The following is a 72,089-nucleotide window of genomic DNA, read 5'->3' as shown; positions in this document are numbered from 1 at the left end:
AGTCTCTAGAATATGATTTTGGAATGGCTAATTCATTTGGTTGAACTGTTTTCACCATGTTTTTTGGTTGGTCGTTGTTGCCAATCTACTAAACATTGACTTAGAATGAGATGGCATAGGTGCCATTAAAACCAATGCGTTTGTGTAGAATGGCACTTGTGCCACTGAAGATGTTGTTACAGGATTTCTCCTTGCAACCTCCATTACAAGTAAATCCCAAAACAAAGGACTCGACTAGTGAGAAAATAACAAGGAGGTACATGAATTGCATGAGATTGGCACAAGTGCCATTCTATACAAACTCACATGCATGATTCTCTTTGTGGACAGACACAAATGAGATTGGCACTAGTGCCATTATGATAGAGAGTGCCATTCTAATCCATGAGAGTTTGTGGATAGTGGCACTGTGCCAATGTCTCAAAAATGTTATGCATAAATATTCCACATCTATTTCCATCTTCCCTAATAGCATGGCAATCTGCTTGACACTAACATAGATATAGAATGAGAGTGGCACCAATGCCATTCCCTGTTAGCATGGCACTGCTGCCAATGTACTTAACAGTGACATAGACATAGAATGAGAGTGGCAAACTAATTGTGATTGTGGAGATTGGCACCAGTGCCATTCTCCACAAACTCTCATGGATTATGATGGCTACTAGGGTCTAGTGACAAAATAAGAAGGAGGTATATGAATTGCATGAGATTGGCACAAGTGCCATTCTGTACAATCTAACTTTAGTGGGCACTGATCTGATTCTCTTCGTGACTAACACAAATGAGATTGGCACCAGTGCCATCCTCATCCATGAGAGTTTGTGGAGAGTGGTAGTGTGCCAATCTCTCAAAAATGTTATGCATAAATGTCCTACATTTGTTTCCATCTTCCCTATCAGCATGGCACTACTGCCAATCTACTTAACACTAACATAGACATAGAATGAGAGGCACTAGTGCCATTCTGATAGAGAATGGCACCAGTGCCATTCCGATAGAGAGTGCCATCCTGATAGAGAGTGCATAGAATGAGAGTGGAAAACTAATTGAGATTGTGGAGAATGGCATCAGTGCCAATCCCCACAAACTCTCTTGGATTAGAGTGGCTCCTAGGGTCCAAGGTAAAATAAATCTTATTCATTACATTATGAAATCTCAAGGTCTAGTAGTTATGCTATCAAATCTCAAGGTCTACTAGTTATGACAAAATAAGAAGGAGGTACATGAATTGCATGAGATTGGCACAAGTGCCATTCTGTACAAACTCACATGGAGAATTCTCTACAATCTCACTTCAGAGGGCAATGATCTGGTTCAGTGTGTGATTGATACAAATGAGATTGGCACCACTACCATTCTCTCTATTTTTCATCCTCTTCTTCCTCTCTCTCCCTCTCTCTGATTCTCACTCTAACTCTTTCTCTCAACTTCACGGACCATATTCCTACACTTATCCTCTCTCTCTCTCACTCTCACTCTCTCTCTCTCACACACTCTCTCTCTTTCTCCCTCTCTCTCAATTTCTCTACATAACAAATTGGGAGGTATATCTTGGGAAAAATTAGTGATAGAGGTGAAGGAAAGTGATCTAAAACATAAAGTACACAAAATATGAACTAAATAATTGATGAAAAGTGGTCCAAGGATAAGAATGCCTCGAAAAGAGTGCTTCTTTCATTTTACATCATTGTCTGCTCCCTCACTTTTTGTCACTCTTAAAGGAGGGGTGGCTCACTGTGCATCCCTCACTATCACTCCCTCACTTTCCTACTTGCACTTTCCTTCCAAGACAATGGCCAGTTACTATGTGACTTCATTTACTGAACTCAAACCCTGTCTTAGATCTCTTTTGTATGGACCCATGAACACATGGTTGCTTGATTTGAACTCAGCAGAAGAGGTGAACATCTCTAGCTTTCTTTTTTGCTTCTTTTAATCGCATACTTCTTATGCTAACCAGTTAAATTTTTGTACAGGATATGGCGGCAGTTAGAAGCTGTATTGAACAAAACGGTGAAGATGAGGAAAGCTAGGAGCGAAAAGAGGAGTTGTTGAATGCTTGTAAACAAGTAGGCGGAAGATTCGAAATAGGTTGTGAGGAGATTTGTGATGCCAGCCCTGGTTACGCATGGCCTGCAGCTTTAAAGTCCGCTTGTTTTCACGAAGCCAATGCATAGTGGGCACTTTCGAGGACACCTCCTCTCTCTAATAGTGTAATAATCAAGTGATGGAAATTTAATTCCACAGAGACTTATGTGTTTTCTAAAGTTGTATTAGACAAGAAATGGAACTACAGTTCCACAAAGACTTTTCAGTTCTCTTTTACACGAACTCTGTGTGTGTGTGTGTGTCTCCTTCACCCCTCCTTCCCTCTCTCTCTCTCTCTCTCTCTCTCTCTCTCTCTCTCTCTCTCTGTCTCTCTCTGCAATTGCAGCAACTAGATCCTCCCCTCTCTCTCTCTTTCTCTAGCTCTACCTCCCCCCCTTCCTCTCTCTCTGTTTCCCTCTGAAGCTAGACCCCCCATCTCTGTCTGTCTCCCCCCCCATCTATCTATCTTCCTGAGTTAACATGGACATTTCTCTTTGTGATAACTATCACAAAAGAAAGGAGGGAGCCATCCACAAACTCTCATGGATGTTTAGCATGGCACTTTTGCCAATCTACTTATGTTCTTTCTTAGCTAAAGGGATGTTTAGCATGGCACTGATGCCAATATAGTTAACATGGAGATTTCTCTAAAATCTAACTTTTAGTGGGCACTGATGTGATCCTCTTTGTGATGATTATCAAAAAGAGATTGGCACCAGTGCCATTCTGATAGAGAATGGGACCTATGTCATTCTTAATCAATGAGAGTTTGTGCATGGCTCCCTCATAGCCTGAAGGTTGAAGTAGCTAAAGGGATGTTTAGCATGGCACTGCTCCCAATCTAGTTATGTCACCTCTTAGCTAGATGGATGTTTAGCATGGCACTGATGACACTATAGTTAATATGGACATTTCTCTAAAATCTAACCTTTAGTTGGCACTGATGTGATCCTCTATGTGATGGCTATCACAAAAGAGATTGGCACCAGGGCACATTTGCCATTCTTAATCTATGAGAGTTTGTGGATGGCTATCACAAAAGAGATTAGCACCGGTGCTATTCTCATAGAGAATGGCTCCTGTGCCATTCTTAAGCCATGAGAGTTTGTGGATGGTTCCCCCATAGGCTAAAGGTTAAAGTAGCTAGAGGGATGCTTATAATGGCACTGCTTCCAATCTAGTTATGTCACCTCTTAGCGAAAGGGATGTTTAGCAAGGCATTGCTGCATATATAGTTAACATGGAGATTTCTCTAAAATCTAACCTTTAATGAGCACTGATGTGATCCTCTATGTGATGGCTGTCACAAAAAAGATTGGCACCTTTGCCATTCTTAATCCATGAGAGTTTGTTGATGGCTCCCCCATAGCCTAATGGTTGAAGTAGCTAAAGGCATGTTGAGAATGGCACCTTTGACATTCTTAATCCATGAGAGTTTGTGGATGGCTCCCCCATAGCCTAAAGGTTGAAGTAGCTAAAGGCATGTTTATAATGGCACTACTACCATTCTAGTTGTCACCTCTTGGCATGGCTATGTCATCTCTTAGCTAAAAGGATGCTTAGCAAGGCACTGATGCCAATATAGTTAACATGAAGATTTCTCTAAAATCTAATCTTTAGTGGCATTGATGTGATCCTCTTTGTGATGACTGTCACAATAGAGATTGGCACAAATGCCATTCTCATAGAGAATGGCATCTCTGCCATTCTTAATCCATGAGAGTTTATGGATGGCTCCCCATAGCCTAAAGGTTGAAGTAGCTAAAGGCATGTTTATAATGGAACTATTTCCATTCTCGTTGTCACCTCTCTGCATGGCACTACTGCCAATCTAGTTATGTCATCTCTTAGCTAAAGGTATGCTTAGAATGGCACTGATGCCAATGTAGTTAACTACTGCCAATCTAGTTATGTCACCTCTTAACATGGCACTTATGTGATCCTCTTTTGATGACTATCAGAAAAGAGATTGGCACCAGTGCCATTCTAATACAGAATGGCACCTCTGCCATTCTTAATCCATGAGAGTCTGTCGATGGCTTACCATAGCCTAAAGGTTCATATACCTAAAGGCAAGCTTAGAATGACACTACTGCCATTCTAGTTTTCACCTCTTGGCTAAAGGTGTAGAAACATGTGGGATAGAATAGACTAGGTCACACACTAGACACATCATAGCACTTGATGTGCCTCTACAACACACACGTGACTCCCCTAGATGCACACATGCACCATAGAGCAAGCCCTCGATCACACTTATCCCAACGTACCCCCCATCAAGGGTTTGCCTCTTGCAATGTCAAGGATACATCTAGTCTCATAGTTTCTCATGCCATCTCATGGTGGTCAAGGATAAATCTATGGCTAGAATCTCATGTTAGCAAGGGTTCCCAAGGGTGTGAGGTTCACAAAAATGGGATAGACAAAACATATCACATGGTCTACATCATATGGTGACCAGAGGTGATTTACAAAAGACAAAACTTATGACATTCTTTTTGGAGTACTACTCCAGGCAAAGAACCTCAAAATTTGACCAAGTGATGATAAACAAAAATTCAAAAGACAAAGTGCTCAAAAAGCATAGTCTTTATCTTCAAAGTTTGAGTCTTCATTTGTTGATGGAGTTCTTCCTTCAGCCAGATTTGCTTTGTTGTTGAAGTAGCCCTTCTTCACAAGAAATGCTTCATTCTCTTTGGAGTTGTTCTTCTTCATGGAATAACACATTCCCTTTTCCAATTGTAGCCAAAGGAACTTAATAAGCAAGATACATTTGAAGCATTTTCCTTGTGCACCAAATACTATGTGAAGATGATCCCAAGCTTCATGTGAAGTTTCAAAGCCATCAATGTGGTGAATGTATGAGTCACTTAATCCCAAAGCAATGATAGCAAGAGCCTTCTTGTCTTTGATCAACTAATTAGCTTCTTCTTTTGTAGACTTCTTTTCCTTTCCATTCACAACATTCCATATCCCCTTTTTCATAAGCACAAACTTAGCTTTTGTTTGCCAAGTATGGAAACTAGTTCCATCAAACTTCTCTACTTGCTCGGGCTTAGTCATGTTTACAATTCAAGTACTCATTAATCATGAGAATCACATAGTCATCATTCTAAATACAAAGTATAAGGAGACTTATGAGCTCCATGACTGAGTTCTACTACTCAAGTACAAGCAAAGCAATGAAAGTTTGCAGTAAATAATAGAAGCCCCATACTTATGGTGATTGCTCAACACCCTTTGACCAAAATATGCAGAATTCTGTCAGCAGAGACAAAGGTAGATTGGAGGCCACAATTCGCACAACTCATAGCTCTATTCAAGGGGATTTTTATGTAGAAATAAAGGCCTTATACCAGAGAAGGTCCTCAACCAAGGAAGCATGCAATGTTGCACCAGGTCACCATAGCCGAGCTTAGTAAAATCGACTGGTCTTTTGTCCATTGCTCCTCTAATACTTGACCAAATGGGCTCAAACTTCATCAACAGCTTGCTTGTAGTGTCACCCAACTATGGCTGGAAGCAAAGATCTTTCTTCTTTGTCGACAGAATTGATCGACTGTTCGGCGAGTGAAGTTTGTGTCGACATTGCACGCACAGGAAATATCTGGCTAATTGCTTGCAGCTAGAGGGTCACCCATACAAGAGGAGTCTATAGCTCAAGGGATTTGAACAATGGTCACATGTAATGGGAGAACTAAGCTCTCACAAATTTGGGGAAGAAATGGTGAAGATGGTAGAAGCTTGAGAAAGTCTAAGAATTCCTACTAGGGAGCATCTAACGCTAGGCTAAGCTAGATCTAGAACCTAAAGCTCTAATACCAAGTGTAGAAACATGTGGGATAGAATAGATGCATCTTGGAAGAGGAGTGAGAGCACAAGATGTAACCAAAATGTTGTTCTCTATATATTGTGAGAGAGGTGACTCTCTCTTTTATAAATGGGGAGAAGGTGGCACCTTCCCTACATCAGTGGCAATCAGCCCCTACATCAATGGGACTGGCCTAAATCAAAGGAACCTCCCATGTGGGGGCCTTTGGCTTACATCACCACTTAGGTCACACACTAGACACATCATAGCACTTGATGTGCCTCTACAACACACATGTGACTCCCCTAGATGCACACATGCACCATAGAGCAAGCCCTTGATCACACTTATCCCAACAAAAGGGATGTCTAGTTAACTTGGAGATTTCTCTTTGTGATGAATGCCACAGAAGAGATTGGCACTAGTGCCATTCTAATAGAGAATGGCACTTGTTCCATTCTTAATCCATGAGAGTTTGTAGATGGCTTTCTCATAGCCTCAAGGTTGAAGCAGCTCAGAAAAGAGATTGGCACAGAGAATGGCACCAGTGCCATTCTTAATCCATGTTAATATGATGGCTGCTCGTTATAGCATGTTTTGATTTTATTTGATCCTGATTATTGTTTTTGCGTATCTTTTTAATTATTTTGAAATACTTAAGTAAATCTTGTGCGATTGCAATTGTTGGGTTTTGTTAAATTACACAGCGTAGCATAACAGAAACTGAATAAAGAATAGAGAGTACATAGCAAATTGGAGAGGAACAAACTTTTCCTTCAATACTGATGTAGTACAAATGATGGCTCCATCCACCCGTGCGCTCCCACAGTGGAGCTTAGATGGCGATCTAGACAGATACTAGTGAAGAGCTACTAGTTGGAAGATTTGATCTGATCTAAACTGATCTAATACAATGGACTGGGGAGGTCGCCTCTTTATAGCTATGAGGGCGGTAGTCAGATCAATGTAGTCAGTGGAGTCAACTAGTCGACCTAGTCGGTGGAGCCGACCAGTCAACCTAGTCGATGGAACTGACTAGTCGTCCATGGAATATTCAAGGAATATTCCCTCTACCATCGCCTCAGGGGCTCCCGCCCTCGAACCCCCACCAGGGGGGCCAACTAGCCCCCAAGCCCCAGCAAGAATAAGGGGCTCCCACACAATCACCTTTCTACCATCAACAGTCTCATTGATAGACCTCATCTGACATGAAAATCAGGATCCATCCAGTGTCCCGGGCTCACACATGGCTTCTCCTCATATGGGGGCCTTACAACTTGAGCACCTTGGACCACTAGTGGTTACCAGGAGGGTGGGGCATTGAGCATATCTAACACCCCCCTTAATTTCCACCCGTAGGTGAACTACCTTCTCGTCCCAATGCCGAGTCTCTGAAGATGACCCTGAAGCTGATCCTTTCGAGTGCCTTAGTGAAGATATCTGCTCCATTTTGCTTTGTTGGACAGTAGACCAATTCCACTATCCTGTCCTTGATCAAATCATGCACATAGTGATACTGAATCTCTATATGTTTTGTGCGCACATGAAACACTGGATTTTGAGCAATGGCCATGCAACTTTGAATGTCGCACCTCAGCACAATTGCCTCATCCTCTTGCACTCCCATGTGCCATAAGATCCTCCTCAGCCACACTGCTTCACATGCAGCAAAACATGCTAACTTGTACTTAGCCTCGGTAGAAGACAATGCCACTATTGGTTGTTTCTTACTGATCCAGAGAAGATACTTGAACCTAAAGAGAAACAATATCCAGAAACTGATTTCCTGGAATCAACATCTCCAACCCAATCTAAGTCACAATGACTAGCCAAGGAAGTGCTTGTACCATAGGTGATGCCATAATCAAGAGTGCCCTTCACATACCTTAGCACCCACATCCTTGCATTCCAATGATTCTCCCGGGGCTTATTGGAGAACCTGCTCAAAACGCCAATAGCAAAACTGATGTCCGGTCTGGTGTTGCACAGATAGATGAGACTGCTGACCAACTTCCTATACCTCTCGATGTCTGCTGGTGGTGAGGCATCCTCCATAGATAACCTCACATTTACCTCCATAGGTGTAGCTATCTCCTTGCACTCATACATACCAAATGCCTTCAAGATCTCCCTTGCATATTTTTACTGAGAGATGAAGATCTTGCCTAGCTCTTGCCAGACTTCAATCCCAAAACAGTAGTGCATCAAGCCTAAGTCTGTCATCTCAAACTCTATGCTCAACGCCTTTCTAGTCTGTTGGATCATGTCTTCATAGTCACCTGTAATAAGGAGATCATCCACATATAGAACAATAATAGCAGTTTTTCCACCTTTCCTGTACACATACAAGTTAGCATCTGAGGCACATCTTTTGAAGTTTAATTTATGAAAGAATTTGTCTATTCATTGGTACCATGCTCTTGGAGCCTGTTTCAGCCCCGTTCAGAGCCTTCTTCAACTTACATACCTTGCTCTCAGAATGGGGGGCCTCAAACCCAAGTGGCTGAGCCATGTACACCTCCTCCTTGAGGTCACCATTCAAGAATGCTGATTTAACATCCATTTGATAAACTTGCCTTTTTTTATGAGCAACCATCGATAGTATTGTGCAAATAGTGGTCATTCTAACAGTCAGAGTGAAAGATTCCTGAAAATCAAACCCTTCAACCTATGAAAATCATTGTGCAACCAATCTGGCTTTGTACTTTTCCAAAGTCCCATCGGCATTGTACTTTACCTTCCAAACCCACTTGGTGCCAATAACCTTTTTGTTAGGTGGTTGATCTACCAGCTCCCAAGTTTCATTCTTCATGATGCTGTCATATTCTACTTGCATAGCATTTTTCCAATCTCGGTCTACAAGTGCTTCCTCTAAACTCGCAAGCTCCTTTACTTCTGTAATAATCTCAGCCATCAAGGCCATATTGACTATGTGAGCAGATTCCCTCCTTTGCTCCTCAATTCTCTGAGACCACCTTGGTCCATTTGCATGCTGCTCAATAGACATAGGCATCTGGTTATCATGGTCGTAGAGCTACCTTACCCATCATGGCAATGGCTTTTCCGGTGGTGTAACAATAGGTTGGTGACTTATACCTTCATCATCTAATATTTCCTCCTCCTTTATAGCTCTTGGGACCAAGTCCACAGTGAATTACCTCTTCGCTTGATGATAAAGTGGAAGAGCTCTTCTCTACCTCCACTGCATGTGGCTTCTCCCTGAACACCACATTGCAGCTCGCTATGATCTTCTTTGCCTCTTGGTCATACAACTTATAGGCTTTCTTCTCATCACAATAGCCTAAGAAGATACATTTGGTGCTTTTTGGTTGTAGCTTGTTTCTCTCTTTGTCTGGTACATGTGCAAAGCATTCACACCCAAATGTTCTGAAGTGGGAGACAGATGGCTTCTTACTGCTATAAGCCTCATGTGGTGTTTTACCTTTGAGTGCCTTTGTATAGCTGCGATTAAGGATGTAAACCACAGTATTGATAGTCTCAGCCCAAAAGTGGTTTGGCAGTCTAGCACCTTTCAACATACACCTCCCCATCTCCACTGTGGTCTGCATTTAGCATTCAACAACCAAATTTTGCTGAGGCATATGTGGTGTCGTCGTTTGTCGCTTGATCCCTTTACTCTTGCAAAAATCTCCAAACTCTATAGAAACAAACTCACCACCACCATCCAATCTGATTTTCTTCACTTTTCTCCCTGTTTCATTTTCAATAAGCTGTAGCCATTCTTTAAATTTACCAAAAGCTTGAACCTTTTCACGAAGAAAGTACACCCACATCTTCCTACTATAGTCCTCGACAATCAATAAAAAATAGGAAGATCCCCCCAAGGCCTGTGTAGGCATCTTACCACACAAGTTAACATGCACCAACTCTAGAGGAGCGTTTGCTCTATTCTTGCTTTCTTGTGGGAATGCCTTTCTCTGTTGCTTGCCCATCATGCAAGCTTCATACGGTTCTTTGATTTCTGTGACTGCAGGTAAGTGAGCAACCATACCTTGCTTCTGCATCTCCTTTAGCACTGCAAATCTGATGTGGCCGAATCTTTCATGCCAAAGTCTGCTTGTGCCCACTCCAGCAGTGGCTGTAAGAGCACTTAGCTCATACAGGTTGTTCCTCCTTACTCCTGTGCCAACAAGATTGCCTGCACTATCTAGAATTTTTGCTCCTATCTTGTTGAACCTCACCTCATGGTCAAGGTCAGTTATGGAAGCAACTGATAGCAAATTTCTCTTGATTTGTGAAACATACAGCACATTAGATAGTTTCTTAACATCTCTATTTACAGAAACAAATGAAACTGTACTTGTACCCTCAACAGGGCATTTTGCGTTATTACCAACTATCACGGTGATGGGTTCCTATAGAGGCTACATGGAACAATATAGACCCTTCTTGCAAGTCATGTGATGGGAGGCACCACTATCCAACACCCATGAATCAGTGGTTGAAGCTTCTTGAATTGAGGAACACTCTTCCTCAATGGCCAGAAATAGATACAACTCTGCTTCCGCTGTGTTAGCTGTCTCTTTTCCCTTATCTGTCTTCTTCAGGATACCATTCTTTTCATCTACTTTCTTGACCCGGCAATCTGCAATCATATGGCCCTTCTTTTTGTAGTAGAAGCATTCTCCCTGAAACTTCTTCTTGCCGCCCTTCTTCTTTTTATCACCACTAGTAGAGGACTCACCTTTGTTGGAGGAACCACTTTGCCTTTCGCAATGGCAGAGAAAGCAACATCCCCATTGCCGCCTCCATCTCGAGCTTTAAGCCTCAATTCCTCCTCCATAAGTAAAGCACAGAACTCCTCAAATGACAATGGTTGGGGTCTCACCTGAGTGTTAAGCGCTGTTACCAGTCCATCAAACCTTGGTGGACATATCCAGAGACACCGCTGAGCTAGCTCTTCGCTAGTCTTTTGTATCCTAGCACCAACCATCTGGTTACACAGATTTTTAATTTGGGTTATGAACACCTCCGCTGTCTCTCATTCATTAAACTTCTCAGCTGCAAGTTGATTCTCTAGGTTCTGGATCCTTGTCTGATTCCGCGTCTCATACTGACTCTTCAATATGTTCTAGGCCACAGTTGGCTTAGATGTATGCTGAATCAAGGTCAAAACACTATCAGTAGTACTTGTAACCAAGGCACATACAACATCTGCGTTTCTATGTTTCCAAGCTCGTAGAAGGTCAGCATTAGGAGGTATCATACTTCCTGGATTTGCTAGGTCGAGGGTTTCTTATGGTTCTAGGTCAGTCCACACTACTGTCTCCAAAAGCTCATATGAATCCAAAATAGCAGTAATTTTAAACTTCCACAGAGTGTAGTTCGTACCATTCAGTGAAGATTGGTGGGCGAATCCTCAATGCCTAGATTGTTGGTGCAGTAGCTGTTGCTGAACTCGAGCCGCTTCCTGTGGAGCCACTTCCTGTTGCCATCACTTTGTATGTTGTTGAAGCCCTCGCCTCTCTTCTATTCTTCGATCCTTAGAGCCGCCTGGGCTCTGATACCATGCTAAATGACATGGCCCAGTGGAACAAAAACTGAACAAAGAATAGAGAGTACACAACAAACTGGAGAGGAACAAACTTTTCCTTCAATACTGATGTAGTACAGATGATGGCTCTGTCCACCTGTGCGCTCCCCCAATGGAGCTTAGATGGCAATCTAGACAGATACTAGGTGAAGATCTACTAGCTGGAAGATCTGATCTGATTTAAACTAATCTGATACAATGGACTGGGGAGGTTGCCTCTTTATAGCTATGAGGGCGGTAGTCGGATCAATGTAGTCGGTGGAGTCGACCAGTCGGCCTAGTTGGTAGAGCCAACCAGTCAAACTAGTCGGTGGAACCGACTAGTCATCCATGGAATATTCAAGGAATATTTCCTATACCGTCGCCTCGGGGGCTCCCGCCCCTGTCTAGGGGGGCCAACTGGCCCCGAGGCCCCAACAAGAATAAGGGGCTCCCACACAATCACCTTTCTACCATCAACAGTCTCATTGATAGACCTCATCTGACATGCAAGTCAGGATCCATCCAGTGTCCCAGGCTCACACATGGCTTCTCCTCATATGGGGGCATTACAACTTGAGCACCTTGGACCACTGGTGGTTACCAAGAGGGTGGGTCATTGAGCATATCTAACAGGTTTTTTCAAATTAAATTTCTTTAGAGGTGTATTTTAATTAATTATAAATACTTAAGTAAATGATGCATGATTTCAATGCTTGGGTTTTTTCAAATCATTTTTCTTCAGACCTTCACAAATCTAGCAAGCATGTTGATCATTCTCTTCTCCGTTATTATGTTTGTTGATGTGAAAATTGGCATGTTTGGACTAACATAAATTGTCATGTTTAGTGAAATGAAAAATATCATATCATAGATTAGCCATCATTGAAATTATAAATCTTTCACAAACACTTTGATGGGGTTTATGCTCCCTCTACAATGTGTGCTTGGAAAGATTTATAATTTCATCAAGGGCTAGTCTTCCATCACTCTAGCCACCATCAGCACCATCTTTGCATATCAAATAAATTGCATTTTAAGTAAATTGCATGTTAAAAGGTTTGGCATATCACTATTGCTACATACCCCTTTCACATCGTCTAGCACTCTACCGTTCACATAGAGGTAAACTAGCTTCTCTGATCTTTTCAATGTCAAGTGGTTTCTTGTGATGGAATGCACAAACTTAAAGTTACTCTAGTTTTGTTTGCTAGAGGAGTTGCTACAAGGTTGCAACAACACCTTCATGGCCAAGGCTTGCAAATGAGGCATGGATGCTCCACACTCTTCCCATCATCTCCATGCTAGCATAAGTTTTGCTAATTCTTTGATTCTTGGATAGGCAAACAATCCTTCTCTATTTCAAAAAGTTGAAAGTTCCCTAACAACAGAGCCATACTTTGTCCTATCCTCAAAGAAACATCCAAGAAGATCATGCCACAACTGCATTATCTGTACATCAATCTCTATGTGATATTCCCACCATTGCGGATCTGATATATGGGCGGCATAGTGCAAAGATTTGTGAGCTTGATTCGATCATTTTTGCACCATCTTTTGCAATGTGGTTCGTTTAGTCATGCTATATCCACCTTCATCGCCTAGCCTTGCATCTTCCTTTAAAACATCCCTCTCAGCAGTCCACCACGCCATATAAGCATTTCCCATGCTTTGCCCTTTCACATCCAAATGGATTGCAAACCAAATTGGCCTCATACATTAGGGGATTTTGGACTAAAAAAGGGCCTCATAAGGAGTGGATTAGAAAAATAAATTAAGAACTAATAAGGCCTACAAAGGGTCCCATCACCCCATATGGGGACAAAAAAGTACATCTCCCTAGGCCCTTGTTGGTCCCCAAAAGTGCACCTCCCTCTCTCAGTTGGAGGGCTCCCCCACTCTCAAAAAGTTAACTCTCTTTACAACCTTTAGATGGTCCACATTCCCAAAAAGTATCTCGTGGGTACACCCTAGCCCACAAATTTCAAAATTTTCAAAAGTGCCCAAAATGGCCCAAAACTCTTCAAAACCTTCCCCCAAACCATGCCTATGCACAGCCAAATCACTTTTCAACATCTAAATCCTACTCCTTCTCACCGTAAGCATCTCCCAATCCCACATTCATACTCGTATCATAAGCACTTTGCAACACCCAAATCCAATTTCTTCTCATCATTTTGTCCCAAACTTGCTTCCATGGATCCTATTATATCTTTCCATTGTCCCAAACTTGTTTCCATTGATTCTATTCTATTCTTTGAATTGATCCAAGGCCTTATTTCTAAATCCCTCTCATGGCTCCATTGGAAGATCGCACCAACAAGCCACAAAAAAGCACCTTGCGCATCGAAGTTACACTAGAGTATGCCACGACTCGTCAATGTGTTATGGCCACAAGGTTGTCGGCAAAGATACACTAGATCAATTACAACAACAAGGAACAAATAATGTTGACTTATGGAGTGTTGGTGGACGCTATCTAGTGGATCCTTTGAAAGGTGCTCCACCTTTATTTGAAAATGTGACGAGTTTGATTCAATACGTAGGATATGGTCTTCAAGGCTTACTAGGATATTGTAAATGCATCGGCCATTCCAATACTGAAGCACACTTTGCGAAGGTTCACTTGTTGAGAATGGAAGGAGAGACAAAGATACTTAGAGATACCATGCATAACCTCCAAGAACAACTAACCCAACAATAAAAAAAACTTGCTGACTCAGAAATTGCAAAAGAGAGGTCACAAGAGATAGTCACAAGATTAATATATGAGAAGAACAAATGAGAAGAACAAACTGTTAAAAAAGACTTGGTGTATTCAACAAGAGCTTGCTACATTGACTAGGAGATTAGAAAGGATAAAAATAACTCCTCTAGGTTACAAGCATAGGATCAAGCCCGTGCAACCAATGGAGAGCTTGGCATATGGTGGTGGAGCAAGGAAGCGGAGGGTGAAAGCTACAAGGTATGTATATTTGGACTATTTTGTAATTATGAAGCATTACTTACAAATGAGTCATTTATTTTTCTAATGTTATCAAGATTTTTGCAGAACTTTTCTGGAGGAGGTTATTGGAAGAAATTCCTCTGACAAACTTTGTGCCATAAAGAGTGTAGTTAAGAAGAAAGAATTCATTTCTATTCTTAGGGACCCCCGTTGGCATGCATTGCGACATGCAATATTACAAGAGGCTACAACTGATTTAGAGAATCTTGTAGATCCATCAGAATTTGTCCATGCATGTGATGCTACTAGCATTAGTCGAAAAGGGTACTTAGCTATGTATAATGTCTTTGTAAATGCACTTCGAGGTCAAGGCATTAAGAATCCTCTATTGCCGAGACTAGTATATGTTAGAAATGCAAGGAAAGAAACAAATTCTGCTGTTCAATATTTGTTGGGTACATTTATACACATCTCAGAAAGCATGACGTTGGGAGGCACAAACAAGACAAATTTCCAACATAGCAAAAGAAAGGAGAACCAACTACCAAAGGGGCAAAGCAAGGACCAAGAATCTTTGAGTACACAGAGCATAATAATGTTTTTTTGGATGTACGTAGGGTTCAAGCTGCAATGGTGGAGTTTTACAGCATGAAAGCATGGGGTAGGTTAAAATCATATCGTTTAGAGAGCTGCAATTTTTATTGAAATCTTTTCTAATCATGTAAATCTTTTAATCTTTTAGATTGTGAAGGAAACATAGTATTCGTCAAATTGGATGAGTGTGAGGTTGTAAAAGGCCACAAGTTGGAGAGGGTTAATTATACTTTAATGAATAAAGCCCTCGGACATGCCAAAGATAAGGAAATTAGGGGAGATTTTAGTGTGCAATCGGAAAAGCACATTTGGTGGCTTGCCGCATTTGAACTTCCTATAAAAAGACATACTCATTCTTGAAATAAGTATTTGATAGATCTCTAATTCCAAGTGTCAAAGATGCACAAATGAAAGGAGAGTTGCTTCAAGTTAAAGGGTTCAGATCATTTAAAGTTGAATGGCACATGGCAAGAGATCTTAAGACATTGAAGTGTATGTTTGGAATGGAATTGAGTGTAAATGTAACATATCCGTGTCTTTATTGTATGTACTCACAACAACTTCAAGGTAGTAACATAGGAATACATAGAGGGAAAGAGCAAATAAAAAGAGGAAAAGACTTTGGGAATGCTAAAGATGTAATGAATGACATCATCGATGATGATGCTAACAAATGGATGTATTGGAGCAATGGAGTAATGAGCTGCAATCAGGATGTTGCACCCAACAGAGATCAGAATGATAAAAATTGGGATCCAATTTTAAAAATTCCATTACAAAGAGTGTATTTCTATGGTTACATGTGGAGATGCAGCTCATTGATAAATTGTTGTACTTGCACATTGTATACGTATGGAACATGAAATCGGAGGAGAGAGCAGTATCATATATAGCAAGGGTTGAAGCTTTACTCTCGAGCATGGGACTACATGGGGGGAATTTAAAAGCCAATCAAAGACGCACAATTGTCAGGAAAATCAGGAAATATTCCAATAAAGTGTCCATGGGAGGCTCTAAGGCACAAAGGTTTTTGTCCAATCATGGAAAACATCGATTAAATCTGCATAGGAATTATTGGAAAAAATTATGTGATTGCACCACTAATTTGGAAGCTGATCCTCATGTTAGAATGTTTGGAAAGAATTTGATAATCTGGTAAAGATCTTGAGGAAGCTCTTCCATAGACAATGATGATGTACAACTATATAAAGTCATCATGAAAGAGTTCATTGAAGCCATGGTAGATGGATGGGGTGAATCACACATTACTCACTACATGGTGTGTTTGATCTTTGCTTTTTTCAAAATTTTAATTGCAATCAATTTATTCTTGTTTACCTCATGTGTTTTTTCTATGTATGCAGCACATTCTTTATGCTCGTGGTCCATGGTTTCTTCGCTAATATGGTTCCTTGAATGCTTGGAGTGCCCAAGGGATGGAAAAGTCTCATTATAGAGCTCGAGGTGCTTATTTCAAGAGTACGCGACATGGAGGGGGGATTAATGGAAGTGATGCTCTTCATGAGATGTTCGAGTGGTTCTATCATGGTATAGTCGGGTCCTCTTATGCAAGGAATAAAGCTTTGCAAATGGAGTTTGTCCAAGCAGTTCATCAAACTCAGATGAGTAAAAGAAGGCATTCATGGATATCTTTGCAAGCTTCCCAAAAACATAGAAGTTGGATAGCAACCAGAAGTCGTGTTGGAAAGCTTGGATTACTAAACCAAATGTACTTTGATGTTAACTTCAATATTTCTTGTGGACATTTGATTAATTGGCTCTTTTTTTTTTTTAACAAGCATTAAATTTTGTACTTGTGGACCCAACAAGGGCGGGCAATGATAAAAGGTTGGGGGAGCGACCTCATGGGAGTTCAAGGGGAATGTCAAAAACCCTTAAATAAGTTTTTTTCCCCAAAATAAACACCCCTCTTTACATAATTTTTTTCTAAAGTTGAATGAAAAAACCCAATGTTTTTATGAACTAAGTAATTTTTTTGAGAAATATCCCTTGTTTACAATGCACGTGGTACACTAAAATTTTGTGAGGTTAACCCCCGAGGGGGCAATGACAAATAGGGAGGAGGGAGTTAGGGTTGAGGGGGGGTAAAGCGAGAAAGGGGGGAGGGCTAACTAATAATGACGCAGAAAATAATGCACATTTGTGTATATTCCCCCATTGTGTATGTGAGAAAGTTGTGAGACTCCTTCCTTCTCTCCCACTCTCTTCACACATGCATCAATGTGCTAGAGCTCACCACCAGATTGAGTTTCTTGCCCACTGTCAAAGGTTGTCAATCACGTTTGATCCTATTGTCCGTCATCGTTATTCAGTCAAGCGCACGGGGAGAGAAATCAACTTGGTGATGAGCCTCTCGTAATTGAGCAAACCCTTCGGCACTAGGGAAGGAGAACTCAACTTGGAGATGAGCTCTAACACATTGAGAGAATCAGTGTGTTGGAGCTCACCACCAAATTGAGTTCCCTACCCACTATCAAAGGTTGTGCTTGATTGATCTCACCATCAAGCTGAGTTCTCTCTCCTAGTGCCTTGAAGAAAGTTGCTATGAACAAGGTTATGTTCAATTACAAGGTGCTCGTATGTCAGAAAGTGCTAATTGTGAGGTGATTGTATTGTCCCCTGCATACGAGGCACCAAGTCAAAAGTGTAATTAAGTGCTAACAAGGGCGAAAAGTGACACCAAGTCCTGCCACAACGGTGGAGTTAACAAGTGCTAAAACTATTTAAAGAAGTGTTAGAAAGACAAAGTGCTAGCATCTTTGGATGTAATCTCTTTTGTTAAATGTTTGCTTTGTATGTAATTCTTTTGTTTCAATTTTGATGTTCTACTATTATCGCTCAATGTAGTACCATTATCACAAAAACTATTTTTGTTGTTACTTTGGTAATGAAAGTGGCTCTAGAGAAGCACAAATGGCATTCGAATAATTAAAAAAAATCTCTTCTATTTGGTTTATTGGAAGTTGAACTATTGTAGTATACTGATAGCCCATGCTTGACATGGATGACGAGATATGTTCAAGCCCCAAACCTTTAGGTGTTGAGGCAAGTGGTGGTTCTAGATTAGCAAGAGCCACAGTCCCCATAGACCGGTAAAAGAAGTCTTTTTGGAGGTTCAATTTTTGCCTCCGTCTTCTCCGGCCCCATGACAGAATAGGATATATTCACCACCCTACATTTAATGCAAGAATTGACAACTTTTTTTGGACATGACTATGCAGCTTACATCCCAAAATTGGTGCTAAAATTGCATACCGGGAATCTCCATTTGCCGGGGGGTGTCCCCAGCGACCCCTTGGACTTGCTCTATTTGTCTAGTTGTGTCTCTCCACAAAAATCGGAGTAGGGCCTATTTTCCCCATCTAGTAAAACTATATGCATCAATATGTATGTATGTATGTATGTATGTATGCATGCATGCATGCATCCATGTATGTATGTACACACACACACATATGTATGTATGTATGTATGTATGTGTACTAAAACTACTAAAACTATATGCATCAAATAATGTTGTTGATAAATTTTTGGCATACCCCACCAAAATCAAGACCCCCATTGCAAAGAAAGGTAAGGAACACAAGTGCTTGTTCTTATGCTCATGAGACAACAAAATGCATGACATAGGCAACGAATGGGGTCTTACTTTTGATGTTTGTATGTATGTATGTATATATATATGTATGTACATACATACATACTTATATATGTGTGTGTGTGTGTGTGTGTGTGTGTGTGTGTGTGTGTGTGTATATATATATATGTACGTATGTATGTATGTATGTATGTATGTATGTATGTATATATGTATATGTATATGTTGATGCATATATGTATATATTGATGTATATATTGATGCATACAATTTTGATATATGGAGAAAATGGACATGAAAACCATCCAAATTGGTTCTTGTCGTTCGATTTGATATATGACATGATCCTATTTGGATTTGTAAGTCCAAAGATATGGGGTCCTACTTTTAGGGCCTGAATTCCTAAAATAGGTAGCGTGTTAATGCGCTACCTATTTCATGCATTTAGGCCTCAAAAGTAGGACCCCATTGGCAACACAATGGGGTCCTAGTTTTGAGGCCTAAATGCATGAAATAGACAGCGCGTTAACGCGCTGCCTATTTTAGGCATTCAGGCCCTAAAAGTAGTACCCCGTATCTTTGGACTTGCATATCCAAATGGGGTCATGTCATATATCAAATCGAACGGCAAGATCCAATTTAGATGGTTTTCATGTCCATTTTCTCCATCAACTAAAACTATATTCATCAAATAATGTTGTTGATCAATTTTTGGCATATCCCCCCAAAATCAAGACCCCCATTGCAAAGAAACGTAAAGAACACAAGTGCTTGTTCTTATGCTCATGAGACAACAAAATGCATGACATGGGAAACCAATGGGGTCTTACTTTTGATGTTTGTTTGTATGTATGTATGTATATATATGCATGTACATACATACATACATACATACATACATACATACACACACACACACATATATATATTTATGTATATGTTGATGCATATATGTATATATTGATGTATATATTGATGCATACAATTTTGATATATGGAGAAAATGGACATGAAAATCATCTAAATTGGCTTTTGCCGTTTGATTTGATATGACATGACCCCATTTGGATTTGTAAGTCCAAAGATACGGGGTCCTACTTTTAGGGCCTGAATGCCTGAAATAGGCAGCGCGTTAACACGCTGCCTATTTCATGCATTTAGGCATCAAAAGTAGGACCCCATTGGAGCACCCCGTATCTTTGGACTTGCATATCCGAATGGGGTCATGTCATATATCAAATCGAATGGCAAGATCCAATTTAGATGGTTTTCATGTCCATTTTCTCCATCAACTAAAACTATATTCATCAAATAATGTTGTTTATCAATTTTTGGCATACCTCCCCCAAAATCAAGACCCCCATTGCAAAGAAAGGTAAGGAACACAAGTGCTGGTTCTTATGCTCATGAGACAACAAAATGCATGAAATAGGTAACCAACGGGGTCCTTATTTTGCTGTATGTATGTAAGTATGTATATATGTATGTATATACATACATATATATCTATATATGTATATGTGTGTGTGTGTGTATATATATATATGTATGTATATGTATATGTTGATGCATATATGTATAAATTGATGTATATATTGATGCATACAATTTTGATATATGGAGAAAATGGACATGAAAACCATCTAAATTGGCTCTTGTCGTTCGATTTGATATATGACATGATCCCATTTGGTTTGTAAGTCCAAAGATATGGGGTCCTACTTTTAGGGCCTGAATGCCTAAAATAGGCAGCGCGTTAAGGATGGTTTTCATGTCCATTTTCTCCATCAACTAAAACTATATTCATCAAATAATGTTGTTGATCAATTTTTGGCATACCCCCCCAAAATCAAGACCCCCATTGCAAAGAAAGGTAAAGAACACAAGTGCTTGTTGTTATGCTCAAGAGACAACAGAATGCATGACATGGGAAACCAATGGGGTCTTACTTTTGATGTTTGTATGTATGTATTTATGTATATATATGCATGTACATACATACATACATACATACATACATATATATATATATATATATGTATGTATGTATGTATGTATATGTTGATGCATATTTGTATATATTGATGTATATATTGATGCATACAATTTTGATATATGGAGAAAATGGACATGAAAATCATCTAAATTGGCTCTTGCCGTTTGATTTGATATATGACATGACCCCATTTGGATTTGTAAGTCCAAAGATATGGGGTCCTACTTTTAGGGCCTGAATGCCTGAAATAGGCAGCGCGTTAATACGGGGTCCTACTTTTAGGGCCTGAATGCTTGAAATAGGCAGCGCGCTGACCCGATTGTGTTGCCAATGGGGTTCTACTTTTGAGGCCTAAATGCATGAAATAGGCAGCGCGTTAACGCGCTGCCTATTTTAGGCATTCAGACCCTAAAAGTAGCACCCCGTATCTTTGGACTTGCATATCCGAATGGGGTCATGTCATATATCAAATTGAATGGCAAGATCCAATTTAGATGGTTTTCATGTCCATTTTCTCCATCAACTAAAACTATATTCATCAAATAATGTTGTTTATCAATTTTTGGTATACCCTCCCCAAAATCAAGACCCCCATTTTGTTGTATGTATGTAAGTATGTATATATGTATGTATATACATACATATATATCTATATGTGTATGTGTGTGTGTGTGTGTGTGTGTATACAGACACACATGTATGTATGTATGTATGTATGTATCTATATATATATATATATATATATATACATACATACATACATACATATGTATATATTGATGCATATATTGATGCATATCTTGATGTATATATGTATGCATACAGTTTTGATTGATGGAGAAAATAGGCATGAAAACCATCTAAATTGGCTCTTGCCGTTCGATTTGATATAGGACATGATCCCATTGGGATTTGTAAGTCCAAAGATACGGGGTCCTACTTTTAGGACCTGAATTCTTGAAATAGGTAGCTTGTCAATGTGCTGCCTATTTCATGCATTTAGGCCTCAAAAGTAGGACCTCATTTGGTCCTACATGGGGTCCTACTTTTGAGGCCTAAATGTATGAAATAGGCAGCGCATTGACGCGCTACCTATTTTAGGCATTCAAGCCCTAAAAGTAAGACCCCGTATCTTTGGAATTACAAATCCAAATGGGGTCATGTCATACATCAAATCAAATGGCAAGAGCCAATTTAGATGTTTTCATGCCTATTTTATCGATTTAATAAAACTATATGCATCAAATAATGTTGTTTATCAATTTTAGGCATACACCCCCAAAATCAAGACCCCCATTGGAAAGAAAGGTAAGGAACACAAGTGCTTGTTCTTATGTTCAGGAGACATTAAAAAAGAGGCCTAGTAGCCCAAAAATGGCAGCGCATCAATGCACTATCATTTTTGGGTTTTTAGGTCTCTTTTTTGTTGTCTCACGAGCATACATATGGAGGTTATTATACAATATAACTAAGAAGTAGTATTGAAGTAGTTCTACAATTTGGATGCATTAAGAGCATTCATATAGCAAGGAAGAATATAATAATTGAATATATATATTTTTTAATACATATTGCTAGTGAGACTACCAAAAAGAGGCTCTACCCCTCATGATGTCTCTGGATACAGAATATGAGATTGCTTGATGCTTGGATTGCAGCTGGAAACATTGCATGGGCAAAGCCACTATATGCCTCAAGTGTTGGAAATTGATGTATGGCTCAAGTGCTAGAATGTGCAAATCATGGCCAAAATCAAGACCCCTTAGAGATTCCATGAGGGCTATCCTTTTACTACTACACACATCACCTTTAGTTGAGGGCAGAACCATTCGTCATCATAGGCAGCAGGTTCATGGGCCCCCATCCCATGATCCAAGGCATTATTCAAAGACAAAGTATTTTTGACCATTCCCAAATTGAGTTTGCCAATTCCTTGATTGATTTCATTTATTGGACTTGCAATGCTTGCAAAGCCCTTGCTTAAGCTTGAATGAGCATCTTGATTTTGGGGGTATAATGGTCAAAAATGGCTTAACACGCCCAAAATCAAGAGGCTCATTCAAGCTTAAGCAAGGGCTTTGCAGGTCTTGTTTTTGGGTGGCAAAAGCACAAAAAATGACAGCGCATTAAGTTGTTGCCATTCTTATGCTTCCCCCCTCCAAAAACAAGACCCCCAAGCTATTCATTGGAGACACCAAAATGAGGAGAAGGATGACATGAGGAGTAGAGGAGCTGGCCAATGAGGGGAGGGACAGCCTTGGAATTGCCAGCAACAAGCATGATGCAAGGAGGTGAGAAGGCAAAGAAGCAAGGAGGTGAGGAGGTGAGGAAGCAAGGAGGCGAGGAGGCAAGAGGCAGAGTCTTAAAGGGCAACAAGAGGGTGGAGGTGGCTGAAAGAGTAAGCAATAAAGGGAGGGATGGAGATTGCTTGTAGGAAATGCTTGGATTGATGCTACAAATGCCATTTTTTTGTGTGTGTTTTGCAGCATGAAATTTTTATGGCATTTTTCTTTTAAAAAATACAAAATTGTTGTGATTGATTGCACTACAAACAACTCAAGCTGTAAAGCACCATGGATTAGTACAACAATATACATCACAAATGGATGCATACACTCATATACATCACCGATGGATGCATACACTTATACTCACATCAATTTCCAATATTGTATTAGATGGACCCTTAGCATATATGTGTGCATAGAAGACCATTTCCTACATTGATCCCTGATTTCATAGTTAAATTATTCCCTTTCTCACATTCTAACATGTGAAGATTTAATGTACATGCATTATGGGCACATTATATTGCAGTTTATGACTAACATTTTTTATGAATGCATAATACTTGTATATGGTTAATGAAGGTATATTATCATTTTTGAATGACAACATTACTCTATGCTCCATTTTATCCTATATTAGAAACTATGATCACTAGATATTACATAAATGTATTGCTCCATTATATCCTATACTAAAAACTATTTTGACCCAAATACATAATGCCAATTGAGGTTAGTACTGATGACAAGTGATGAAAACAATCTAATGGTATGAATGAGATCTTGTAAATTTTGGATATATAATATGGGTACTATGTTGATTGAGCTATTTTTCTAAGGGAATATTTTTAACTTAATTACTAAATACATACTTACAATGGTGACCTGATTCCAATCTATATGTATAATCAAGTTTTACTTGGTGTTAAAAAAAAAGCTTTTGCATAAGGTTAAAATTCGAATAGTATTTATATTTGTTTAAGACTACCCATTGAGCTGGCTCCTATCCTTATATTGAATGATAATATTCATAAAGATTTTATGAATACAAATAGATAGCATTGGCTCTCTTTTTAGTGGTTGGGAATGAACCCTAAAAGTACCCTAAAATGACTATGTATTCCCTTATTTGTAGCATGGAAGTGATCATGGTAGAGTGGCATAATCCCTATTTTGCTTTTTTCATAGGTTCTTTTACTACTCATGGTTGGCGGATACACCACGGCATAGATCCAAATAGATATTTGGTTTTTTGCTTCAACTTGCTTGACTAGACTTTCCTTGATGATTGTTTGATTGTGCATGATGAGTAGTCACTGGCTTAACTGATGCATTAAGTGCAATGTTTTCCTTAAAGTTTTTCATACTACAAGATATGAGTTTGCTTATATGGGTGGAAATAAAAGCTTGTTAACGCCTGGTGCATATTTTCCGTTAGATGCAGTAGGATACTAGTTACAGAGTGTCTTTGCCAATTATTTCACTTGAATCATGCTCCTCTTATGCTTGAGTTTGTGGTCACGTATTGAGCTTAACATAATAGTCTACAGGATACTGGATGAGCACTCAACATAGTGGTTAGATGCATTCATTTCTAGTTCCGATAGAACTATCATTCAGACATTGGTCATAATAGAAATATGGAGGGCTAAAATCCTTTTTTGGCTCCCTAAGTTTTTTAAAGCATGGTATTGTCCAGATTACATAGGTATTTTCACTAAGCAAAATTAATCCTTATGATGAAAATGTGTTTTTTTTCTTTTGACATAGTTAGTTCTGTTTCCATGTTTTTGGATCGAATGTATGGATGATCTTCTGCAAGCATAAAAGACATGATATGTATATGTAGCACATGATCATGTTTACATATTTTCAGTCATATATTCTACATTGTAATCTATCATTATCTTGCTGTGTGGATGTTCAATCTGAGTAGTGTTTGCTTTTTTTATCGCAAATTTTATGTATTGTTGTGTCTCTACCTCTCCACAACGACTCAAATTGATAGTATGGGGATGAAAGAGAAGTTAATTGAGAGTTTCAGGCATGCCTTCATTGTTGGAATATGTTTAATTTACTTATGATCACATCAATTGTTCCAATGATATTGAGAGGAATAAGATGCTGGATGAGGTTCTCGCTCGCTTGAAACCTATTTAATCTTGCTCGCTTATTTGGGGCTGCTCACTTTTCTCCGCTCGCTTTTTGGTAATCCTCTACAAATGCTACTTTGACACTACGCACACAAGCAAACATACAACATAGACAAACCAAGGGCCCTATTGCCAGCATACACAGGCAAGGCGCCGTACAACATTGGAGGGTTTACGATACACTCCGCATTTCATCTGCCCTTACTGATAACAAAGTACACAAGGTTATCTCCAGAAAAATTACAAGCGCTTGCAACACTATATGCAAAATTAGAACTGCTAGTCATTGATGAGATTTCATTAGTTGGCCAAAACACATTCACGACAATAGACATGCGGATGCGTGAAATCAAACACAACCATTTGGAGCCATTTGGAGGCGTCGACATCATTTTCTGTGTGCCCTTTGCCAGGCAAGCCCAACCAAAGACAACTGGATGTTCTCGAAAAAAGCAGGACAGCTTACACCAACAAATAACATTTGGAAAGAGCACATCAAATACTACGACATTCAAATACTAAAAAATATATGGGTTGGTAAACAATCACTGCAAGATATTGCAACCCTCAAAACGACCAATACCATCGGCAACCAAAGAGCAAACAACACACTCCACACTTATTCTATACAAATATACTAAAAGATAAACACAATACTGAGGTTTTTAACATCCTCGAAGGAAAACCTCATTTACTAAATGCAATAGACATAAAACATAACACATGCAGCAAATTAATAAAAATACCAAGTGATTCAAAATCCACAACAGGGCTTCACTGCCAAATACGCCTAAAAGAGGGAATGATAGTCGAAATTTGCTCAAGTAACTTAGACATATTGGAGGAATAGTAAATGGGGAGGGTGGATGGGATGTTCTAATGCAAAAAAAAAAGCCTATTGTCTGGATACTCTTTAGAGATCAAAAAACAGGTAGAAGAACACGCTACAATAGCAAACATGTTTATGAAGAAAACACGCCATCAACACGGACACCCATCACACAAATACAAAGGGAGTTCCAAGTGGGAAAAAACCAACTAAACACAATGACAAGAACACAATTCCCAATCCAACTAGCATCTGCTAGAACAATTCATCGATTGCAAGGCCTAACATTGGATTCCCTGGCATTTGACCCAAGAAACATACGAACACATGGATTAGTATATATTGCTTTATCAAGGGTACGAGACCTGAGTAAATTATACTTACTAAACAAAATTGAACAAAAACACATCAAAGTCGACCCTCACGTACTTCAAGAAATAGAAAGGCTAGAAAAAGAATCAGCATGGCAAATTGAACAAATAAATTGGGAAACATTCAAAAACAAAACAAAAAATATCCAATCACTATAAACACATCGTCATTTCGAATACATAAGCAAAATATATTATCAAAACAAAAAGCCTCATGGCAGCTTACATATTCTGCTTTCAAGAAACACATACAACAAACAAACACATTCTAGAACTACCAGACTTTCAATATATTCACAGAGAAGATGGAAATGGAATAGCAACATACTACAAAAAGGAAATGGAACTAAAAGAAAGTCATTACAAAATAGAAGATGGAGCTAAGTGCTGATTGACAATTTTTAAAACAACAACAAATGAAATAATAAGAATAATTAATGTCTACAAACATCCACATTCGCAAACACAAAAGATTATTCAATGCTTGCAAGAACTATATAACATACCAAACACAAAAATAATGACTTACATCATTGGAGACTTCAACATAGACTTTCATAAGGAAACAAGTCATCTAAAAACGCTAAATGAATTTATGTACCAAATAAATATGACTCAATTAATGAGTTCAACAACAACACTATAGACCATATTTGGACAAATAACAACACACAACATTATCTATGGAACAAACTTTGCCTATTGGTCCGATCACTCAATTGTTTACACATCATTTTAATTTTACATTAAAAGCGTGAGGGTAGCCATTGAATATAATTCACCTTGTTGAATTCCCATTTGGATTTTTATGATTGGGCTAAGTTGCACTTGCTATTTGTATCCCTTGAAATCCTCCATCTCTCTCTCTCTCTTTCTCTCTTGTTGCACTTGCTATTTGTATTCCTTGAAATCCTCTCATCTCTCTCTCTCTCTCCTTTCAATTCGCCCCTTTTTCGCTCACAATCTCGAGCAGGCCACATGAATGAGATTCATCTTGTTGCTAGAGGATACAGCCACATATCATAGGTGCCATGTCAGCATGCCACGTCATCATAGTCCTTGTGAAAGCCATAGACAAAAGAGATTCTTGACGATTGGCTATGGCGATGGTTAATAGGTGTCCTCTTTTTTTTTTTTTTCTTGTGTCCGTGGTTAATAGGTTAAAGAGGTTAAAGATTCACCTTGTTGCTAGAGGATACAGCCACATATCATAGGAGCCATGTCAGCATGCCACGTCATCATCGTCCTTGTGGAAGCCATATACAAAAGCGATTCTTGAGGATTGGCTATGGCGATGGCGAAGCTTTGCATTGCTCCCCTGCCCTGCTTCAATCATCGCACCCCTCGGCCTCCTCGCAACCCAGCCCTCCGTTTCAGGTCTGGCCCTGATTTGGCCTATCAACTTGATGATGGTTTCACCTCCTTCATCCTTCCTCTCCCTACCGGCCCTGTTCAATTTCCTCGCAAGAACTTGAACCGGAAATTCGCGGTCCTTTTGATGCGTTCTGCTTACGACGCCGTGGACGACCTGGATTTCGTCCCCATGGACAAATTTCAAGTTAAGGTGGGAGGGAAGAGTTCCGTGAGATACGGATTTTCGTTTCCTCTGCGATGGATATTGCATTTGGTGATCTAGTGCTTCTCTTTGCAGTTCTGGAAGCTGAGACAAAGCGAAGTGGAGCCGTATACCCTGCAGCACAGTCCTTTGAAAGTCAAGTATGGCGACCTCACTGACCCTGTCTGTGCTCCTTTCCTTAGCTCGAGCGTTTATTTATCGTAACTAGAAGGAATCGCGGCAATTTGTTCTATGGAACATTCTCTAGCGTGGTTGGCTGTTTCCTCTTCTCCTTGGGGCTCGTACAATGTACGGGTTCATGTTATACAAAAGCATGTGTCCCAGAGTGAAAATCGATATCTCCGCCCCGCCGTTACAGATGCACGAAAGCTCCACCGAGCCAGCAGGGAGAGGAGCGAACATACGAATAGGCACAAATGCTGGTGTCCCTGCCATTTAGGTTGCTTTGAGCTTGCACACTTCTGAAAGGCTTGGAAATTTTTTTCCTGCGTAGCATCCGGACGTCCTTACCTGAACTGAATTATCAGTGTTCAAGAAAATCTGATCAGGTCCAGCAGCGGCCGCAGAGCTTGAAGCAGGACACATCATTGATCAGACCAGCAACTTTCGTGGACAGATGTGGTACTGCAAGCCTGTAGGATACTGAAGCTAGAAGTACGAAACCATACGAGCAGCCAAGTGGCTTGCCGCATACTCAAGCTAAAAGTGTGCAAAAAAAAAAGAGCAGCCAAATCTGCCGCCGGCGATGGGAAATAAGTTGCCAGTTCGTTGGAAAAAGAGTGATTCTATTATTTTGAGGGAGACTAGTTATATTGGCTCTGGCCAACTTTTGGTAGATCAGCAACAGTTGGCATATTTATCGATGCCCATTGGCAAGCAGCAGTAAGTACGCCAGGCTTCACTTGGCAAAGAGGTGTGCGAGCATCCTCATAGATGGCAGACCAGTCTGTTCAAATGTTGAGGTAGGCTGGTTCAATTAGCGCTGCCATACATAGCATCGAGTTACAATAGAATTGCAATCTAGGCAGTTTGATTGAGGAGGATATAAGTGCTTGTTATCTTTATGTAACACGTGGCGGCGCAAAAATATATGGAGGAAACATGTGTGCGCGCATGGCCGGTGTGTATATATGCATTGTTAGAGTGTAAAACATGTACGTATGACGGTGCGTGGTGTATGGGTGGTGGTGGGTTGGGGGGCTGGGTGTGTGATTTTGTAGGTGCGGTGGGTATGTAGATTGATATTTTCAACAGTTGAGGCTATGAACGATAGACATGAAGATTCTCCAGCGAACTGACGTATGCATATGTACTGAAAGGATTACCTTGCAAGATTGCTCAGATAATCTGTAACAAACAAAGGTATGTGAGAGGAACATCGCTGGCCAACGACATCTGAAGCTCTCTTTTATATTTGTACCCGTTTAGGGGGAAGGGAGCGTATACGAGACAGTGTATCTACCTTTTAGACTTTTGTTGTGCCCAAGACATGAAATGCAAATCAAGGTGAAACATCCTCCCTGTCCATGCGACTATGCCCCTTATGGTCTCTGAACTGCCTTTTGGAGCTGCTTGTTTGTCGATGATGGGAGGTTCATCCAATTGCCAAGAACCCCTGGTATTACTTGAGGAGCGTTCAATTGGCCTCTAGCACTTGGAGGTATATGCGCTAGAGTTTTCAGCATTTCATCAGCCCAATTTTTTACCTTCCTTTGGGAGCAATGGCTTGGCTTTACTGCTCAAGGATAAGCCTAACATTGTGGCCTTCTCCATCATAAGTGGAGCTTGCACTTGGTTCTTGCTCAAGTAGAAGCCTTGCATGCCCTGGTGTGGCAATTACATCTTTGGGGCAGACTTATGTTGACAGAGAAGTTTGACATTTGGAAGAGGATGCAGCAAGCCTTGTAATGAGCGTCCCTGAGCTCCTAGAGCCAGAGTTCCTGTTCAGGATTGGCAAGGCAGACTTATCCAGCGTTGTTCTCCACTGGCCTGCAAGCTAGCTAGGTTTACTTCTCAGTACTTGCACCCTCACTAGTCTCATTCTGTTGTATTGCTTGCATTCGTATATCAAGGAGAGTCTTCTTGTTTTTCTACTTAATTGGAAACTTTGAATCATACTACGGACTCAATTAGAAGGATTTATTCTGGTGGAAAACATGAAAGACTGTTATTTAGTATACTTACCAAAATTGCGGTATTCTTGCTCACTTAAATAGCCTTTTATGATTGAGCTGAATGAAGCTATATTCATGTTATTTAGTCTGATATTAGTATCTGAATGTCGTTGCAGCTATACTTCGATTTCATTAGTTTTGCTCAATTTGCAACCATATCAAATCAGATGAGAACAGGCGAAGTAGTTTTCCAGGTGATGCAATTTATTCATTATTGGATAAGTGCTTTCTTTATTTATCCTGTTTTGTTGTGAATTTGTAGGAATTACCATTCTGCTCTTTTGAGGATGTCAAAATAGAACACAAAAATTGCCTGGGTTATATCATGCTTACTAATTGTTACAGGGCTGTTATCTTTTCTTACGCATTCAGGAGAAGCTGGGAGCTGATGGGGAATTGCGAACTGTACGGAGGGATGCCAGCATCATTAAAAATTCGTCACTGCCACTTGCCTTCACAGAAAAGTCGGGGAACCTTATCTATCAAAGAATACTAGAGGGTTTTGAGGGTGAAAGTTTTGATGCGCCAAAGCCTTGTCCTCCAACTGCAGACTCAAAATGTGTAAGCTTCAAAGAACTTACCATGTTTTTGAGGCTCTTGTTTATCGAACTCGTGATTGTTAGAACCAGTACACAGCAAATACGTTTTGCAACTACTAGTGATAAGCAACTGTAGGCCTGATAGCCAGTTTCTTGAAGTTGCCGTTTTCCCTTTTTGAACAATTTTTTAAGACAGTGCTAAGCATTTGGCCACATGTTTTTAGTTCCTGTGTGGGATATATGCGTGGAGGTACTTCAAGGCTCCCAAAGGATCACACGGTTTCAAGGAAGCATCCAAAAAATTTCTCCCTTCTTTTGTAGAACACTCTTGTCACTCAGTGGATGGGCTGGATAGCTTACAGATTACAGTTCTTGCCCAATGTAAGAGCTGAACCTGTCTTCCATGTGAGCCATCTAAGGGAACCAACAAGTTGAGCCAGAGGTGTGTCTTGACCTGTTGACATGTTTTAGAGAGCGTGCTGTTTTAGAGGAAGACTCTCGTCATATTTGGGTATAGGGTCAAACGGGAGAATAGGGCAATGGAGAGCACACTTCAGAAAAAGTGTGGGGGAGTTAAAGTCAAAGGTTTCAGGATTGACTTCTGAATTTTTAAGGAAGCATGCACATTGATACAAGATGAGAGTGGTAGTATAGTCAGCCTTGGGATGATGAGGTTGAAACACTAGCAGGGCTAGGGCAAGGCCTTCCTCATGTGCTATTCTATGGCATGGGATGCATTGCTAGGTCATAGTTCAGGGCAGAACCTTCCATGCGCATTTAGGCTGGACGACGAAAGGCGGCAGAGCTAAATGATTTTGCACACCTTTCTTTGCTTATCTGGCTTCCTCAAGCACACAAGAAAATGATATAGAGGTTAAAGCTGTATAAAGAACCAGGGTATTGTCGGTGTTGATGTTAGTAACTCCAACAACAGATCCTCTTCTCATCCTCTTCCTTGTCAAAAGGTTGCACTACTAACATCAACACCGACAATACCCTGGTTCTTTATACAGCTTTAACCTCTATATCATTTTCTTGTGCGCTTGAGGAAGCCAGATAAGCAAAGAAAGGTGTGCAAAATCATTTAGGTCTGCCGCCTTTCGTCGTCCAGCCTAAATGCGCATGGAAGGTTCTGCCCTGAACTATGACCTAGCAATGCATCCCATGCCATAGAATAGCACATGAGGAGTTGGTTCGGGCGGTGGTGTCGGACTCTGCAGCAAAGAGGTGTCCTGACAATGGGTGGGCCTTGTAGATGTGCAGGTCCAATCTCATGGTTTGCTCCTCGTGCCACAAGTAGATATTATCATTCCGCCAGTCATGCACGAGTCCGGACATTTGCAAGAAGGGCCTGCCTAGGATAGCTTCATGTCCTAGCTGTCGAATGAAGTCCATGACCACGAACCTGACAGGGTACGTGAATCCATATACCTTAATGTTTATGCCTGTCAACACTCCCAGGGGTTCGGTAGTTCCCCCATTGGCTAACTTTACTACCAGATGGGTCTGCTCAAGTGCAGGTTTTCCCCATTTCTCTGAGCATTCCTTGGTGTAGACACTCACTTCTGCTCCCCCATCCAGGATGGCTTCCACCTCTGGTTTGGTAGACTATGGGGATAGAGGCGTTTGTGTCCTCACCCTCAAAGTACTAGCCTAGCTTGTTGATAGGAACCATAGATAGGTTCTGCCCCTTTTCTAACGTCGATTGGTTGGGCTTAGTGCTGGCATGGGTTGGAGGTAAGAATGGTATGTTCATCTAATTAGACAGATCATGCCATAGGATGGAGAGTTTCTGTGATTGATGGAGTTGGAGTGCCACTGCATCTGCACTGCAGACAGAAAGCACCATCTCCCACACGGCAAAGCTGCTTCCCCTGCTGCTGCTTCAGTACGTTGTTGTTATCAATTTGCTACTCTTTTGTTTGTTCCAAATTCCAATCTGCCTCTTCTTCCTTCTCTTTTATTACTTTGCCTGCCTACAAAGTTTTATATCAAACATTGCTAACATTGCTACCTTTCACTCATCACATCTGCTCCCCTGCATCTTTCGCATGATGCTAAATCTCCTAGCAACCTTTCACTCATCATCTGGATTCTTCACATCATAAATTTTCATACTTTCCTCTCCTCATCTGCTCCCCTGCATCTTTACCATGCTCAATTTGCTGCCTTTCCCTCATCATCCTCCATCTTTTGCTTTGCAATTACTAGCTTTGTTCACCTCATCCCACCCCTTGCTTTTTGTAATTGCTACCTCTGGTAATCTTCTTCACCTCACCTTCTTCTTCTTCTTCCCCTGCACTAACACCAAGAGATGCTTTTCTGAAAATCCTGCCCATTTGCCCATCATCGTCGTTGAGAGTTTTAGAGAGAGAGGAGGAGAGCACAGTGACACACAAGTTAGGGGATAAGCAATGAGTAATGTGTGTACCTCCCCAAGCACACGGTAGACCTTTTATATTAATGGATAAGGTTACAACCACTAAGTACACTGTACTTAGTGTACCTAGCAAACAAATGTACTAACTGTACTTAAGTGTACTAACTGTACCAGGGTGGCATTAGTGCCTTTACCCCCACAACCTCCCACTTAAAGGCAAAGTGCCCTTAAGTAAATAAAAAAAACAGCATATACACAATGGAGTACATAGCCCAGTTGGGCTCATCCTATACCCATCAAGTGTCGACAGTGTGCTAACCGCTCTGCAGGCAAACCTTTTGTCAACAGATCTGCTGGATTGTCATCCGTATGAACCTTGACAAGCTGAATCAGCTTATCATCTATCACCTTTCTGATGAAGTGATACTTCACATCAATGTGCTTTGTCTTTGCATGGAAGACAGGGTTATGTGCCAACTGAATAGCACTCTGGCTGTCACAATGCAACAATGGAATATCACCTGTAATGCCCAAATCTCCCACTAGCCGAGATAGCCATAAGGCTTCCTTGCATGCCTCTGTAGCTGCAATATATTCAGCTTCAGTGGTGGACAAAGCTATGCACTGCTGTATCCTTGATACCCGCGACACTGCACCTCCTGTGAATGTATATACATAACCGGTAGTAGACTTTCGGTTATCGGGATGACCAGCATAATCTGAATCAACAAAACCATGCACCTTTGCATCCTGCTTGCCAAAGCATATGCACAACCCTTGTGTGCCCTTCAGGTATCTCATAATACCTTTCACTGCCTCCCAATGCTTCTTACCAGGGTTTGCCATATACCTGCTAACCATTCCCACTGCAAAAGCAATATCAGGTCTGGTAGCAACCATGGCATACATGAGACTGCCACAAGCTGAAGCATACGGAATTTTGGCCATCTCAGCCCTGTCAACATCTGACTGTGGGCTGTCCATTGCACTGAGTTTCACATATGGAGGCAATGGAGAACTAAGAGTCTTCCCCTTCTCCATGTGAAACCTTTGCAAAACCTTGCCAATATATTCTGACTGAGACAAGTACAACAACCGCTGTTTCCTGTCTCTCCGTATCCGCATGCCCAGTATGTGATTTGCATCACCAAGGTCCTTCATATCAAAGGCCTCATGCAATCTCCTTTTAAGATCATCAAGCTCTTTACGAGCTTTACCTGCAATAAGCATGTCATCCACATACAAGATAAGGATGAGTAAGCTGCCATTTGCAGCCCTTTTAGTATAAAGGCAGTGATCAATATCACTTCTCTTGAAACCTTGGGACCTCATGAAGGTATCAAACTTTTTATACCACTCCCTTGGTGCCTGTTTGAGCCCATAAAGACTCTTCTTTAACTTACATACAAGTGACTCCTTGTCCTTGACTGCAAATCCCTCTGGTTGCTGCATATAAATCTCCTCTTGAAGATCTCCGTGAAGAAAAGCTGTCTTCACATCCATTTGGCATAATTCCAAATCCTCACATGCAACCAAAGCAAGTACAGTCCTGAGTGTAGTCATCTTGACCACTGGAGAGAAGATCTCATCAAAATCTACACCATATTCCTGCTTAAATCCTTTGACTACCAACCTGGCTTTATACCTTGGCTTAGCATCAGGTGTGACTTTCAATCTGTATACCCACTTGCATGGTAGTACTTTCATACCCTTTGGCAGATGCACCAATTCCCAAGTACCATTTTTATGGAGACTGTCCATCTCGGACTTCATGGCTAGTTCCCATAGCCTTTTATCATGCATTTGCACAGCTTCCTTGTAACAGGAAGGCTCCCCACAATCAGTAAGCATTATAAAGTCTGCCCCTGGAACAAACCTTTGTGGCTGCCTTGTCCTCCGAGTGGACCTTCTGACCCATTGGTCTTGCTGTCCAGCCTGGTTTTCACCTAAAACAGGTGGCTGTTCCATCAAATTCTGTGGCAAAACAATGTCTGGAACATCTTCCACATGTGGTACATCATTTAAGATGTCTTCCGCCATAGCGGGCTGTCCATTTGGACCTGCTGCAGCCTGTTGTGGCTGATTTACAGCTTGCCTGAACTCTACAGAATGTCCCAAATCATCAATGTCAATATCTGACACATGTGAGGGCTGTTTTACAGCTTTAAACATGCATGATTCATCAAATAAGACATCATTGCTGCGTACAATTCTTCTACTGACTGGATCCCATAGGCGGTACCCCATCTCACCCTTGTCACCATATCCAAGAAATATGCATTTAAGAGACTTAGGATCTAGCTTGTTGCGTTCTTCTCTGCGTATGTGCACGTACGCAGTGCAACCAAAGACCCTTAAGTGCTTATAGGACGGAGATTTCCCTGTCCAAAGCTGTTCAGGCACTTCGCCTGCTAGCCTCTTATTAGGCGACCTATTTATGAGATGTACTGCTGTCTTCACAGCCTCAGCCCAAAATCCATAAGATAAAGCAGCATGTGACATCATAGAGCGGACCTTTTCCTGTATAGTTCTATTCATGTGCTCTGCTGTACCATTTTGCGGTGGACTGTAAGGAACAGGGAGTTCCCTTTGAATACCTCTAGCATCACAGAAATCACTGAATGCTTTAGATAAATACTCCCCTCCATTGTCTGAACGCAAAACCTTCAGTGTTTTGCCTGTCTGGTTCTCAACCATGGCAAGCCATTTCTGAAACACTGTAAAGACCTCACTCTTCAGCCGAAGAGGATACACCCACACCTTCCGTGTGGAGTCATCAATGAAAGAAACAAAATACCGTGCACCTCCAAGTGAAGGACTAGGCATCTCACACACATCTGTGTGTACAAGCTCAAGCTGAGCATCCTTATGTCCTATTTTCCTTTTATGAGGGCACTGTAATTGTCTGCCATAAATGCAATGCTCACAAAATTTAAGATCAGAAAATTTGAGAGACGGTAAGTAGCCAAGACGAGCCAACTGCTCCATTCCACTTATGCTCATATGTCCCAACCGGCTATGCCACATAGAAATATTCGGCAGCTCGGTTGCATAAATATCAGCATGATTACATACATTGGCATGAAGAGAATACATAGTGTCAACCTTGGGACCTTTGGCAATAACCAAGGCACCTTTGGTGACCTTCCATAAACCATGACCAAAGCTGGTCACAAAACCTTCATCATCCAACATACCAGTAGAAATCAGATTTTTCTTGACTTCAGGAACATGCCTGACATTGTGTAGCATAAGCTGAGTACCATCGGCAAATACAAGCCTCACATCTCCAATGCCAACAATATTGCATGCATGATTATCTCCCAGAAACACGACTCCATTACTGCCTCCTGTGTACCTGACAAACAACTCTCTGTAAGGTGTAACATGGAATGAGGCACCTGAGTCAATAATCCAAGAGTGCATATCTGCAAGACTGCCTGCATGAAGAGAATGAGCATCCAAAGTAGAGAGAAAGAGAACCTCTCCCTCACTGTCATCACCATGTGTAGAATGAATTTCTTCAATCTTCACTGTACTCTTGCCCTTGCTTACTGGTACTATTGCCTTTGCATCTGCATCAGATTCCTTGGCCTTGTCTCTCTTATCATTCTTCAGCTTATAGCATTGCTTCTTTGTATGTCCCTTCTTGCCACAGTAGTGGCACTCAATATCTTTGTTGGAGCGGGACTTGCTCCTACTCTTTCCCTTTTCCTGGGATTTACCCCTTTGCTGATTTCTTCCCCTTGCATTCAAGGCATTGTTAGGCTTTGACACATTCTGAGCTTTCAGCTTTTGCTCTTCCTGCATAATCAGCCCTGTAATATCTGCAAAACTTATAGAAGCATTTGCATTTGTAACAGCCGTGACGAACGTATCCCAACTCTCAGGAAGGGATATCAAGAGTGCCATACCCTTGGTTTCCTCGTCCACCACATACTTCTGATTTGCAAGCTGAGTTATGATAGAATTGAACTCATTCAGATGTGCATCAATGGAAGTGCCTTCCTTCATCTTCAGGTTGAAGAACTTCTTCAACCAATATATTTTTGTTGCTGCACTTTGCTGCTCATATGTGTCCTGTAACTTTTTCCACACACCCCAGGCAGTATTCTCACCATCAACATTCCAAACAACACTCTTATGGAGTGACAATTCAATGATGGATTTTGCTGACAAATCAGCCAGTGCCCAAGCATCATCTGTCATGCCCGTGGGCTTTACACCTTTGTGCACTATTGGAGCATGAAACTGCCTGAGAATAAGAACATTCAGGACCATCTTTTTCCACATAGGGTAGTTAGCAGCACCCTGCAACTTCTTGATGTTAAGAAGTGAAGACTCCGATGATGAAGCCATTATAATCAGCAAATAAACAATTCAACCCAAGTTTGGGTGCCTGACTCACTGCAAACCAAGTGCACACTTGCACTTGAACTGTGCTCAAATATTTAATTCCCGCAGCGGAATAAATAGGAACTGAAATGCACACAATATCTCCCACTTAAACAGAGATGTATCACTGTTTACTGCTTGCTGCAGTTTCAGTACAGCAATTCTGTTTGCATCATTTAATGCACTTTTGTACAACCAGCTTATCTCTGAAAAATCAGAAGCATTTGCCCTTGTAAAATCAGTAAAAAATAGCAATAATAAAAGCTTTTTGTACCGCTGTACGCTGACTGAATTCAGTCAAACCTGTTGACTTTTAACTGTCCTTGACTGTACCAGAAAGTACAGCAACAGATTTTCACTGTTTAACAGTTCAATGTCATGAATTTCAACCTCCTTGACACTCCTAAAACTGTATTTAACAGTTTAGGACAGAAATTGGGCAAAAGCCCCTTGACTGGAGGTAAAAAAAAAATCACAATTTCACTGCATTACTGCTCTCCTGACATTTATAAGGCATATGCATAAGTCTCTGGCAAAAAAAAAACATTCCCTTTGCAAAAGCCCCTTGTTTGACTAGCACATTCCGTGCTGAAGTCTGCATTCACTTCCTGTGTACCATTGGTCACAAATGCATTTAAATCTGCAAAATTCAATCTCCAATGTGGAGTCAGAGACGCAATTCCTGCGTACACAAGCCCAATGTAGGCTCTGGCTACAAAAGCCCCCTTGACTCTGCAAAGGAAATTGAGGATTTCCTCACACAGTGGCATACAAGCTCACTGTATTTGCATCTGACACTAAAGATGCTCAGTTAGAGCTCACAGGACCCTGTGGCTGTTCCTGCACCTGCAAGGACAATTTTGTACCTGCTGTACAACTGTACTACTGTCTGTACCTGCTTGCACGCATCCCAATGCAAAAAAAACTTCTGCTTCTATCCTGTCACTTGTTCTCTCAAATCACATTCTTATCCGCAAAGAACAAAGATGTACCTTGCTGTATTTCTGATTTTTTCAGACAAAGAATCTGATTTTCATTTTCTTTTTCTTCGTCAGGTGCGCTATGAAAGGGAAAAAGCCTCTATACCAGAGGAGGTGCGCAAGACGAGGATTGAAGAGGGAAGGCTAGTCGGAGGCAGATGGCTGTCGGCCCACAGCCGACAGTCGGCAGTCAGCTGTAGGTCGACTGTCGACCTGTTAGAGGTCGGCCCTGTCGGCCTTGCTCCTGGCCGACAGAGATGCGCGCGACAGCACGCCTGTATTGCGCGCTTGCCTGCAGTAGATGCGCGCGACAGCGCGCTTCGCTTGCGCGCTTATCTGCTCCTCCACACCTCCTGCTGGCAGTCCTTGCGCCCGCGTGCTGCTTCTGACCTTGCCTTAGGCCAAGACTAGTGGCCTTCGGCTGCTCTTGCAGATGTCCAGCCGCAGCTTAGCTGCCGGCTGCTGTTTGCCCTTGCCACAGCAGACGGCTGTTATGCAGCCGACCCCTGCTCAATCCCTCGCACGACCTGATGTGACAGCAAGCTGCACGCCTAGCTTCAAAACGCGCAATGAGGTAGATAGACTCGTGCGCAATGCAGCCGCCTCGATGGCTCCTGGAGAGCTACTCCTTCGAAGAAACAAGGACGAGCTGAAAAATGAGATAGACGGAGAGTTTGAGAGAGAGGAGCTAGAAGAACTCGGAGGGAGAAGGGGGATGGGCAACCCGGAGAGGGAGAGATTGTGTTCCTCGCTCTGATACCAGTTGAGAGTTTTAGAGAGAGAGGAGGAGAGCACAGTGACACACAAGTTAGGGGATAAGCAATGAGTAATGTGTGTACCTCCCCAAGCACACGGTAGACCTTTTATATTAATGGATAAGGTTACAACCACTAAGTACACTGTACTTAGTGTACCTAGCAAACAAATGTACTAACTGTACTTAAGTGTACTAACTGTACCAGGGTGGCATTAGTGCCTTTACCCCCACAGTCGTGATATATGATCAATCGGTTCTAGAGCCTCACATATTCCGCCTCATATTCTGCCTCTTATTCCTCCCCCCTTTGCCTAAAGTTGTAACTCCAACAAGCTCGGTCGAGCTGAGGAGATGAATAAAAGCTGTCGACTATGAATAGAGGATAACGTTCACTTCTCTTTCACTACAATCTTTTGCATCATATGTTTAGTTTATGAAATAGATAGTGACCTCTGTTTTATTATTGCATGCAATAGTATCAGACAAGCCACGTACCAACAGTGGTATCAGAGCCAAGGTAGAGAAGATGGAGAGCAAATCTGAACATGCGGTGAAGCTGGTTTCTTACAATGGCACCAACTTTCCTATTTGGCAGCTCACGCTTCGTTTGTATTTGATGGGGAAGGGCTTTTGGTCGATTGTGTCAGATGCTGAGAAGAGACCAACGGGGAAAAAGGCTCATAACTCTCCTGAATCAGTAGATCGATGAGAGGAAAGGAATGACAAGGCTTTGGGAATTCTTGGGCGAGCACATGGCGGGAGGTATAGCCATGATCTTGACCTCTCCAAGACGGCATGCGAGAACTGGACTGCAGTGGAGACTTTGTTTGGGTCGAGGCTTTGAAATTCAAATGTACAACAATTTTTTGGTTTGAAGATGACGGAGAATCAGACGCTTGGAGAGCATCTAAATCGAATGCGCTCTATCCTTCGACAACTCACTGATCTTGGTGTTCGTATGGAAGATGATGATTCTAAAGCTGTACCTTTTTCCAGCCTTACACCAGTTTATGATGATCTTGTTAAGATCTTAAGAGTTAACAATGATGCAAGTCTCTCAGAAATGATTTCTATGCTACCGAACGAAGAGAGGTGCAAGGTACTGACCATTGATTAGGAACATGCATTCGTAAGCAAGGCATCTAAAGCAAAGGATGGGCAGAAATGTGGATATTGTGGCAAGCTTGGTCACATAGAATAATACTGTTTCAAAAAGCGGGATGATATCGCAAAGGAAAAGAAAGTGCACATGTAGCAGAGGAGGTTGCTAGACTGTGCATTGCAAGTTCAAGCGACGAAGATGAATGGGCATTCTGAACTCTGTGTTCATGCATAGTTGACAGCGTAGATTAGGTTTTTGTTTTACATGAAAATAATACCTAAGTTTGTCTTGTCCAAAGCTAATACATGATAAATTTTTTTCCCCCCCCGGGAAAAGAGGTTCTTTTCAAGATTGTCAAGTTTATGGGCTTGGATAGATCCAGTAGGTGAATTGGCAAATGTCACCCCAAGCTTTTCCCCTTGTCCTTCTCTGTTTCAATGATGTTCAGCTTTTCCCATGCATGTACTCAGTCTTATTCACAAGCTCCCATAGTTTATGGTTGTTTTGAGCGATAATATGGATACTAGCCTCTCAATCTCAAGTAGGAAAAGAAATATCTCAAGATGCCTTCTTCATATACTACTCCACAGCTTTTGGCTATTCAGCCTACTCAAATACAGGAGAGCCATTTTTGATCATGCAACAGAACTGGAAGCCCATGATGGAGAGCATCATCAAGGTCAAAAGACGAGAAGTGCCTGAAGCGTCTACAGATTGAAGAGGAGAAGCTTTGTTCACCTGATATTTAGACCAAAGCCATGGGAAGATGTGCCTTTGATCATCCTCACAAGGGTGAGTCAATACGAAGGTTATTTCTCTGTGGTGTTTAAGGTTCTGCCGTCCGTCTCATTTGGAGAGCTATGACTGCTGGGTTAATAATGGAAGGGTCACATAATCATCCTCAGTGGACATAAGACCTCGAGACATTCTCACCATAGAGCTATGCTCAGATCTAGGTAGAACTTTAGCCATGATTCTTTGTAGATGGACATATGAATAATGATAGTGAACAGCCCTTGCACCAGTATTTGGTGTTGGTAGTCATTTTTTCCATCAAATATATTTTGCACTGAAGCAGGAGAGTGCATATATGCAGACTAAAGAGGAGTTGAAACCATGAACAACAAAGGCAAGCAACAACTTGTTCAGGACAATGATCTCATAGGGTATGATAATGCTACATCCTTGTTGGTAGAGCACCGGAGTACATTGATGCATGGAAATGTCACTATAGTCCCACCCCAGTGGTAAGCAGGCTATTTAGCTTATTAGTGAGCAGCCCATAATGATATTGTCCATGGGTAACTTCAGTAGTGATACTTCCAATGGTGATGTCCTTTAGTTACATGCATCAGATAGAGGCCAGTCTTCGTTACAGCTAGATGACATACTTCTCGGCCTCATCCAGATGCTTTCAGCAAAGACTTTCCCTCTGGCACATATTTTTCAGCTCTATTTCAGCAGAATGCCTACAAGTGGACTTATCCTTGATCTCATTCAAACAGGATGCACTTCAAAAAGTCTAGAGCAGCTCCAAGTGCAGCGTGGACATATTTTATGTGTTAGGACATCATATGCCCCAAAGCAAAGGAGTGTCCGTTGGTATCAAGTCCCGGTCCAAAGCACATGGTTTTTCTGGGTTAATGGGACATTGATATTGCCTTTTCATAGCTGCATTATGCTCACAAGCTCCTACCTCCCAAGGTTAGGGCTGATTTGTCTTCTTAGATCAGGGAAAGAGCATGGTTAGGCTAGTAGCTGGCAGAGACTGGAAAGGCGTATTGATAGGCCAGGGATGGTTAGGCAAGTATCTGGCAGAGACTTGAAAGGCATATTCAAAGTAGAAAACAAGGATTGTAATGAGCCAGAAGAATGGCTCTTAATATTGGAACCATCCATCCAACAGACGATGAGGCAAGGTACTTCATAATGGCATGCACTATGCCCACACTTGGTTGAAGGCCAAAAGTTGGCCAAGCTAGAAGGGGCTAGGTAATATGCTTACAGTACTCGGGGTGTTTGGAAGAGATATATTTTTCTATCATCTTCGTGGACATGCAAATTCTTTGAATTTTTGTCCAAGTGGTGATCATCTATTCAACTATATCGAAATATCTTACGCGAACGGGAAGTCCACAACAAAAATCTGAATTTGTACGATTCGATATATTTAGTCTTACAAAGGCATGTTTTTCTATCACCTTAGCGGACATGCAATTCTTTGAATTTTCATCCAAGTGGTGATCAGCTGTTCAACTACATCGAAACATCTTGCGTGGGTGCATAAGCCCTAGCAGCTAAAATTTCTAACAATAAAAAACTGAATTTGTACAATTTGATATATTCTACTCTTACAAAGGTATGTTTTCCTTGCACCTTAGTGGACATGCAAATTCTTTGAATTTTCGTCCAAGTGGTGATCAGCTGTTCAACTATATCAAAATATCTTACGTGGGTGCAGAAGCCCCAACAGCTAAAAATTCTAACCAAAAAAATATGATTTGTAGGATTGGATATATTCTAATCTTACAAAGGTATATAAAGTTTGGAAGAGGTACTTAAAAGTAAAATGCTAGTTGACGTTAATGTTTTTTATTATACGCAGCTAGTAGAAGGTGTGGACAAACTGCTTCAACTCTTTGTCAATCAAGGCTATGCTCTAAATGCAAATATTGAGGAAGTCAAGGCTGATGACAACTTGAAACTGCGGGTAAGAAATTTTCTCATTCTATGAAAAGCCTTTATTACCTGTGTGATATCCAAAACATGTTTAAGTGTTTCCACTTTCTCTCTTTGTTGTTTTGAGGGGTGGGGTGCTGAATTCGTTATTAGGTCTCGTCTTTTTCGTGTGTCAGTTTTCCTTATTGTATCACAATTTGCTGCAGGTAAGAGTTCAAGGAAATGCAACACTCTGGGGAATGCGGACATTAGCCAGTAGGGGTTCTTCAGTCTTGACTGATTTTGATGCCTTGGCTCTGAAGTCCTTTCTTGAGGCTAGTTTGCGGAAAGCTTCATATAAAGTCCATTTCTCTGACACGTACAAAGAAGAGCTTTGGACAATTGTTTAAACCTTGTTGTTAACCCTTTTATAACTTTCATTGAATTGGAAGTTATTTTAGATGATTAGGATTTTACTGAGGCAGGCGATAACAGATCTTAATCATCATCTTTTTCATATTATTTAAAGCAGATTTTCTTTTCCACAAATTTTTCATTGTTTGATTTCAAACCCATATGAAGGGTTTGGTTCTTTCTGCTTGCCAAATGCTATGTATCAAAGTTTTCAAGCTTATGGATTTGGTTCATATGCTAATTTGCATAGCAGGGAAGGAATTGAACCCAAGCTTTGTTCTGAAAATAATGACTTGTTTCACGTCGCATAAGCACATGTATATAATTTTTATTGTCCATTGAAGTTCCAAATATGATCTATGGGACGTAGACTAACATATATGCCATAATATGTCGGTTGGATAGGGAATTGCTCTTGTGTGAGAATGTTAGTTTTGCATGGCCCTATCTGGATTTCCTAGATGGTGCGGTATATGGGTGTCTAGTCCTTGTTTATATGTGGTGCAAAGGCGTTGATATTGTCATTTCTTGCTTGCACTATTGCTTTGAAGATGTGTTTTCTCCCTGTCGAAAATTTCAGCACATGATTCTTATGTTTGTTCATTTGCGAGCTTTTGTAGTATAGGTGAGGGAGTGTGTGGTCTTGGGGCACGGGCTGCAAGCAATTTTTGTTTTTGTAGTCAATGTCGGCTCTTGTCTGTGCATTTTTGGAATGAGTTTAGCTCGTCAATAAATGTGTTGCTGTTTTGTTGCATTGTAGATTGGAGCTCGAAGCACTTGGGCTTTGTGTGCCAATAAGTGTTTGCAAGATTCAAGCTCGTCATTGTTGACCTTGAAGACCCAAGCATCCTTTACTGGTTTCGCTTGGTAGAAGTCTCCACAAGCAATAACATCGACGCCCCCAAAGAATTTGCCATGGTTCCTTTAAGAGCGTGCATCCTCAAGTCAGTTCAATGTCCTTTTGCCGACCAATTAGATTTCGTCGAACACAATGAGTACATCCATATCAAGCAAAGAGATGGCTAGGCAAATTTCGTCCATCTGCTGCCTCTTCACTAGTGTCGTACACTCTCTCTGTAGAAGCATTGTCCAATGCAAGTAGTTGGTTTTTGCGTTTCAAAATGAACGCTCTTTTGTGTTTCTCGGTGGTGGTGATGAACTAGAACTCTCGTCGGTCTATGCAACAGTAGCGACAAAGTGATGAACGACGCAAGCTGCGCACTCATTCGCTGTGCGTGGAGAAATGCATTCCCCATTTTGCACAGCCTTTCGCATCCGTTGAGGTCGTGTTGAGGATGCAATTGTAGACAAGGTGCTGAAATTGCCTCATCCATTTAGGGAGTTGCTCAATACCAATGCCCACTTGCTGAAGGCCTACTTGCTACATTGCTCCTACTACTACTAGTGAGGCATGGCCCTTTCTTTTTCTGATGTAAGAGTGGTCCCGCAGGGAAGACCTCATTGTACATTTCTCATCCTCGAAATAAAGACTTCCCACAAATGTGTGTTTGAGAATCAGCATGCCTTTATATTCCTTTTGAAGTTCTTTCTCACAAAATCTCCCTCCTATTGTGTCAAGTTTTTGAAGTGGAAATAGAAACAACGATAGAGCATATGATAACAACTATTACTGACATAGACATGGCTTTCTTGGAGAAATAAATTCCCAGATAGCAAATGTGTTTTGTTTTGCATCTCCTACTGCCTTAACTTTCACATATCGACTCCATCATTCTTCAAACATATATGTAAAAAAGTGAAGGAATTAATCATGTATGGCAGTGTTAATTTCCTCTCTGGAAGAACTACTACTTCAACGAAGTGACGTTCCACTGTTTGTACCCAAACATCACGACCTTACAAGCATACCTCGCCCATTTGGAAGACAAGAAATCAATCCTCAACCCTTTTGCATTATTTACACTAGTTGAGACATATGGATTCCAAATACAACTTATAGATGAAAGAAATGGGAAGACATATAATAAATACAAGGACTCCAGTTCCAACACAGAAATTCGATATAAATCTTGTAATTCATGGTCCAGGCATCAATGTCTACCCTTTGAAATTTCAAGAACCATCGAAGAAAAGGAAAAGGTAGTCAACGCAGATGCCAGAGAGCTTGAAGGATTTGGTGCTGCAAGGAAATCATGCTTGCTATGAAACAACAATACCCATTCCACAATATAACACTTTCCTCCATAAGGTGTAAGGTAGCGAACATAAGAAAGCATGCAATTCCTGCAAGTGGAATGAAGCAACCGCTACAAGACCACCATCAGCTCAGAAAGCTTGTCAGAAATACTGGACATTTTCAAAAAGAAACAGCAAACAATATGTGTTGACGATAATGTCAGCAACCAAAAATACATGGACATGTTTGGAAATTCATCGAGGCATGTGCGAAAATATATAAGAGAAATAAAGAACACCCCTTCACATGATTGCCTATCATGCGAAAGAATGATATTCAAAAAGCAAAGTGTCCATACAACAAATATAAAGTTCAAATGGATATCGAACACAAGAGAAGACTAAACGAGCGCATTTCGGCCAAAACTTTACAGAATTTTCCATGATTGCAAGAGAGCTATCAAGCAAAACATCTTGCCAAAATATTTCACGCCCGTGCAGATTAATTTGAATGCTCTGCTCCATGTTGTCAGGATATTGAACGAAGTGGAAGAACGATTGGTAGCACCCAGGTTAGCATTTATGCAAATTAGGGAGATGACTTTAAATGGTCAGCTAGGTGTTACTGGAAGCATTGTCATGTTTTGGCAGACACAAGTCAAGTCCAACGTATATTATGCTTCCTTGAAGAGGAGCATTCTATAATTGTCGGGATCAAGAAGAAAATAGAATACAAATCCACTTATGCAATCAGTAAAGCTCATCTATACTCTTATGAGAGAGCCAACGAAGAAGCAGACATTGTCGACACCCTAGATCCATAAGACGTCAAAAAGGACACGTTGGTGCACAACCTGGTAAGCACAGATCAGGCTATCGACTTTAAAACCTAGGTCAGTTATGTGGCACCTTCTGAGAATCAGAAACCCCATGGTGTTTTCAAAGACACATACAGTGAGGAACTCAATTTCCCTTCGATGTACTAAGTCTCTCCGAGAGAAATTGGGAACAACAAACTCACATACTTGGATATAGTGAAGTAAGAAATAATGCACAAATCCTTAAATTTTGCTCATAATATAACAAATTTGTTTTTCAAATCTATCAAAGTTCTAATCCACGAAGCCATGCAATCTATATGGGTGCGACTCAGAAAAGGCATGCTAGAAAATAGAAAACTATGTGCAAAGGATGTCAAGAACAACACAAACATTGAGCACATGTTGTGATCTGGAATAGGGTACAGGGACTTCGAGAACCTCCATACGTCACCACAAGGAGAAACTACGCAAAGAAGCTTTTGCTATGATACGTCAACTAGGACCATCAACTTTCTTTATCACATTCTCGTGTGCAGAACGCTTAAGGGGTCCTTTGGCAAATGCTTTGAAAACAACTTACAAATCAAGAGAGCCCATGGGCGAATACTTGCGAGTGTGTGAAGACATGAACCAACTAATAAGACAAAACCCAACATTGTTTGCAAGATACTACATCCACAAGCTGCAAAACATGATTTCCTTGATTTTGAAAGACAGATCAATACTTGGAAACGTTGTTGACTACTTCTTCCTGACCGAGTTTTAAAGTAGAGGTCACCAACACGAGCATAGTCTTTTGCGGATTGAAAATGCACCACAATATAACCAGACCAACCACACTGAAGTAATATAATTCATAGATGAATATAACACATGTGACAAAAATTGCTTAAATGAAAACATGAAAGAAATACAAACACACAAGCACATGAACACATGTAACAAAAGACAGAGCAAACTTTGTTGCTTTCATTACCCTAAGCCACCACTGAACGAAACAATGATACCTACTCCTCTACAAGGTAAAGAAAGTAAAACATATCAACAAATATATGAGAAAATCGAGCAAGAGCTACATGCTTTGGAAACCTAGACTAACATTACCTCCTGTGAGTGGCTAGACCGTCTGCAAATGGACTTGAAGTCATATACACTTTTGCTACAATAAAAAATAACAAAACCTACATTGTTTCTTCAACATCAGCCCAAAGATATTTTGGCCAACACATTCTACAAAAAGATAAGTTTCCTTTGGCAATCTAATATGGACATACAAATCATTATGGATCCATATGTGGCTACGTTGTATTGCACATCTTACATGACCAAAATGGATAACACCATAACACAGAAGCTTCATGATTCAACATCAGCCCAAATATATTTTGACCAACGCATTCTACAAAAAGATAAGTTTCCTTTGGCAATCTAATATGGACATGCAATTCATTATGGATCCATATGCAGCTACGTTGTATTGCACATCTTACATGACCAAAATGGATAACACCATAACACAGAAGCTTCATGATACAATGAGAACATGCTTGCAAGAAAACAATTCCACATGGGTGTTGAACACTCGAGAGGGATAGACTAAGAGAGATGCCTCCATAATTGGCACAATCATTGTGATATCAATCATATTCAATGCAATTGGTTGCGTATTCTTCTTGTAACCTACATTGTGTAGTGATTGTGCCTCACCAAAAGTCCTAAACTTCTCAGTGATCCCCACGTAATCCGAGCGTTGGTTGCTCCAAAAAGTGAGCTATAGCAAAATGTGAAGCAATGTGAGTAGGTGCATTTTTGGAAACTCATGCAAGGTAGGGATGCAATCAGAATTATAAAAAGAACAAAAGGCGATGCTTAGAGTAATCAAATATTTGGGGAGCTCACCTCTAACAATGACTTCATCCCTCTGATTGTAAGAAGTGCCTAGTTTGATGACAATCACTGCTACATTTGCAAGAGAGAGCTAGCTACCCTCTCCTTTGTTAATCACTTCCTTCCGCTTCTCTTTGTGTTGGGAAATAGTTCCCTCGGGATACAGCTTGGGGATGACACTAAAGGGCTCTATCCTTTGCACTCTGGTGAAAGGATCAGTATTAATCATGTAGTCCATCGTCCCACCATCGTTCCTCGGGTTTTTCAAGCATACAGAGAAGTTTGAGACTCTACTGCAATCCCCTATATTTAATAACTTTGAAGTCATGGTAGTAAAGCTTATCAATATGCTGGGTGATGAAACCAAGCCCCACTCTATCCACGAGATCTACTTTCAGACATTTTGGATAGCTCAAATGAGAGAGCATGTAGGTCCCATATTTATTGATAACTTTTCCATCAAAAGTGTAGTTCTTGATCGATCTGTGACACTTTGAGGACATTCACTATGGGCAACTCTTTTTTTTCATTCATCCAGCTATCGGCCTCATGCACTGCGAGAATATAATTTGTGTCTATGCATGAAGGATACTCTTCCCTCATCAAAACATGGTGGATCAAACAACGTTCTTTTCGAACAATTGTAGGTGTTTCCAAATATTTTGATGGGGGGGGTGGAGGGAAATTTAACAATGATGCAACTCCATTCAATAGTAGAGGGAGTGCCAATATGGATAGTTATGGGAGAGGATTCATTTGCAATGACATTGTTTCTCTTTCCCTCTAGAGTAATAGCATCTATTCCCAGGAATTGATTTGATGTTAAAAGAGTAGTGTAAAATCTAAGGAAAATAGATTTCATAAATATAACTTCATGTAATTGATTTCCTTTCAAGCTTAAGTTATTGAAAGCTTAAGTTATTGTTAATTCAAACATTACAACTCAATTCATTTCTTCAATGTAAAATGTGATTTTTCATTTATGTCCTTAAGGAAATGTGGGCAGAACTAGATCCAAATGGCATGCAAACAATGCATACACACAAAAATGTAGCAGTATTGTAAGTTGAGGTTATCGTTAAGTGAAAATTTGCAACTGACTTCATTTGCTAACATTTTTCCAATGTTAAATGCAATTTTTTCAATGTAAAATGTCCTTTTTCATTTATGCCCTTGTTTAAGGAATGTGGGGGGACCTCTATGCATGCAAAAAATACACACATACTAAGAGAAACATACACCTAATGCACACACACACACACACACACAAATAAGTCTCAAGAAGCATTTGTGACATTTTTTCTATCTAAAATTTGATTCGTTGTTTATGTCCTTATAAGGAAATGTGTGGGCATAGATATGCAAGATGGCATGCAAACAATACGCACACACTAACGAACACATGCATATTATGCACACATAGAGTAATGACTATCCAAAAACATTTGTCATGACATTCTGTTTGCTTATCCTAATGCGCACATGAACAGTTTACACACGTAGTCTTTTTCACTCAACCAACCTCAGCAATCCACAAACAAAGACACAGCCCCCCAAAAATCACAGGTGACCTCGCAGTTTGCAATCAGCTAGCTCATAGTTCTCAAACCACAAAGAACCATACCATCCGAAATGCCCTATTCATCACAAAATTATGCTACAATTCACAACGGACAATTGAAACCTGCAACAACCATAAAACTCCACACACAATCACAACATCTTCACACAATCATATGGCATGATATGACAAGACAATGATAGGGCAAATGTGTAAACAAGAATTTGCCATACAACAGACATCAAAAACTTGCAGTCCAATGTGCTTACGACACCAAACAAGAGCATCATACAATGTTGCACAACAGCAAGCGATACATTGACGAGATTGAGTATTTGATGAAGGAAATGAATTACAATGTTATCGAATTTCCAAAGCAAAGCCACTATGAACTATACACATTCGTTACTCAGATGCTCAGTCAAAACCAAGGGCAACTATGAACTATACACATTAGTTATACTCAGATGCTCAACCGAAAAGCTTATAATCAACCCAATTGTCAAAGCTGCATCGACCATCCCTTAGACAACAAGAAATTTCTCGAACAAAATCCCAAGAAATCTACACTATAGCCAATACCTCGTCTAGCGATTCATGAAGCCCTTCAAAAAAGATTGAAATTGGCCACCAACTATTGCTCTAGATTTCTGAGGCAACCTAGAAACAATGACAACCTACCAACTCTACAGACGTCGATGGATTTCCAATGCATGCAAGGAACATCAAACACAATAAACATGAACTTTCAGCACAGCACAGAAACTAAGGATTTTAGACCCTAGCATGCATGCCACATACAATATCGACACCACGCAATCACACTCAAAAATCAGGCAGAGGACATGCAACCACACCTTTGCAACCCATGCATGAATTTTTGTATTGTCAGAGGTTATAAATTTGTGGTCTTGTCGATGGATCGATCATTGACAGTTTGTGTGATGTCTACAATTAAAAGCATTTTGAAATATTGTGATACCGGGAGGAGGCTCCTCACTATTAGCTCTCCAATCTCGAATCCAGTCACTTGCCTTCCTACGGACCACAGTGGTGGATCAAGTTGACCTTCACACCTGTAGGATGATCAAGCGGAAGGTATTGAGCATGACCTTCATAAACCATCTTCCTCAAATGTTTGGAGTGTTGTGCATTCAAACTAGGACCACAAATAGGACAAGCATGGTACCCTTGTGTTTTAAGTTCTACATGTATGCATGCACAAATAGGTCATTAGACATGCATAGATCACACCACAATAAAGCATAAAGGTATCAATAGGCATGCACAAGCATGCACTTGCACACTCCCCATATCCTAGATAGCCATGCATGGTCCACATCAAAGTTTCCCTAATGAAAATATCTGCGGCCCTCCTCGGGGCTCTAGAGATATATCAGACACATATGCCCCTCCATAGAGTTTGCAGCTCCTCGATCAAGGGTGGCATGTACACTTCCATACTTTTGGCCTTGTACTTCCTTGGCACAAGTAGGGCAAGCATGAGATGTCCCTTCTTTATTGTTAGCCATGGCGGGATATTGTAATTCACCAAGACTATGGGCCATGTCGACCAAGGTGTCGAGCGTAACTTGAAAGGGTTCACGCCATCCATTGCGAGCCCGAGATGTAAATTGCATGCTCCCTCACAAAGTTTGACCACATGTTGTCTATGTGCTTCCAAGCAACACAATCTACAAGGATCCTCAAAGTGTCATCGGTGGACCAATGTGTAACATGCCACATCATCAGTTGTGCAATGGACTTGCATCTGAACTTGTGTTGTATTCTAGGGATGATGGGAAAATGTCTCAAGACCTATTCTCTTTCTTCTCTTTCCTCTCTTTCTTTCTTTCTCTTCTTCTTTGTCTCTTTCTCTCATCTCTTCCTACTCTTATTTCCTTCTCCTCTCTCCCTACTATTATTTCCATCTATTCTCTCTTCTCTTTCTCTTCTTCCTACTCTCCTCTCTTTCTCTTTTCCTCCCTCTTCTCTTTCCTCTCTTGCTCTCTTTCTCTTCTTCTTTCTCTCCTCTCTTCCTACTTTTATTCCCTTATTATTCTCTCCTTTTCTCCTCTCGTCCTACTCTTATTCTCTTCTTATTCCTACTCTCCTCTCTTTCTCTTCTTCCTTCTCTCATCTCCCCTCTCTTCCTTCTTCCTTTTCACTCTTTCTCCTTTGTTCTTCTACTTATTCCTCTTTCCCTTCTTTCACTTTGTCCTCCTTGCATTTCTTTATCTTTTCCTCCGTCTTCTCTTTTCTTTCTTTCTTTCCCTCATCCTCTCTTTCTCTCCATTCTTTTCCTCTCTTTCTTTCTCTCTTTCTCTCCTTCTCTTATTTTCTTCTCTTCATTTTTTCTCTTCTTTCTTCCTTCTTCCTTTTCTTTCTTTCTCATTTCTTCTTCTACTTATTCTATTCTTATTCTCTTCTTCTTTCTCTCCTTTCTCCCTACTCTTATTTCCATCTTTTCTCTCCTGTCTTTCTCTTCTTCCTACTCTTATTGTCTTCTTATTCCTACTCTCCTCTCTTTCTCTTTTCCTTCCTCTTCTCTTTCCTCTCTTTTCTCTCTTTCTCTCTCTCTTCTTCTTTCTCTCCTCTCTTCCTACTTTTATTCCCTTCTTATTCTCTCCTTCTTTCCTCCTCTCTTCCTACTCTTATTCTCTTCTTATTCCCATTCTCCTCTCTTTTTCTTCTTCTTTCTCTCCTCTCTTTCTCTTCTTATTTCTCTCCTCTCTCCTCTCTTCCTTCTTCCTTTTCTCTCTTTCTCCTTTGTTCTTCTACTTATTCCTCTTTCTTTCCTACCCTTCTTTCACTTTGCTCCTCCTTGCTTTTCTTTCTCTTTTCCTCCCTCTTCTCTTTTGCTCTCTTTTCCTCCCTCTTCTATTTTCCCTCTTTCTTTCCCTTGTTCTCTCTTTCCTCTCTTTCTCTCCACTCTTTTCCTCTCATTATTTCCCTCTTTCTCTCCTCGTCTTATTATCTTCTCTTCCTCTTTTCTCCTTCTTTCTTCCTTCTTCCTTTTCTTTCTTTCTCATATCTTCTACTTATTCTATTCTTATTCTCTTCTTCTTTCTCTCCTCTCTTCCTACTCTTATTTCCATCTTTTCTCTCATTCCTCTCTAAAGTATTTATTTATTCATTTTACGTTTGCTCCACTAGTAGTTATTGCGTGTTCTGCTTCTTATTCAATTTTGTATTTGTGTTTGTTTTATTGTTTATGTTTGTGTTTGTCCAATGCCATTAAATTAGACAAGTTGTCATGCCGCACGTCCAAAGACCGGACTCCCGATGATCATGGGACTCCTTGTAGAAGGAGAGCTCATGGGCTCTACTTTCCGGATGACTTCAATTCCCCTCAGCCGACTCCTCAGGGGCCTACCCCTCTGGGGACTCCTCAGGGGACTACCCCTTGGACTCCTTCTTTGCTAGCAGCCCATGGGCTTCGTCAGGAGTACTGATGAGTTTGTTGTAGTCATGAGTAACACAGAGGCAGAGAGACTATCTTCTCTTATGTCCCAAAGGACCTCCACTATTCCCTCTCTTGCATCCCTTGGGGGTAGATTAGGGACATTGATGGCTTTTCCTACTCGATTGTCATCCCCTCTTGCCCCTTCCAAGGGATCATCACTTGGGCGTCATCGTCATAGGAACATAAAGAATAGTAAGGGTCGAGGTTGTTGTGGTGGCGGCATGGGAGATGTAGACGAGTCTCTGCGCTCCAGGTCTCCCCCTGTTCATGAGACATAGTTCCAATCTAGTCCCTTGTCCTTCTCTCTCACAGGCCACAACACCCCCTACTCCTTGCTCCTTAAGCGCTCTCTTCACTCCTCACTGTTTCTCCGTGCTACTCCCACTCTGTGCTTTGGCTCCGCTACTCCATCCACCGTGCATCCTTCAGACTATGTTTTGCTCAAGGATCTCTCCTACCTTGTGAACATCATTGGGAAAGTTGTAGAGAATAAGAACGGGATGTAGGTCATAAGCTACATGAGGGTGTTGATGAGCACACACTTACCCAAGGATATAATCAAACCTTGGAATCAGTAGGACAATAGAGCCAAGGATGCCGTCATAGATACCCTAAAGATAAAATCCCCCCCCCCTCCCGGGTATGAGTTTGAGCAAAATGCCATGCTTACGTGCATGGGAGAGCTCCTAAAGTGCCATAGATATGACTTAAGGAAGGCTGTTAGGTTATGTAAGCCCTGGGTGAACCCGAAAGATTGGAAGAAAGTGAAGAAGAACTTTAAGGAGAATCTAAATGCGTTCATGACTCAACAGAGGGCAACGAGAAGATGCTTGGAGACTATAGGTCCTTCGTACCACGGGAGCGTGCCAGACTAGGCAACGAGGCATGAGTGGTAAGTATATATTTATCTTCTATTGAATATCAAATATGTTCAATCGTTCAAATGTTTTGTCATTTATATCTAACTCCTTGAATTTGGATCCCCAGGAATCTATGATTGGTAGGCCTCTAGACGACGCCAAGTCTAGAAGAGTGTCTTGGATTGGAGCCAAGCCTTGGTTTAAGGAGAAGGAAGAAGGATACAACATCAATTGGCAAAAGGTGAACGAGCATCATGTGAGTATACCCTAATCCTCATCATTGTCATTTTAGTATCATTGTTGTCTTATATTACAATCGACTCTCTTATCTTATTTTCTAACTTGTTTTGTTCTTAGGGAGGCAACTTTGTTCATAGGGAACTTATCTTATTTTCTAACTTGTTTCATTCTTAGGGAGGCAACTTTGTTCATAGGGAACTTATCTTATTTTCTAACTTGTTTCGTTCTTAGGGAGGCAACTTTGACCCATCCAAAGATCTAGACTTGGAGATTGGACCTCAAGAAGAAGCAAAGAGGCTCATAGAAGAAGAGGGAGAGGGATCACACCTACGTAAAGAGGCCGAGGATGAGGAGGGCAAGGAGAGAACTCGAAGGAGGAGGAGCAATAATAGGATAGGACATTTGGTCGTTTTGTATTTCGACACTTTTGTCATTTTGTAGTGCATTACTTTTGCAAATTTGTCATTTTTTAGTTCGGCACTTTTGCCATTTTGTAGCACATTACTTTGGCAAAATTGCCATTCTCAACTTCAGAACTACTTTTGCCATTTTGTAGCCCTATTTTGTAACATAGTAACATGATTTTGTAGACCTATTTTGTAACATGTAATCATGATTCTAATGAAAAAAAAATTGTGGGCCAAGATGGGACTAAAACAAGCCCCATCCTATCCCATAAATTTTTTTTTAATTCTATTATATCGATGCATGCAGTGTCGGTGCATATCGACAGTAATACCGATGCCCATACCAACAATGACAAGTATCCTAAACCCTTCACCCGCCAATGAAGGCGAAAGCCTTCATTACCCCAACCATGATGATGCACGTTCCTTTCACACATGCATGCACTATGTTTGCTTACCACACTTAAGCATGCGTCTCTCATCGGAATACGACTCGAGGTCCTAAGCTACACTTATACTACAAATGACAACACCGATATATCTGTAGGTGACAAAAAGCCTCGGAACCTTGCATACTAAGAATACCCTGCTCTTCCTGCGAAAGCCGTGGGAAAGAGCAAACATAGTTGGAAGTTATGCATGTGATCAATAAGTAGTAGTGCCAGAATGGTGGCCAATTTCCACCATCGTTATTATAAGTATCCACATCCCAATTAAGCCTATTGAATGCAAGACAATGGCCAATTTTCTCCAAAATTAAAATTTGTAAATATGCACCTATGAAGTTGACGATAACATAAGCTACAAAGGTTATAAGGGTCTTAACTAAAATTAGTTCTACTACTGGAAATAGTTACAAGTCACGCATGTAATCACTAACTAGTGCTAAGTAGTAACTAACTAGTTAGAAGTCATGCATGTAATCACTAACTAGTAGTAACTAGTAGTGCTAGCACAGTGGCCAATTTCTACATTTCTACCATTATTATTATAAGTACCCACATCCCAATTAAGCCTATTGAATGATGGCTTAGTGGTTGATTTTCTCCACTCTAAAAATTAGATGAGCATATAAAGTTCTCAATTGAAATCTTTGCATTCAATCTCACACAATAATGCCAACATGGTGGCCAATTTCCACCATTACTATAAGTGTCTAGGTGATCCACTAATTAAGCTAAATTCCATAGCCATCATGCAAGCTCAATGGTTGTGCCAATTTCCTCCACCGTAGTACGTAGAATTAAAGATGCACCATCAAATCCCTTTGAACCTCAAAGGCCTTATCCCTACAATCCTGGCACACAATCCTCTAAAACCCTACAAGTCTTTTGTCCCTACACCACAATAGAAGAATTAGAGATGCACTCTCCTTGCAAGCTTTGCGTCCTCTCTTTCTTACTCCTTGCACTCCTATTGTCTCCTTGAAATACCTACACCTCTTTATCATTCCCATACAGCTTTTGTTCTTTGTACTAATCATGGAAGTCTCAGAGGCACACTTTGACATCCAATACCCTCTAGCCATCTCCTTCACAACATCTAGTGGTTCCACTGCTCCATAGTTTTGCAATCATGACATCTAATGCATCTAATTATCCCTCGATCAATTTCTTTCCGAAGCATCTGAGGGGGATACGTTGTATGTGGGGGTGCTATATTCCACATTGACACAAACACGTTATATGATTCTTAGTTATCCACGTTACTACCTCTTTACTATAAAATGTCTTGCTAACAACATTTTGTAGCTTAAAGAATCATTTGTTGCATTCATGCATTGAAAGAATCATAAGTTGCATTGAAAGTTATTAATCTTCAAACTTTTACATTAATGCAAGATAAATGATTTGCATTTCATGTAATTAAAAAAATTAAGAATGCATAGGGTGGGGGTTATTGTCAGATGCCTGCCTACACTATTGTGTGGCAAATGCAACTCTTTACTAGTGTCAAGCAAGGAAGCTTTCCGCACACACACACAACAAGATCTACTTGCAAGCATGGCCTCAATTGTTGGCACTAAGAAAAAAGTAAGGGAAGATCTAAGTAAGGGCAAGCGCAAGAGAGTGATGAGAAGCATTCACGATGCCTTTTTGTTAGGGTGTGCAACATGGAGGAGAGTGGGATGGAATCAACCTTGTATAGTCTACATGAGTCAACACTGGCCACTATGAAAAACAAAGGTGGTTCCTCCACCAAAGGTGAGTCCTCTACTAGTGGTGACAAAAAGAAGAAGGGCGGCAAGAAGAAGTTTCAGGGAGAATGCTTCTACTGCAAAAAGAAGGGCCATATGATTGCAGATTGCCGGATCAAGAAAGCAGATGAAAAGAATGGTATCCTGAAGAAGACAAATAAGGGGAAAGAGACAGCTAATACAGTGGAAGCAGAGTTGGATCTATTTCTGGCCATTGAGGAAGAGTGTTCCTCAGTTCAAGAAGCTTCAACCACTGATTCATGGGTGTTGGATAGTGGTGCCTCTCATCACATGACCTGCAAGAAGGTTCTATATTGTTCCATGCAACCTCTGCAGGAACCCATCACTGTGACAGTTGGTAATAACGCAAAATGCCCTGTTGAGGGTATAGGTATAGTTTCATTTGTTTCTGTGAATGGAGATGTTAAGAAACTATCTAATGTGCTGTATGTTTCACAAATCAAGAGAAATTTGCTATCACTTGCTTCCATAACTGACCTTGACCATGAGGTGAGGTTCAACAAGACAGGAGCAAAAATTTTGGATAATGCAGGCAGTCTTGTTGGCACAGGAGTAAGGAGGAACAAAATGTATGAGCTAAGTGCTCTTACAGCCACCGTTGGAGTGGGCACAAGCAAAATTTGGCATGAAATATTTGTCCACATTGGATTTGCAGGGCTGAAGGAGATGCAGAAGCAAGGTATGGTTGCTCACTTACCTGCAGTCACAGAAATCAAAGAACCATGTGAAGCTGCATGATGGGCAAGCAACAAAGAAAGGCATTCCCACAAGAAAGCAAGAATAGAGCAAACACTCCTCTAGAGTTGGTGCTCAATGCCCCACCCTCCTGGTAACCACAAGTGGTCCAAGTACTGTTACCAGGAGGGTGGGACAATTCTACCAGGAGACAGTTCTCTCTCTCTCTCTCTCTCTCTCTCACACACACACACACACACACACACACACACACACACACACACACACACACACACACACACACACACACACACACACACACACACACACACACACACACACACACACACACACACACACACACACACACACACACACACACCATACACACACACACATACACACACACACACACACACACAAAATTAAAACTTATCTCAAAAGTCATCCAAAAAGAATGTTTCCAAAGACAAGAAATATCACTTTGCATATGCTTCTTTCTCACGTCATCGCATAGGCTTCTATTGCATATGATGGTGAGTGGTATGCCAGTTGGCATGCTCTTGAGCAAAATGAGCCTGCTAGTCAAGAGCACCGTAATTGGAATTACCACCTAGTGGCCTATGCAATGGAAACAAGAAAGGATCAAATCTTCAAAGCCCAAACCCTAAACACAAGATATTTACAATGCACAACGAGACATTACCATACTGCCACCCATCAATAGCATGGGATGAGACAATACCATACAGTGCAAAATTCTTATCCCACCATAAGCCACAACCTACAATAAAAAACAACACATTCAAAACACAATGAGACATTCAAAACCCACTATCAGCATCATTTCCACAATTCACAAGTCACTATCCTCATCATGCTCATCATCAATGTCCTCAATGTGGAAGGTGAATATTATTTCCTTCATCTTCATCTGATTCATCCTCCTCATCACTATCCTCCTGAGATGTTACCACATCAGTCCCTTCCTCATCCTCTTCTTGGGGTTCTGGGATCTGCAATGATGGGATGGCTTCAGGTTAGATAGCATCAGGTGGAATATCGTAGGTCCATTTTGGAACTTTCTCCTCATATCCCATATCTCCTAATGTTTCTAGCATTTTATGATTGGCATAGATGTACACTAACTTCTCAGCTCGATCCTCTAGAAGTCTATTTTGTAAAGTACTATGAATGTACTTGTAATGACTCTAGTTTCTTTATGAGCCCGAGTTTGTTGAGCATGTCTGAGAAAGAACCCTCTTTGTAATCGGGTGTAGAAGCTCACATGTGCCACCATTCATCATCCACCATTTCTAAGCAAATGTAGTTTCTGCCAATGCTTGAACATTGCTCAATGCAAATGACCCCTCCTTGCATCGATACTTTGCTAACTCGCTACAACACTTTGCAAACTCATGGTTTTGGGGCTAACACTATCACACAACCTTATGAATGTTATACATAACAATTGGGATCTCTTTGAGCTTCATATTCCACACCACTCAATGTCTAGAAGGTAACCAACACTATGCAAGAGATTGTGAGCTTGCTCCCATCGAGGCCTAAACAATTGCCACAATTCCTTACATTTTGTAGCATTAAATGGTCTTCTCTCATTCTCTTATCCTGGGTAAGTAAGGGGATTCCTCGCACAGTAAGAGATTGCTCAATACTCCAAAAGTGCATCCATGATTTTTCGATTGTTGGAGCCTTTGAGTCCAAATCCCTAAGTGCATATAATACAGGTTTCATAACATTAGCAGCATCCTCAAACCGTTTTCATAATGTAGGAGATCCTAATGTTCTTTGAGGTCATGCATTTTATCCTTTGTTGCCCTATCAGTCAACTCTGACATCAATCATTCAAATGCTGATCAATGAAATGTCTCTATAAGAAAACTCCTATTTTTCACCAAGGATTGTAAAGTGAGAGAAGTATGTAGCAAATCTCATGGTTGCTGGCAATTGCAACATGGTAGATCCATCACAAGACATAAAGATTTCTTTGAGATGTTGCTTCGATCATATTAACTTCACGATGTCTCAAGCCTCACAAACAATCTCTTTGAACCATGGCACTTGTTTATACCAATCTTTCAATGCAAGATTTAAAGTATGTGTACAACACATAGATGCATATAGATTGGTATACTCCCTTTGCAATATTCTACCCACCTTTTTACAACTCTTGGCAATATCCATGACAACTTTGCACAACCTTTTCAGGGCCTAACTCTCTTATAACCTTTGAGTATACCAGCTATATATGTCCCCAACTTCTTTACATGTGAGGCATTAATTGATGTGTGGAAGGCCTCCCCACATGGTGATATAACCATCACATTCAATAAAGCATGGCATTTTATGCTTGTCCACTGCTTACAGACTCTACTCCACTTACACCTTAACTTTTCCAAATGGATCTTCTTTGAATTTTCCCACAAGATTGCAACTTCTCTTTCAAGGTATGAGCTACTGCAGCAGCTCCTGGGGCTACACAACGATGAAATTTGAATGCTCTTTCTTGAGTCATCAACCCCTTATGTGAGGTGCATTAGAGACACAGTGCTGCATGAGGTTATTCATCAAGGCAAACAAGAAGGCCATTCCACAATTTGCCTAGTCACAACCTGTCTTAAAGATTAGGGATGAGCATTTCTAGTTTCAAGCATTTCTAATTGTGCATTTGTCATCACAACACGTGCCCTATTTTTGCTCAAATCATTGCCATCTCGTCTCCCCCTTCTCTCTATGCCTTAGCTTAAGACTCCTCACTAACAATCTCATTCATCAGCACTCATGATCGTGGTCCACAAGCTCCCCAAAATGCAAGGAGTCATAGTATAGACCACCCTCAAGAACACACAACAAACACTCGCATGCAATAGCCCTCATGTTCGTGGTCTACAATTTCCCCAAGATGCAAGGAATCGGAGGAGCAACCCACAAATATAATGAACACTGACTTACCCTCCCCCACTTAGCCTTACCACCACTATTCAGATCCAAATCATGGTTCACTTTCTTTCCCTTCTTACCAAAGGGTTTATCAAGATATGAACCACAATCGGATCAAATGACGAGCATCTATTGCCATTTCCACCAATATATAGCACCAGGCCGCACGAGAAAGTGTGAATCTACAACCCGCAATACCATCAATACTTAAGATAGTACTAGTGCATCAATAGAGCTAATATTGCTGGTAATATAGTATTACTGTCGGTTTAAATACTGACGGTAATATAAATTGCCAGAAGAATTCATATTACCATCGATAGTGCTTATTATTGCTGATTATATGAAGGGGAGTTCAAGAAGACTTGCACGAGATGGTTAGGATGCCTCACTTGTGACCCCAAGCGTGTGTGCGTAGAACCTAAGAGTGTGGTTCTATAACTCAAGAGGGTGGTTCAGGAACCCAAGAACGTCCTCCTAGAATTGTTCTACTGAAGGCGCCATGGATCCTTTCCAAGGTAGAGGAGGCAAGGGTGAAGGCGAACATTGTATCTTTTTTGGACACCCATAGGACACATGCGTTTCCTTAGGAGAGAATTTACATCAAAGGACATAAGCTTAGTGGCCTCAAGTCCCATGATTGGCATAAGGTCTTACAAGTATCCTTATTAAATCTTACGGTGCATGTGGTAGGTGGATCTCATAAAAATAGATCTCTATATCGAGCATCGAGAGGGCTAAGGTGGACTCCATTGAAGCTATGTGCTTGCTTGAGAAGCACTCAAGCATTATGACGACTCAGGTGGACTTGCTTGTCCACGTAGTTGATGAGGTCACCATTGCAGAAACTGTTCATGGTCGTTGGATGTTTTCCTTGAACAATTTATGAAAACTTTGAAGGGATATGTAAGGCAGAGAGCTCTAAGACCCGAAGCAGGCATGGCAGAGGGATGGCTTGTGCAAGAGTCATTAGTATACGTCACAGAGTTTCTTGCATCCATGGATCCCGATATGCCACATGCTTGGAACATCAAGGATGATGACTGTGTCATTGCGGAGGTTCCCCAAGGTAAAGGGGTAGAAAGAAAAATGAGCGAAGGGCAAAGAGAGAAATTCATTAAGTTCTACGTTCTCAATAGTCCCGAGATGCAAAGATGGGTGGAGAGATATACAGAGGCCAAAGCAAAAAGAATAAATGAGAGGATGAGATTCAAAGTCATGCAAAAGTGAAGGGTTCCATATCCACCTGACCTTGCTCTTCTCCCTAGACACACATCCCTTGATTGGCTACAAGAAGCTTTTTGTGAAGCCAAAGATGATGGAGAGGACATAACCGATCGAGGGCCAGAGCTTGCAACTAGATGTATGCCACATGTAAGTTTTTTACCTTTCTACTTAATTTGGGTATTAATGATCACAATCACTACAAAATGCATCCTCATTGTTTTAATCATGTTCTTTTGTAGTACAAAAAGTACAGTGCATTATGGTCACATGGACGACAATTTCATGTGAAATGCATCAATTCAAGGAGAGTCACATATGGTTGTGAAGTCATGGCTAACTTTGTACAAGATAGCCAAGCAAGTGATTCTGATACCAATCTTCTCTCCTCGTAGTTAGATTATTGTGGGACCATACGTGATATCTTGTTATTGCATAACCATGCGGGTTAGCGGCAATGGCTATGAGGGGTGTGTGCAAGTAGGTTAGTTGCAACGGCTGACGGTTTGGGTCTTCAACATTTCCTAATAGATATCTTGTTCTTATATGCATGCTAAGCGTTCCAACTCTGTTCTTTCCGGAAAGATTTATGAGCTCTTTCTCTGAGATATACACATGTTGCACAGTATTGTGGTGATCTTCTTCTTTGTATATGCTCTTTGTTTTCAATAGATGATGCGTTGTGTATTCATTTGTATTTCCCCATAGCATCTGCATGGTATAGTGATGCTACACATTGGCGATCACAATGCACATTCTTACTATGCATGCAAGGGAAGTCACGATCCAGCGAATAACTTGTCTCCTCTAGGGTGTTATCATGCACATTTCATCCTCTTCCTACTGGAATTGCAGAGGAACATCGCATGGTCAGTTGCGAGCATCGCCACACACTCATGCAGAGGTTCAAGAGGAGATTATAGTGGTGAGACGTCACATTCGTAAATTTCAAGATGAGCTCCATCTAATGCGGACGGAACCACAACACCCTGCTTACATTAGGGCATAGTTGATTTTAGATGATTTAGTATTCTCATTCTTGATGTCAAATGGTTTAGAACTATCTACAATAGTCCCAATGCGACAGTCAGGAGAGATAGCAGTGGTTTCTTTGCCATTGACTCCACCAGACCCTGGACCAACCAACTTGTCATCATTTTGAGTGATGTTGGAATAGCCAATAGCATGTGACAATTTCTTGCACATAAAAATTCCATAAGCCCTCAAGGAGAACATTTGTTGTGGAAGACCACGATGCATTGTGCCAATACATCGAGGTAATGGGCTAAAGAATGATCTTACCTAAATGTGCTACAAACATTGTCCCATCAAGTTGAGAACTCATGAACCTTAAACGCCTCCTACATCAATTCAAGAAACATTAGAAGACCAATAAAAAAAGATATACCAGAAAACCATCAATCTATTCTTCTATCTTCAAAGTGGAAGATTCTCCATCGGAGGGTTGTGCACTAGTTTCATTAGGAGAAAGTCTTCATTGTCTAGTCTTTTGAACTTAAAAACCTACAATCTTTGACACTTGTGTCAACATCGAACCCATCTAGAACTCCAAGTGCTTCTTCCTCTTGTAGTCCAAAAAGAACCTTGATGTCATGGAGGAAGACATACTCTTCTCCATCAATGAGGAGGGGGGAAAATGACCATATGTCTGATGCTACTCTAATACAATTTCTTGCTCTACACTTGCAGAGGGACCTTAGAGTAGGTCCAATGCTTCAGTTGCTTCCATTTCCTCCCTTACATGATCAAGAGTCTCCTCCACATACAGGTCAAAGTTTGGTCTAGGGACAACGATATCAATAGCTTTGGGAGAGTGAGTGGAGAGTAGGTGCTTAACAATGAGGCTTCTTCCTCTAATATTCCTTCCTAGAGAAGGAAGATGAATGTCATCTCCCATGAAAGGAACCTAGTTTCTGTATTTCCTATGATCCCCACTTGTAAGAGGTCATTCTCTTCTGGCTTCCTAAAACCTTCCTCTTTAAGATTATCACAAAAGTAGTCCAAGTGCTTCACAAATTTGGGTTCTTCCAAGAATAGATAATGTAATCTCTCAAAACCCATGTTTTACTAGACATGTCAAGTTGATATGCAAACATAGTGAAATTCTCTTGCATGTAGCTGATGAGATATTTGAATTCATCATTGGCTTGCATATGTGTTCCTAGGACATCTAAGGCCCTATCAAACACCAAAAAAATTCTTCCTCATGATTTGCAAATGCAATTCATGAGATGAAATCACAGAACGTGGGGAGATTTTCACCATTTAAGGTAAAGTTGAAGGACTCTGACAAGCCATCCTTGACCAATAGGTGTTTGCACACATCCCTTAGAGTCCATTGCAATGTGGCAGTCACATTCTTGACATCTCCCTGATCAACATCAATAGACAAACTTGTCTTCATTGTTAGAGTCAAGGGGAAGCCACCGGCCATTTGTTTTCTTCTAGCATTTGTACGAAAAAGTTAAATAAAACATTTGATGTGATATCTGGGAACTAATAACCACATTGTCCTTACATGCATGACATTGAAACACATCACCCTTTTGTTCACCTGACCTAGTTTCCCAATTCATTCCAAGTAAATCTTCAAGAGCATTTTCATCTATAGGCTTGTAGGACCATATAGTTTTTGTTCTATGCATATGTATATTTTGAAAACAAGAAGAAAAATGTGCAGAGGAATAAACCAAGATAACCTTAGCTATTTTGATTCAAATGTGAACTTCATGGCCATGCCCACATCCTTTGCAATCTTGTCCTTGTATGATTGCAATGTCCTTGAGTCAACGATGCTCTAATCCATGTCTTGAAGTTGTGGTGGTGCAATGCTTTGCAGGTGGCCATAGCTTGATGATGTCCTTGGAGTGATTTATGTTGCATTATACCAATACACATTCTTCTTTCGCAAGAATTTGCTTACCTAACTCCTCATGAATCGCCATGAACTTGTTTATGAATGACTTGACTGGTTTCCACTCCTCAAAGTCCAAAAGGGAAACATCTTCCATGAATAAGAGCTCTTATAAACCAAACATAAAATTTCCAAATGGACTCATTACACTTATAGGTGAAAAAGGTACATGGATAGAAAGACTAACTGTGTGATTGTATCCTAGATTGATTGAATGATGGAGGCAGGAACTTATCTTTTACCATGTAGATGTGTTTCACCTTACGCAATCCTTTCTTCCTAAACTGGAACTTCAAGATGTGGTCCTTCCACTCATGCAAGATATCACATCTCTTGCTCTTGGGAAGCTTATGTGGACCTTTGTCTGATCCTCTCATGAATATCAAGTCATTCAATCTATAGGTGCAAGGGATCCACTCATCCAATGCATTTCTAGTGTTGTGAAAAATGCAAGAGATCATACCATTGCATGGCCTTGTAGCCCTATTCCTCACCATACTTGCAAAGGTCACAATAGCAAGAATGGGACTCCTATACAAGGCGCTATAGCTTGGAGGGATAGAGTACCTCCAACAAAGGCAGAGGAGAGGCACAGAGAGAGAGAGGGGGAGGGGGGGGGCGAAGGTAGGTAGAAAAGAGGATCTGCTATAGCCAAAATGGAATAGAGAGAGAGAGATAGAGGAGTTGCTATAGTCAAAATAAGCAGAGGAGGAGGGGCCAGAGCAATAGGGGGCAAAGGGCAGTTGCAAGAGAGGGAGACCCCATATTCAAAAAATGGAGGGAGAAACAGGTTGGACCAGAACAATGGTCTAAAGAAAGAGGGGAGGCCACCTAGAGAGAGGGGGGGATCAAATCTCACCCAAGAGGTCCCATCTCCTCTTGAATGCCATTTGGGACTGATTTGGAGAAGGTGCACATCATACATGGGAGGAGGGTTAAGGGGAGGGGAGGATGGTTTGGGTGGTTCCTACTATAAGGGGAACAACCAATAGGGGATCTTTGCAGGCCTTCCCACCCTCCACCTCAACATACCATTGTACCATAGCTTTGTGCACTCTCATTGGTGCACCTTAAAGAGACCTCAAATCCCTCCCGAACCCTTTGAAATTAGGAAACATTAATTGGGGGCCCTTTTGAGACCCCATTTCTCCCCTAATGGACACCATATGTTCAACTTTGAGGTACTATTTTGTGTTTGCATTAGGGGACATTTCCTAGAACCCTCAGTTTCCCTTTCTTCTACAAAGGTGGAATACCGAGATGAATGCACTATAGCATGTGAGACATTCTTGAGACATTGTGGCTCAGGTGTATACTTCACAATATTGATGTGACACAGGAGGTGAGGATGGTCATGTGCGACAACTAGAGGTGCATAACCATCTCGAACAACTTAGTGTTTCATGCACAGATGCAACACATCGCAGTCCATTACCACTTCATACAGGAGCTCATCATTGATGATGTCTTGGAACTGATGTACTATTTGACCACCAATAACCTTCTACGTTTTCAAAAATGCTATACCATGGGAGCATATGGAGCACCTCATTCAACACACGGAGATCGGCCCACAGTGGTGTCATTGAGAGGGGGTGTTGGAGGTCAATGCCACCCACCTATGAGCCATTGATTTGTGGGGACAAGAAGACATTATACCTCGGGGTGTTCATCTCCCAAAATTTTAGTGTACCACGTGCATTCAAAAGAAGGGGTATTTTAGTTCAACTTTTGGAAAAATTTTAAGAGGTTTACAATAATAGGAGGGGATTTTTAATACAACTTTTAAAAAAATATGTTATTTTATAAGTAAAGAGGGGTTGTTTTATTGAAAAAAGTAAATTAATGAGAAATTAATTGAGGGGTTTTTTTAATACCCCTTGAATGCATGTGATACCTAGGATTTCTTAAATTGGTGCACCCCCCGAGCATTGTACCATGACGGGGTAGTGAATTTTTTTTTTTTGGGCGAGGGGGGGGGGGGGCTATACACTGCTAGACATGTAGCATGCAACAACAAATGGTAGCAAGGGAAGACCTTGCTTATAGGCTGACCCATGGGGCTGGTCAGCCAATGGACCTCTATCCACCTCACATATAGCATGACCAATCTATTGGTTGGCCTACTCAAGTGGGTCTGGCTACGCCTATATAACAACCCCTTCCCTCCCTCCATTATCCATCATAATAGTTTCATAGAGGCCTACAAAGAGGAAGTGCAAAGTAGGAGTAGTCCACTAGGAGAGTTGCACATCTTGGCTAGCCCCTTGCTGGATATCTTGTGCTCACTTTAAGGTTGGTCTTAAACATCTAAGTTCTCTCTCATATTATCTCTCTTGTATATAGTCTATCCTTTGGGTGAGGCTCTCTTGCGAGATCTGCATCATTGAGTGTGTGAGATGGAGTTGCTCCTCTTCCGCATAGGTTGTCAGGTTAGAGTGATTCTATCCTTCATGCCCGACACATTTCTGAACCACTATTTGCTGAATAATTTTCAAACAACATATTATCAAGGGCTCTAGGTGTTCTTTTCATTTCATGTACTACCAAACTTAGTCCGCAAATTTAAACAACATGTAACCTTGCAAACTTTCATGAGAACTCTATATAAACTATAATCATGCTAGTAGTTCTAGTTATGTTATAATATAAGAATTACTATTAGCAATGTTTTCTTCAATTACAAATTCCAACTATGTTTGAAAAGATAAATAGGAAAGGTATTGCTAAGCAAGGTTGATAATTTGATATTTATGTAGCATCCATTACAAACATGCTATTGCAATATATTCCATATTCATTTATCTTTATGTGTAGCATGTGCATAATGACTTCTAAAGTAGAGCAAGTTTCCATCATGTATGTGATTTTGTGTTCAGTCATGTAATTATGTCTTCTTGCATCTTTCTAGATTTTTGTTTTAAGTCCCTCTTAACTAACTAGAACAACGGCATGACCTTGCCCACATGTGTGTGTATGTGCACATTTCACCACTACATTCAAGGTAGTTTGAAATAGACCTTGTACTTTCGTAATTCCTGAATTGATTGGAACTAGCCAAGATGCTTTGCGGCTATGTAGATAGAGCTTTCTCACTTGTCTTTTTCTATGAATGTGCAAAGAACATGATTTGTCATGCTAGCTTATAGTGCGAATCAATATTTAATTCCAAGATGGGCAATCGAATTTTGACAGGGACCATCAAGTAGTAGAGACATCAACACTTTGATCTAGGATTAATAGATATTTCCACCATTTATGTGTAGCTAATACCACTTGGCAAGAAATTTCTTTTAAATGTACAGCTAATTAGTTTCCTTTCTAGATGGCTAGTAAGACAGGTGATCATAGCACTGTCTACTTCAAACAGAGATGTCTACTACTGTAGTTCATTGGCTCACTTGCAAGATCCAAATTAAATGCATGTGTAAAACAAGCATGATAAATCTCTCTTAGATTGCAACTCTCTTGGAATGTATATAGCATACACCTAAGGTATATATTGGGCGAAATCTAAATCTTAGTGAAAGAGCAACTTTCTTGGATGAGAGATGTGCGCTGAAAGGGAGAGTGAGGAGATGTAAGGTGGGGGAGGTGAAAGTGATAATAAAGCTAAGGGGAGCTTGACTAAGGTGAGAGGTTTCTTCCTCCACATAAAAGCTCCTTTGCATTTACGGGTGGTAGCTAAGGGTGGGACTATAAAATATGGTTGAACGGTGAAGAGAAAATGAGTCTTTTGCTCATGTAGTTCTCATTTGGCCTTAGCATATCATATCAATTGCATCGTTTTGTTACACACACAACTTCATTTGTTGTTATTCTCCCACAGACGTGTTCCAGAGAAGAACATCCATCCTTGTCCTTCCCGTGATTTACTACACATTTCTTTGTAGCTGCCCGGATCCATCACGTCTCCCTCCTTTCAAGAACTTTTCTTGGCCTTGCAAGGCTCTCCTATGGGAGCTAGAGATACTCCTTAGTCTCCTCCCATGATGCCATGCTTTTTATGAAGTTGGTCTTCTTTAGTTCATTATCCCTCCTGAGCTACTTTATCTAATATAAGTACTTTTGTTCCAGGTATCTTTCTTTGGTTGGGTCACCTCTCTGTTATCCAACGTGTAAAATTTATTTATGAGATCAATTGTCTTAAGTATGTATTGTGCACTCATTGTGCATTCCTTTGAGAGGACATCAAAACCTATATAGATTGTTGTATAAACCTTGAAAATTAGGGGATACAAAATCGAGATAGTTACTCTAGTCATCTTAATGAAAAAAGACTTGTGAAGTATATGTGTAAGTCAATCTACTAGTCTTCAAAATGCTTTGACAACTTAGATTCCTGAAGCATTCCTTTTATTTCCCATTGTATAAGTTATACCACATCATGTTGATTTTGACCTTTTTTTTGGGATGTATGTGGTACCATAATACATGGATCCCTAAGATGCATAATGTTTTTTAAAGCTTCTATTCCTCTTAAAGTATTTCTACAATGATGTACATCATATTATCCTCATCTAGACATGATTTAGTGGTATTAGGAAATGATATAAATTTACATTATATACATAAATTTGATTACAAATTTGCTAAGTGAAGCTTCAAAAGCATTTTCATATCATAAAAAATAAAAGGTAAATCATTTTCATATTACTTGACTTTGAGATATTTATTATAAATCCCTCCATTAAAATATCTAGAATATCATCAAAAGATTTTATGCCATCTCTTATTCCAAATCATTTTTCTCTCAACACGATAAAGGGCACTAGAGCTAGTGTGTCTTCAAAAGTATAATGCTTTTTTAATATGGATAAAAGTATTTTTATTAGGGTGCAAATCAAGAAGATATAGAGTCTCATGTATCCATGTTATATTAATGAATGAGTGTTTATTAGGTGGCCTGGTAATTAAAACTTCTTGTTTCTTTATGCTTGCAAGAAACTGCATGCTATAATTAATACCTTGGTCTGATGGCTAAAATATGGGCAACTTTGCTACACCCATGGACACTTTGGCAAGAAAATTTTGTGTTGCCCCAAAAAATTTCTTGTCCTCCTTAAGTTTGACATTACCTCCATGGAATGCCATCTCTAAAAGAAACTTCTTAGCTTCTATAATGCACCGTGTAGATACTTCTTGCAGAATTAGATTCCAAGTGTAAACAAGTTGCAAATACAACAACTTATAAAGTATGCACAATTTGTCATATGTAAAGTACATATGTGTACTCTCTCTAGTAGGATGGGCAATATGGGATCCCAATTTAGATCTTTCTTGTCATGATTGGGGCCCGGCTTGCATTTTGGCTACAAGAGACTGACATTATCCAATTATAATATGTCTACTTGGATGTTGAGAATTTGCAACAATAGCATCACAAGTTTCAAGCATCTCCTTTGCATCTACAATGTCTTTGAAGTCCTTCATCACCTCTTTAGCAATTTGCACATGCAGGCATTTGTGGCTTGGGTCCTTTAGTATCTTGATGATATTTCTTGACTTCAATAAGCTAGCCAGAGTTTATAAACAATCAATATCATCCCCATCTATTCTTTCCATCACATCTTCCATGAAGTTCCTAAATAAAAACACTAGCAAAACTTAGTACAAAGAATGTAGCACAAAAGAGTGAAAGTTCATTGGAATATTGGATAACCAGCCTTGTAGCCCAGATTCTCCTCTTTCTTGCACCACCAGAGGGTACCAATGCATCCATGTATAGTAAGTATCTTTTCCTATCCTTCAATCCCAAAGATGCCATCTTTCATCTTTTGCACTCTCGTTCTTCTCCCTTCTCTCATTACTTCTCTACAACATGATTGAACTTTGTTATATATATAAATTTCCAAACCTTTTTTGGTTTTAGCTAGCTTACAGAGTGATTCTTGTAGTTTGTATCCATGGATGTTTTTATCGAAGCTACACTTATATATTAATACAAAATCTTGGCAAAATATTATTAAGCTAACTTTTTTAGTTTCATAATTTTGACACAATATAGTATGCTTTTATATATTTTATTCTACAATTTTGAAGTAAAAGATGTAAATCTTGGCAAAATTTATTTTTTTACGTAAAAGTTTCAAATCTTGGCAAAAGTTCCAAACATTTATTTTTTAAAGGGCATACAAACTTTTGACACCAATATAAAAGTTTTTCCTCTTAATGAAACTAACATGAAAATTTCATCCATGTTTGTATCCCTCCAAGGCCAATGCATGTCGCTCCAAGTACAATGCATTGGCTTTATCACAAAGGTCCTTGCTCATCCTTTGAAGGTCCTATATAGAGTTATGCATTGCAACAATGGTACTATTTCCTAACTGTGTTAGCTATTTTGCACCTTGCTTGCTGCATAGCCATTTTTTGAGCATTTTTCAATCAATTGCAATAACCCAGCAACCCATCAGGTCCATTATCAACAAATCAGACAAGCTCATGCATTGTATGAAAAGGAGGGCTCTTTTGGATGGCAACATCTAAAGGATACAAGGATCCTTCTACCTAAAGATCAAGATGCTTCTTTCCTTGCAAAAAAAGACTATGGAGTTTGGAATATCCCCTCAATCCCAAATCGCATGTGCTTGCATACTCAACCTCCAACTCAATTGGAAGCGTCCTTAAATCATCCCATGAGTAAAGGAGTATAGAGGAGGCATGGAGAAGGAGAAATTTTGGAGAAGTAGGCATGAAGGAAGCACATAGGAGGGAGGAGGGCAAGGAGGAGGAGGGATGGAGGATGGAGGACCAATAGATGAAGAGGAGGGATGGAGGGAAAGGACCAACAAGCATGGTGGAGGAGGGAAGGGGGGAGGACCATCATGTGTGAGCAAGCATAGAGTAGGAGGGGAGGGAGGAGGACCAGCATGCGTGAGTAGGAATGGAGTAGAAGAGAGGTCGGAGGAGGAGCCAGTGTGGAGGAGGAGGGAGGGGGGAGGGAGGAGTGGGAGGAAGAAGAAGGAGGGAGGAGGAGGGAGGAGGAGGAGGAGGAGGAGGGAATGGGGAGGAGGGAGGGAGGAGGGAGGAAGGAAGGGGGATGAGGGAGGGAGGGGGAAGTGGGGAGGGAGGGAGGGAGGGAGGAGACAGAAGGAGGGAGGGAATTCAAAATTTGTTCAAATATCAAATATGGGACTCCCACCTAGGTGTAAGAGGGCTATAAGAGGTGGGGTCACTTGTGGGATTAACCCACCTAAGTGAGGGGGGTTAGGACTCTTTGGACCCTAACATGGCCTTTTCATTAGAACTAATCCATTTTGTAATCCATCTCGAGGGGGTCACTCATAAATATGTAAGTATAGCACGTGGGTTCAACCTAAGGGATTTTCAAAAATGATTTTTTACACTTTTTTACATACAAAAGGCTACCAAATAAAGGGGGTATTCACGGATTGAATAAGAAAAGGGTGTGTTTTATTCATGAAAAATTCACAAAAAATAGAATTTTAAATTAGGACTTGAGTGCACGTGATATAGAGGACTTACATA

General features: G+C 40.6%; 1 protein-coding gene across 1 annotated transcript; it reads left to right on the top strand.

The window, feature by feature from the left end:
* The first annotated feature begins 27,520 nt into the window (after positions 1-27,520).
* On the top strand, positions 27,521-43,371 carry LOC147892156 (uncharacterized). The gene is made up of 6 exons (XM_087388580.1): positions 27,521-27,796; positions 27,884-27,970; positions 30,099-30,176; positions 30,355-30,543; positions 42,741-42,845; positions 43,021-43,371. The coding sequence occupies exons 1-6, from the start codon at positions 27,521-27,523 to the stop codon at positions 43,201-43,203; spliced, it is 918 nt and encodes a 305-aa protein (XP_087244706.1). The 3' UTR covers positions 43,204-43,371.
* Positions 43,372-72,089: the final 28,718 nt, after the last annotated feature.

The sequence above is a fragment of the Dipteris shenzhenensis genome, chromosome 17 (genome assembly GCF_047967505.1).
Source record: "Dipteris shenzhenensis isolate YYH24624 ecotype China chromosome 17, Dip_SZ_1.0, whole genome shotgun sequence".
Classification (NCBI taxonomy): Eukaryota; Viridiplantae; Streptophyta; class Polypodiopsida; order Gleicheniales; family Dipteridaceae; genus Dipteris; species Dipteris shenzhenensis.
Note: the sequence above shows the minus strand (reverse complement) of the source record. Positions and strands in the feature narration are given on the sequence as shown.

What these genes read in the sequence shown, in the direction of transcription:
- LOC147892156 (XM_087388580.1), top strand. Translation starts at nt 27,521, where the DNA reads ATGGCGATGGCGAAGCTTTGCATTGCTCCCCTGCCCTGCTTCAATCAT. An exon ending in TGGACAAATTTCAAGTTAAG is followed by an intron (nt 27,797 to 27,883) that starts GTGGGAGGGAAG and finishes TTCTCTTTGCAG; the next exon opens with TTCTGGAAGCTGAGACAAAG. An exon ending in CAGGCGAAGTAGTTTTCCAG is followed by an intron (nt 30,177 to 30,354) that starts GTGATGCAATTT and finishes TTACGCATTCAG; the next exon opens with GAGAAGCTGGGAGCTGATGG.